The 56,980-nt window shown below is 41.5% G+C and overlaps 3 protein-coding genes across 5 annotated transcripts; 1 reads left to right on the top strand and 2 right to left on the bottom strand.

The window, feature by feature from the left end:
* Positions 1-27,277: 27,277 nt before the first annotated feature.
* LOC109908523 (induced myeloid leukemia cell differentiation protein Mcl-1) lies at positions 27,278-31,743 on the bottom strand. Its single transcript, XM_020507180.2, has 3 exons — positions 29,321-31,743; positions 28,886-29,136; positions 27,278-28,753 (listed from the first exon to the last, which is right to left on the bottom strand). The coding sequence occupies exons 1-3, from the start codon at positions 29,820-29,822 to the stop codon at positions 28,637-28,639; spliced, it is 870 nt and encodes a 289-aa protein (XP_020362769.1). The 5' UTR covers positions 29,823-31,743; the 3' UTR covers positions 27,278-28,636.
* On the bottom strand, positions 30,491-37,415 carry LOC109908533 (alpha-endosulfine). Its single transcript, XM_020507189.2, has 3 exons — positions 37,229-37,415; positions 34,235-34,357; positions 30,491-33,356 (listed from the first exon to the last, which is right to left on the bottom strand). Exons 1-3 carry the CDS (start codon positions 37,280-37,282, stop codon positions 33,186-33,188), a joined length of 348 nt encoding a protein of 115 aa, XP_020362778.1. The 5' UTR covers positions 37,283-37,415; the 3' UTR covers positions 30,491-33,185.
* A 242-nt stretch (positions 37,416-37,657) lies between these two features.
* Positions 37,658-50,329, top strand: LOC109908544 (HORMA domain-containing protein 1-like). Of its 3 annotated transcripts, XM_020507201.2 has the most exons (16): positions 37,658-37,935; positions 38,213-38,279; positions 38,457-38,601; positions 38,718-38,781; positions 38,915-38,951; positions 39,046-39,066; positions 39,149-39,175; positions 39,300-39,367; positions 45,608-45,759; positions 47,550-47,707; positions 47,802-47,888; positions 48,031-48,088; positions 48,234-48,295; positions 48,483-48,566; positions 49,402-49,470; positions 49,711-50,322. In XM_020507201.2, exons 2-16 carry the CDS (start codon positions 38,247-38,249, stop codon positions 49,801-49,803), a joined length of 1,158 nt encoding a protein of 385 aa, XP_020362790.1. In that variant the 5' UTR covers positions 37,658-37,935; positions 38,213-38,246; the 3' UTR covers positions 49,804-50,322. The 3 variants fall into 3 exon arrangements, with proteins under 3 accessions (XP_020362790.1, XP_020362797.1, XP_031645340.1); XM_020507208.2 differs by having other exon boundaries at positions 37,658-38,279; XM_031789480.1 differs by having other exon boundaries at positions 37,660-38,279; positions 49,714-50,329.
* The last annotated feature ends 6,651 nt before the right edge of the window (positions 50,330-56,980 follow it).

Here is a 56,980-nt window from a genome sequence, read left to right on the forward strand (position 1 = left end):
ACGCAATGCAGAGTGCCTGGATACAGCCCTTAGCCGTGGTATATTGGCCATATCAAAAACCGCTGAGGTGCCTTATTGCTATTATTAACTGGTTACCAACGTAATTACAGCAGTAAAATTAAATGTTCAATATATATATGAACTGGGTGGTTTGAGCCCTGAATACTGATTGGCTGACAGCCGTGGAATATCAGACTGTATACCACGGGTATGACAACATTTTTACTGTTCTAATTACATTGGTAACCAGTTCATAATAGCAATAAGGCTCCTTGGGGGTTTGTGATATACGGCCAATATACCACGGCTAAGGGTTGTGTACAGGCACTCCGCATTGAGTTGTGCTTAAGAACAGCCCTTAGCTGTTGTACATTGTTATATAGCCAAAGGGGTGAAAGTACAAAACAAAAACAAAAAATATCACTTGATGGTTTCAATACATTTATATTGGCTATATATCACACCTCCTCGGGCAGTATTGCATAAATATAGCGTTTTAGAATTAAATTTCTATGGTGCGATTTCAGTGCACTTGTTCTACCAATACAAAAAAACAATGATTGGAATTCAAGTACAATTTCAGTTGGCACTGAAATCACTCCATATTCCTCACAAATATACTTTGATTGTGCACCACCTGGCAAAATGGGTACTTTCTGGGCAAAATGGGTACTTTCTGGGCAAGCATGGGTACTTTCTGGGCAAGCATGGGTACTTTCCTCTTGTAAAAGCACAACTACCAAATAGGTATATGGGTCACTAACTTTTTCTGCTCCACCTCATAGCTTTCTGTGGCATGATGGTTGATCTGAAACCTCTCGCTAACTAACTGTACACTCTCACACACTAATAGTGGTCTGTTTTACCGTATTCTACCCCTTTCGGAAATGTCTCTTTCAATTCCACCGAGGGACCTTTTTCAGATTTCCAGCTGTCTTAACTGGTAGAACAAGCCAGCCCCCATCCAGTACCCTGCCCTGAATTTTAGTCACCGTCAATAGACGGCTACCACCTGGCTACTCTACCATGCACCAGAGGCTGCTGCCCTATGACCATAGTCATTGAACACTGGTCACTTTAAATAATGTTTACATACTGATTTTCCCACTTGATATGTATATACTGTATTTTAGTCATGGCCAATCCTATTTAACTATTGCTGTACATATACTATTATTAGGATATACTACATAATCTATCCATAGGCTGTCTAAATATCCCGTCACATATATATAGTACCAGTCAAAAGTTTGGACACACCTACTCATTCAAGGGTTTTTCTTTAGTGTTACTATTTTCTACATTGTAGAATAATAGTGAAGACATCGAAACTATGAAATAACACCAATGGAATCATGAAGTAACCCAAAAAGTGTTAAACAAATCAAAATATATTTTAGATTCTTTAAAGTAGCCACTCTTTGCCTTGATGACAGCTTTGCACACTCTTGGCATTCTCTCAACCAGCTTCATGAGGTAGTCACCTGGAATGCACTTCAATTAACAGTTGTGCCTTCTTAAAAGGTCATTTGTGGAATAAATTTTTGAGCCAGTTGTGTTGTGACAGGGTAGGGTTGGTAGACAGAAGATAGCCCAAGTCCATATTATTGCAAGAACAGCTCAAATAAGAAAACAGAAATGACAGTCCATCATTACTTTAAGACATGAAGGTCAGTCAATGCAAAACATTTCAAGAACTTTGAAAGTTTCTTCAAGTGCAGTCGCAAAAACCATCAAGCGCTATGATGAGTTTGCAGCAGTTACCTCTGCTGCAGAGGATAAGTTCATTAGTTACCAGCCTCAAAAATTGCAGCCCAAATGAATGCTTCACAGAGTTCAAGTAACAGACATGTCAACATCAACTGTTCAGAGGAGACTGTGTGAATCAGATCTTCATGGTCGAATTGCTGCAAAGAAACCACTACTAAAGATCACCAATAAGAAGAAGATACTTGATTGGGCCAAGAAACACTAGCTATGGACATTAGATCAGTGGAAGTCCAAATTTGAGATTTTTGGTTTCAACCGCTGTGTCTTTGTGAGATGCATAGTAGGTGAACGGATGATCTCCGCACGTGTGGTTCCCACCGTGAAGCATGGAGGAGGTGTGATGGTCTTTGCTGATGACACTGTGTGTGATTTATTTAGAATTCAAGGCACACTTAACCAGCATGGCTACCACCGCATTCTGCAGCGATACGCCATCCCATCTGGTTTGCACTTAGTGGGACTATCATTTGTTTTCAACAGGACAATGACCCAACACACCTCCAGGCTGTGTAAGGGCTATTTGACCAGAAGGAGAGTGATGGAGTACTGGATCAGATGACCTAGCCTCCACAATCACTCGACCTCAACCCAATTGAGATGGTTTGGGATGAGTTGGACCGCAGAGTGAAGAAAAAGCAGCCAATAAGTGCTCAGCATATGTGGGAACTACTTCAAGATGGTTGGAAAAGCATTCCAGGTGAAGCTGGTTGTGAGAATGCCAAGAGTGTGCAAAGCTGTCATCAAGGCAAAGAGTGGCTACTTTAAAGAATCAAATATATATATATATTTGTTTAACACTTTTTTGGTTACTTCATGATTCCATATGTGTTATTTCATAGTTTCGAGGTCTTCAACTATTATTCTACAATGTATAAAATAGTAAAAATAAAGAAAAACCATTGAATGAGTAGGTGTGTCCACACTTTTGACTGGTACTGTATATACAGTATTTATACTCCGGACTCAGACATTGCTTGTCCTAATATTTCTTAATTCCATTATTTTACATTTTAAATGAGTGTGTATTGTTCGATTTAACTGCACTGTTGGAGTAAGGAACACAAGCATTTCGACTACACCTGCAATAACAACTGCCAAATATGTGTATGCGATCAATAAAATGTATTTTTTTGTGATTAGGCTGGAGTCACTTCCTCCTAGCCATATATGGCACTGACTTCCTGAAACAGTCACTGTTAATGCTGTAAAGATAATGGAATGGGGAAAAAACGTCATTACCACATACTTAGAATGCCTTATCAATTTCGTTCCCACGGCAGCTATAATTAACTTCAACATGCATGACTGTGAACAACAAAGTATGCGACAAGCAAAATATAGAAACATTTGAAAAGATCCAGAATATGTTGACTTGACACCTAATACTTTTTGGCAAAGTCAAACTCCAAGCAAACACCTCCCAAACCCTTGGGTAAGTACAGCGTGGTGTCTGCTACCAGGACCTGCATAATCCAATACAATTTGCTCTTCACAGGATTCAGGACTCTCTCCCAGTGTCAGCTGACGATGTTTTTCCCTAAGGTGCTTACAAAGCAAAAACAGCTCATTTTCCTGAGAAAGGCGTGGGAACACTGTATTTTAGAGCCAGATGTAGCTAGCTAACAATGAGCTCAGGCAAGACTATACCTCACATTGCACTAATCCTGCTCCTACCTTGCTGGTTAGGAATAACCCTCCTCCACCTGCCACCCATACCCAAAACAGAACGGGTGATAACAACAATGAATTGAGCATGTTGGGTCTTGAAAGAGGATGCTAATTGCAGCGGCATTGCCAGCAGTTCGTTTGATTACTAATGTTTACATGTAAGGGTGTGATATATAGACATTCAAAGTAGTGAGCATAGCCCAAGTGTAGCCCAAATCATCGTACTCCTCAGAGGAACTGAAATTAACCTCAACTCGGGTTCATAACTGAATTAGCCTCCAAACATCCATCCCAATTGAATTTGTCCTGCAAATTCAATCACTAATCCAAACTTTGTAACAAATACACATGAAAGAGCTTGTTTTCCTCCAGTACACAGTTCCATTGGCTTTGCTGGCAGCCTGGACAGAAACTTCATTACCACACAGTTACAATACATACTTACCATTCCAAGCACTACTCACTAAACAAACAGTCACAAAAACAGTATCTGAGAGAATAAGTCCTGAATGCTGATTGGCTGAAAGCCGCAGTATATCAGACCATATACCAATTATTTTTGCTGTTTTAATTACGCTGGTAACCAGTTTATAATATCAATAAGGCACCTCATTGATTTGTGATATTTTCCCAATATAACCAGGCTAAAGGATGTATCCAGGCACTCCGTGTTGCGTCGTGCGAAAGCACAGCCCTTAGCCATGGTATATTGGCCAAACGCCACAACTCCTCAGGCCTTATTGCTTACACATACTGTCCATCTTATTCAGTGGGAAGACTATGTTACTGAACATGGTTTATCAAGGGCCATAACCAGAAGACAACAACACATCAGATGAGAGAGGAGCTGTGTGTGCTAAATCTAATTTCCTGGTATATGGCTTCACCACAGACAAGCCTGCTCTTGTATGCCTGCCTACTGGTAAACTAGCCGGGGTAAATTTGTTTTAGGAGGAAGCAAACATCATGTGGAAGGAGTGGGGAGAAGGACAGAATGCCTATGGGAAGAAAAGTGGAGGCTATGGAGAGAGGGAGAGAATATTGACTGACACTTACATTTCTGAAAATAACATTATATTTACTGTCAGTGTCAAATGTCACTGGCTTGTCACGGCAAGGACAAGACAGGTGACTGTGACAATGGAGGGGAAGGGTGAAAAAAAGCAGGAAGTAAATATGAATCCAGGAACACACAATGAGAAGTTTATTTGTTGAAGATTGTTGATGTGAGCTGAAATAGGTTAAAAGTACTACCAGGCAGACATGTTAGCTAGAATATGAGATATTTTTATTTTGCTACTGTGACAGAAGAAAAAGAGATCCAAAGAGTTGGCCAGCCATTTATAAAAGGGGACATGACCAGACAACAGCACACCAGAACAGTTCTATTGAAGTCTCATGAGCATCAGTCTATGCTTACTCATCCAAACCATAATAACACCACTGGAATGTTTAGGGTGAATCATAGACTGGCCTTTAGTGCCACAGAGACTCAGTAAGGTAAAACACTGAATATTGTGTGGGTGTAGTGAAGTGTGTCTAAAAGCCTGAGTGTGTTTGAAACTTGAGAGCCGCTTCCTTAAGAGACTGTGCGTGGGAGGTGAAAGCATGCGGTGAGCTGAGCCAACCTGTCATTTTCTGTAAACGTAGACGTAAATTCTCAGTCTACAGACTCCAACACAATGGCCTTTAATAAAGCTAGCACTGAGTGGGAGAGCCAGAAGTTGATCAAAAACCCTGGAGGTGTGTTAACGCCTGAAGGCGGGTTTCAGTTCAGAGATGGGCAAATACCAGACCATAATAAAAAGTACAGATCATAAAGGAGGGTGTTTTCCTATATCAAAACAAAGTGGGAAAATACTTGTGCAAAAATACAACTTTAATCAATTAACAGAGGAAAGATCCCCCTTCTAGAACAAATTGTAAACATACCAAAATAATTGCTCCATTTCACTATGTACTTTTGGGATCCTGCAACAAAAAAAAAAACTCTGTTCTGTTCTCATTCATGGGATTCTTTGACCTTCTCTCTTGGCAGCTCATTCAAGAGTCTGTGAAGGGCTATCTACACCTCCCTCCCCTCACCTCCTTGAAATCTAGAGGCAAGGTCAACGACATAGGATGCAGGGATAGTATGTTCTTGAACCATCACTGGCTAGAAAACCCTCCCCTTATCTACAACTTTCCTCCTAGGTGACTTTTACATGTTATAACTGTTTTGTGTTTTTTCATTTAGTATATCTGTCAGCCTATCCTCTCTGCAATGTAATGTGTTTCTCTTCCCCTCAAGTATTTACTTTGTTCCCATATTGTGGGAAATTGCTTGTCCTGGGTTGTTTGGTTCCATTCTCAAGAACCTGCTAATCTGCTGAATTCCTGTGTTGAAAAAAGAGAGAGAGAGAAAGAGAGTGAAACAGTGTCCCTGGGTAAAGAAGATCATGTCTGGTCACATCAAACAACCTAAGTCTAACATGCTAAAAACATATTTTCATTCCGAAAAATCTACAAGCAAGCGATGACACGTTCTTATCATATATTATATATACAAAAGTATGTGGACACCCCTTTAAATGAGTGGCTTCGGCTATTTCAGCCACACCCATTGCTGACTGTGTATAAAATCAAGCACATAGCCACTCAATCTCCATAGACAAACATTGGCAGTAGAATGGCCTTTCTGAAAAGCTCAGTGACTTTCAATGTGGCACCGTCATAGGATGCCACCTTTACAATAAGTCAGTTCGTCAAATGTATGCCTGCTAGAGCTAGCCCCGATCAACTATAAGAGCTATTATTGTGGAAATGTATAGGAGCAGCAAAGTGGTAGGCCATACATTTCATAGTGCCAACTGTTAAGTTTGGTGGAGGAGGAATAAGGGCTGTTTTTCATGGTTCGGGCTAGGCCCCTTAGGTCTAGCGAAGGGAAATCTTAATGCTACAGCATAAAATGACATTCCAGACGATTCTGGGCTTCCAACTTTGCAGAAACAGTTTGGGAAAAGCCCTTTCCTGTTTCAATATGACAATGCCCCTGTGCACAAAGTGAGGTCCATACAGAAGTGGTTTGTTGAGATCAGCGTGGAATAACTTGACTGGCCTGCACAGAGCCCAGACTTCAACCCCATCGAACATCTTTGGGATGCATTGGAACGCCGACTGCGAGCCAGGCCTAATCGCCCAGTGTCCGACCTCACTAGTGCTCGTGGCTGAATGGAAGTCCTCGCAGAAATGTTCTACCATCTAGTGGAAAGCCTTCCCAGAAGAGTGGAAGCTGTTATAGCAGCAAAAGGGGGACCAACTCCATATTAATGCCCATGATTTTGGAATGAGATGTTTGATGAGTAAGTGTCCACATGTAGAGTATTTTGACATAATGTAATTTCACCAAAGTGTAAACATCAATGAACAATATGATTTGGATCCATTCAAGATAGAAAAAAACCACGACAAGCCAAGCTGTCAACATTTGATTTATAAGAGTAGCTTGTAGATTTCCACACTAAGGCACCAACAGCAAGTACAGTACCAAACAAGTCAAAGAGTCAGTACCTCACTTTGCAGGTGCAGCCCCTAGCTGTTATTAGTAGTGCCTGTTTAAAAGAGTGAGCTATTAGCCATTGTGCTGAAGGCTAAACTTGAAACACTGATGCCATTAATGTGTGCTGATAACATGTGCTTGTGTGTACCTGCATTTGCATATTTCCAGACCAAAACAAACTTGCTTCAAAACAATGAGTTGCAAATACACTACCGGTCAAAAGTTTAAGAACACACACTCATTCCAGAGTTTTTCTTTATTTTTACTATTTTCTACATTGTAGATTAATAGTGAATATCAAAACTATGAAATAACACATATGAAATCATGTAGTAACCAAAAAAGTGTTAAACAAATCAAAATATATTTTATATTTGTCAGGTTGTGCGCTACTGGTAAGAAGTCAGGTGCAGGTGAGCGGAGAGTTGTGATCAGGCGCGCACTTTAATTGGCAGAAGTAACAGACGGACGCAACTGCATCAAAAAACCTCCAGCCAAAATGGCAAAAGTGCAAAGCGCGACAACAGTCACAATAATGCATAAGTTAACCTTTTGCGTGTAGGGGGCAGTATATTTTGGTTTTTGGTTAAAAAACATACCCATTTGAAACTGCCTATTTCTCAGCCCCAGAAACTAGAATATGCATATAATTGTCAAATTAGGATAGAAAACACTCTAAAGTTTCCAAAACTGTCAAAATATTGTCTGCGAGCTTAACAGAACTGATATTGCAGGCGAAAGCCTGAGGAAAATCCAAACAGGAAATGCCTCTTATTTTGAAACCTCTCTGTTCCTATGCATGCCTATCCTCCATTTAAAGGGATATCAACCAGATTCCTTTTTCTATGGCTTCCCTAAGGTGTCAACAGTCTTCAGACATAGTTTCAGGCTTTTATTTTGAAAAATTAGCGCGAAAGATCACATTGCGTGAGTGGATATGTGGAGGTTCTCAGAGTGAGTTTTGCGCAAAAGAGTAAAGCGGCCATTGTTCCTCCCTGTCCTATTGAAAAAGCTCCACACTCAGTTGATATATTATCGAATATATATTTTAAAAACAACATGAGGATTGATTATAAAAAACGTTTGACATGTTTCTGTGGACATTATGGATATTATTTGGAATATAGGTCTGCGTTGTCGTGACCGCTCTTTCCTGTGGATTTCTGAACATACCGACGTTTGTTTGTCGTGTTATTTTGGGTATAAAAATCATCTTTATGGAACAAAAGGAACATTTGTTGTGTAACTGGGAGTCTCGTGAGTGAAAACATCCAAAGATCATCACAGGTAAACGATTTTGATTGCTTTTCTGATTTTCCTGACCTAGCTATTTAATGCTTAGTGTACATAATGTTTTGTCATGCGATCGATAAACTTTAACAAACGCTTGGATTGCTTTCGCTGTAAAGCATAATTTCAAAATCTGAGACGACAGGTGGATTAACAAAAGGCTAAGCTGTGTTTTGCAATATTGCACTTGTAATTTCTTTAATATGAATATTTTTTTAGTAATATTATTTGACTGTGGCGCTATGCTATTCAGCGGTTGCTGATGACAATTATCCCAATATCAGGATGGGTAGAGTCAACAAGTTAAACAATTAAGCACACTCGGGTTCAACACGGTACCAGGGGAAAAACCAGCCTGTCGTGTAACACGAAACATGTAACAAAACAATTCTACCCAAAGATATGGGGGAAACAGAGGGAATATATATGTAGTGTGATTAGGGAATGTAAACCAGGTGTGCAGGGAAACAAGACAAAAACAAATGGAACAATAACAAGTGGAGCAGCGATGGCTAGAAGACCGGTGACGCCGACCGAACAAGGAGAGGAGCCGACTTCGGCGGAAGTCGTGACAATATTTGAGATTCTTCAAATAGCCACCCTTTGCCTTGATGACAACTTTGCACACTCTTGGCATTTCCACAAACAGCTTCATGAGGTAGTCACTTGGAATGCATTTCAATTAACAGGTGTGCCTTCTTAAAAGTTAATTTCTGGAATTTCTTTCCTTCTTAATGCGTTTGAGCCAATCAGTTGTATTGTGACAAGGTATGGGGGTATACAGAAGACCAAGTCCATATTATGGCAAGAACAGCTTAAATAAGCAAAGAGAAAGGACAGTCCATCATTACTAAGATGAAGGTCAGTCAATACAGAACATTTCAAGAACTTTTAAAGTTTCTTCAAGTGCAGTCGCTACAAAACATCAAGCGCTATGATGAAACTGGCTCTCATGAGGACCGCCACAGGAATGGAAGACCCAGAGTTACCTCTGCTGCAGAGGATAAGGTCATTATAGTTACCAGCCTCAGAAACTGCAGCCCAAATAAATGCTTCAAAGAGTTCAAGTAACAGACATGTCAACATCAACTGTTCAGAGGAGACTGTGAATCAGGCCCTCATGGTCAAATTGTTGCAAAGAAACCATTACTAAAGGACATCAATAAGAAGAAGAGACTTGCTTGGATCAAGAAACACGAGCAATGGACATTAGACCAGTGGAAATTTGTCCTTTGGAGTCCAAATTAGAGATGTTTGGTTCCAACCGCTGTGTCTTTGTGAGACACGGTGTGGGTGAACGGATGATCTCCGCATGTGTATTTCCCACCGTAAAGCATGGAGGATGAGGTGTTATGGTGTGGCGGTGCTTTGCTGGTGACACTGTCGTGATTTATTTCGAATTCAAGGCACACTTAACGAGCATGGCTACCACAGCATTCTGCAGCAATACATCCCATCTGGTTTGCGCTTAGTGGGACTATCATTTGTTTTTCTAACAGGACAATGACCCAACACACCTCCAGGCCGTGTAAGGGCTATTTGAACAAGAAGGAGAGTGATGGAGTGCTGCATCAGATGACCTGGCCTCTACAATTCCCCAACCAAATTGCGATAGTTTGGGATGAGTCGGATCGCAGAGTGAAGGAAAAGCAGACAACAGGTGCTCAGCATATGTGGGAACTCCTTCAAGACTGTTGGAAAAGCATTCCAAGAGCGTGCAGAGCTGTCAAAGGCAAAAGGTTAACACTTTTTTGGTTACTACATGATTCAATATCTGTTATTTCATAGTTTTGATGGCTTCACTACTTTCTACAATGTATAAAATAGTAAAAAATAAAGAAAAACAGTTGAATGAGTGGGTGTTCTAAAACTTTGGATGGGCAGTGTATGCAGATTCTGCTCAAGGATGTTTGTTTGATAAACTCAACTCAATTCAGGAATCACATAGGATTAGTTACCCACAGAAAGGGTGTGCGGGTGTGGGATTGGTTTGAATGGGCACAGACTCACGTCATAAATAGAGCTTTAATTATCGATATGGGCATTAAATTGTGAAATACGTCCGGGGTTTGATACCTTGTTCACATGAATAATACAACTTTGGTTGAGTAGCAGGATGACGATAGTAGACAGTGGTGTTCAGTTTCTCTGTTCCCTAGGTAAGTGGGGGGTCAATGAAACTACTGTTTCCTTATTGACTGTCTTTCATGTGTGGTCTTTGGGGTTGTTGTTTTCCCTCAATCTATTTCCCTCCCATGGGTGGGAGCGCTCCAGGAAGCAAAGTTATCAGTGTTACCGATGAGAAAACTACCTCCATGTAAACTAGGAGAGATGCTAATAAACAAACTGCTAAACACACACACACACCTAGGGATTAGGGTTGGACAGTACTCAGGTGAGATTTTCACGTGATGCATTCACTATTTACCTATTTTCCAGTCACCTTCACCTGATATCACCTAAGCTTCTAGATGTACAAAACAAACCATGCTGCATTGCAAGCTGAAAGCATTATAATCAATATTGAAAGCAGTTAAGATGTGAAGCTATGGTCACTTCTTAATCCATTTAATTTCTTAAGTTGAATACAACTCAAGTATTTTTGGTTTATGATGTCATAACATTCTATTTTATAGTTGTTAATTTAGATTTACACCAACAGCTACACTATGTAGTAAAAAATAAAGGTTACCACTTTATTTGATGGTATAACAATGGACAGTTATTTATAGGAATTCCATGGCAACATTGTAATTAAAACACAATAATAACCCATGAACCACCATTAAAATAAACACCATAGGCACCACTTGGTACAAGTTAATAACCAATAGTTTAATCTTTTACAAAAAGTACCAGTTGATACAACACATTTCCTAGTAAATACCAGTGGAAACTACCATCAAATAAAGTGTTACCAACAATGTGCTGTTGAGGTTGACTACCTCCAACCATGTATTTATGATGTTTATAACATAGCTTATGATGTAAAAAAAAAACTAGCAAACAAATAAAGCACGGGACAGGTACAGGCCTACTGCTCTCCATTGACCAAAACTACAAACACATGGTTAAGGCTAGTGTAACGGATGTGAAACGGCTAGCTAGTTAGCGGTGGTGCGCGCTAAATAGCGTTTCAATCGGTGACGTCACTTGCTCTGAGACCTTGAAGTAGTAGTTCCCCTTGCTCTGCAAGGGCCGTGGCTTTTGTGGAGCGATGGGTAACCATGCTTCTTGGATGACTGTTGATGTGTGCAGAGGGTCCCTGGTTCGCGCCCGGGTATGGGTGAGGGGACGGTTTAAAGTTATACTGTTACACTACACGTTAAAGAAATAACCTGTGGTGGTGAATCACCAGCATTCACTTCATCAAAATGTCCTCCGGTAACCTTGACTGTAGTTTATGATCGAGAATCAGCACTCTCATTGGCTGAAAAAAAAAACACAAGATCTGTCAAAGGTTAACATGGTCATAAAACATGTAGCCCTATGCGCCAAACTGAAAAACCTTTTATCAGCATTCAAACCTCATTGTCACGATATGTAACCAACTAGTACTATGGCACACAAATACACGGTGGAGGTTTGGCTTTGAACAATAACCAATGCATTGGTGAATGTATGGTACCATCCTTATTATACTGTCATCCAAAACCATTAGCAAAACTACTTGTCAATAGTGACACGTGTATTCCAAAACATTGGGTGATGACTAGGGCTGTTACATTGACCCTATTACCTCCACACACACCAGTCAAATTCCACATGACTGTTTAGTCATGGTAACTAGGCTTCTCCAATCCCGGATGCTGCTGATGGTCATTAGTAGCCTACCAAACTTGCTAACTGCTTGGTATTCAGCTCTCTATTGTGCCTCCAATCACTCTGACATCAATGCAAATGTTTTTGAAAATCAAATAAAACACTTCAAGAGAACCCATGAGCTCATGTTGCACAACATTTCTATAGGCCTTGCAATTGCGCAAGAAAAGTGTTTTGAAGCACTCTATTAAAAAGAGGCTCCCATCAGTGTTCTATATACTATATTTATTTATACATTTTCCTAATATTAAGCACATTGCTTCGCTTTACAACAGGAGTATAGCCTACCTGGCTGGCATGAAAATGAATAGGGAAAGCATCCTTCATTCGCTATTTAAGTATAGATTACATGTATTTTTTTCCCATGTCCCTGTTCCGAGACAGGTGCATGATATTGGTCCATTCTAAATCACAACTAATTTGACACATTTATTTAGTATATGTAAAGACAGCTTGAGAATGATGCCCAACGTGTGCAGTAAGGCAAGAAACAAGCCGTGCCTTTTTTAGTTGCGACTTTTTCAAATCATAGTCGCACACCTCATGTAGTCTAGCCCGTAGGCCTACAGTATGTTTATTGCAAGCAAAGTGACCAAATAACTTTAATCAAGCACATTATCCATTTTGCAACCGGTGTAGAGCCTAACTGGAATAGTTAGGCGGCGCGTGAGTTTCAAGTTTGGGGAAGAATTTACACCACAAAAAATGCACCTTTATAATAATATAATAAAGGCATTTGCTGTCACTTTTGAGAACAGTGTTTTCCCAGTAATTGATTGAATTTTGGAACATTCATGCTTATAGCGAACGGCTACGCTTATAATGTGAAGAAATAGCCTAATAGTTTGACATTTTAGCTAAACGTTCTGATCGGTTTCATCAGCCTCGTTGCTTTTAGAAGTTTTTTTGATGCGAGTGGTTGTATTAATTGGGGTCTATTGCATCCGACAACTGTTCCAGAGATTGTTTGAAATATTTATTTATTGCAGAAGGACAAGTTGACCAATATAATAGGTAAACTTTTGTACTATGGGGATAGATTGACATAAGCTAGTGCTTGTAACGAGTGCGCTGAGTGTCGGGAAGCAAGTACAGGGAGTGAGTGTTCTAATAAATAAACAAAACAACCGAAATGAAACAGAGTCAATAACACCTGAGGAAAGAAGCAAGGGGAGTGACAGATATAGGGGAAATAATCAAGGAGGTGATGAGTCCAGGTGAGTGTCATGAGGCACTGGTGTGCTTGACAATGGTGACAGGTGTGCGGGATAATCAGCAGCCTGATGACCTAGAGGTCGGAGAGGGAGTATACGTGACACTACCCCCTCCCCGACGCGCGGCTCCAGCCGCAGGACGCCGATAAGGGAGACAAACCCGGGGATCAGGAGCAGATTGGTGACCCCTGCTGAAGAGTGGAAACCTGTCGAGCCGGCTGGGGCGTGGGAACCTGACAGACCGGCTGAGGCATGAGATCCTGACAAGCCGGTGGAAGCAGGGGAGTCTTGCGATCCGGCAGAGGCATGAAAGCCCGATGAGCCGGCTGAGGCAGGGGAGCCTGTGGCTGCTCAAGGACCCAACGTCATTTACACTGACACCCCTTAGGTGAGGTGTTATTCTGTAATGAGTGTGCTGAGAGTCGGGAAGCAAGTACAGGGAATGAGTGTTTTAAGAAATAAACAAAACAATAAACACGAAACACAAACAACGTACAGATATGAACCAGAGTCAATAACACCTGAGGAAAGAAGCAAGGGGAGTGACAGATATAGGGGAGATAATCAAGGAGGTGAAGGAGTCCAGGTGAGTGTCATGAGGCGCTGGTGCGCTTGATGATGGTGAAAGGTGTGCGGGATAACCAGCAGCCTGATGACCTAGAGGCCGGAGAGGAAGTATACGTGACAGTGCTTTTGCTGTACGTTAGGGCATAATAATTTTGTTGGCTGACGTAAAATAGGCTAAATGTGGACAGTTCTTCCAGCATCGTCAATATGCACCTCGAAATTCGAAGTTGCGTCCCCAATGTGTCAGTCTTCACTTGTAGCCTACTTCTTAGCTGAAAGGCCTGTGAAAAGGACCTGATCATGTGACATGCATTGGCGAATAAGAATTGAGATATCTGAGAGAGCGATGTGAGTGAGGTGCTTTGGAGCATGGCAGCCAGGGGAAGGGAATTATAATGATTATATTCAGCCCAAGAGCACCACGGCACCTTTGGCAGCAAAAGGCATGGATTTTTTTAGGGGGCATTACGGCCACACAATTGGGATGCCGCCAGGAAATTCAAGACCTGGTGAGATTATTATCAAGTACTTGTCAAATTGTAAATGAGAGACTGATGAAGTGTGTGCAGCCTGCACAAGAAACAAATCAGAGCTCATGCCTTTCATGCAATTTTTTTCAAATCATAATTTGAGTTGCATCATGTAGCCTTTGAATGTATTAAAAATCAAAACATATAGCCGAACGTTTGTTTCACAACTAAAGTTGCATGAATAACTCTAAATGAAGCATATAGGAGGACCTGTTTCTTTGTTCACCGCTCAACACAGCCGCATCTGCGCACTTCCTTGGAAATCGTTTGGAGACAATATCCTTTCTATGTTATTCAAGTATCTTCAATTGTATTCTTCATACTATAAAACAAAAATAATGCCATGTAATTCTAAGCAAATCTTTTCTGCTAAATGAACTTGTGTAGCCCAGAGCCATATCAGGGCCTAACATAATGACAACTAGACTACATTTTTCTTCATAATATGTTTCTTTAGACCTGTCTAAAATAAATCATGGACTTATTGTGACGGTGTGGAGGCTATATTAAATGGACTTATTAGACTTTTTAAATGCAGATGTTTCAAAAGGTGTGCATCAGTGGCTTGTATGCTGAGTGGAAGCCAAGAGATGCAAAATGTGTTTATGTTAATTAACGGTCAATTACCGTGAGCCTGTTAATTGCTTGGCAATCCCCAGCTGACAAAAATGTCATGATTGCCACAGCCCTAGTGGGAGCGTTTCATGGTTAAACTACTGTTCAGCCAACAAACATCAGTATTAGCCTTTTAGGAGATTAGGATTTTATGTTTTTCATCATGTGAAAAACCTGTAGCTGATGTAAGATGAACAACATAAAAAGCAGCAGGTCAAAGTATAGGGATCATTTGTTAAACGGCACTCTTGGAAATAGCTTTTGACAACATCACTGTCTCAGTCAAGGAAACAGGCTTGAGCTGGTCTGGCTTTTTCTGTCACTTAACAGCAAAGCACTTATTTTGACTGTGTTGTAATCCCCCAGTCATCTACAGGGTAGGATAAAAGGCTTAAGTGCTGACCCAAATTCATATGTAGGCCTATAGAGACAAAACACACGCTAACAATAAGAAAGATACCCTCTAATTATTGTCTTTATAAGGGTAAGACACAGATAAACCACATAACAATTGAATACATGTTAAACTTGCTGAATATAGACTACAGTGTTGAAATAAATCACAAATAAGGCTGGCATTTGGATTCCCAACAGATCATAGATGATTTGAGATTAAACCAAGACCATTGATGTTTGATTTGTAGTCACAATTAGGCTATTGCCATTTCTGTCTTTACTTGTATAAATCCCTCAATGTTACACATTGAAAACATGCCATAATAGTGTATGCTCAGCAGCTCTAATGATTCCAAATAAAAATTGTAATAATTATACTAGTTATTGTGAGGTCACTTCTACTTTTGGGGGACATTGCCATGGCTCATCATCAACCTTGATCCCTGTGCTAGATAATAGATGTCCCAACACTTAGTCATTCAGACTGAGTCACATCCTGTGACAAAGACATATGACCCTTTTCCTGCTGAATGGAACATGTGGTACATGATGTACCATTAAAAATGGTGGGAAAAGTACAGATAATTTAAAGTAAAGATCATTAATATAAAATGACTAAAGTAAAAGTCACCCAGTAAAATAACCCTTTGACCCCCGCCCACTTAATGGACTCACCATATAAAACATCACACCTGAGAGCGTCAAGGGCAAACAAGTCTTGGCCTGTTGCAGCTTGACCTCAAGAGGATAAAAGCCATGGAAAAGGTCTACAGGTCGATTTAAATGTTTGCCACAGAATCTCTACGCAAACATGACACCAAGGCACCATTCCAAAGGCACAAACGGTTACAGTACAATGGGTTCCTATGAGTTTTTGTAAAGTCAAACAAGTGTCTAGTTTAAAAACTGCATTTTGACCTAGTTTCATGGTAATTAACAAGTACACAGTGACTCTGTGTACAAACACACATTACACTGTGGCAGTTGAAAGAATGCAATTGTGACTCTTAAAATAGTTACACAGTAAATGGAATGACCACCTATGCATGAAATGTGAAACTACTTATTAAAAGGTAAAAGTAAACCATTGACAAACACAATGGTGGATGTCAAAACACTAGAGGAGCCTATAACCACTGCAGGGGGTGGAAATGTCCTCAGAGATGGGTGTTGCCTGGTCTCCAAGTTAGAATCCACAAGGAATGCAGTGTTCTGGCTGGATTGGTATTCTTAGTAACATAATTCAGATAATTCACCCACTGCTTCCTTCCGGTCTGTTATGAGTTGGGATTCTTGGGAACATGTTACACCCCTACTGTAGGGAATATTTGTCTCTGGACTGCACTGTTGTCCTCTCAGAGGGTGGGGAAACAGGCCCTATCTGGAATGGCCCAATGTGCCCTCACATCTGAGGTTACTGCCCTCCTTGAGACTACATGCACTGAGAAGGGACAGTTAAAATGTATCTCTTGCGCCAATAAGTTTGACAAAGTAAACTTACACTGAACAAAAATATAAATGCAACATGTAAAGTGTTGGTCCCATGTTTCATGAGCTGAAAGAAAAGATCCCAGAATTGTTCCATACACACACACAAAACTTATTTCTCTAAAATGATGTGCCCAAATTTGTTTACATCCCTGTTAGTGAGCATTTCTCCTTTGCCAAGATAATGCATCCACCTGACAGGTGTGGCATATTAGATGATTAAACAGCATGACCCTTACACAAGTGCACCTTGCGCTGGGGATAATAAAAGGCCACTCTAAAATGTGCAGTTTTGTCACATAACCCAATGCCACAAGTGTTTTGGGGGAGCGTGCAATAGGCATGCGGACTGCAGGAATGTTCACCAGAGCCATTGCCAGATAATTGAGTGTTCATTTGACTACCATAAGCCCCCTCCAATGTTGTTTTACAGAATTTGGCAGTACGTCCAACCGGCCTCACAACCGCAGACCACGTGTAAACACGCCAGCCCAGGACCTCGACATCTCGGTTCTTCACCTGCCGGATCATCTGAGAAGCCACCGGGACAGCTGATGAAACTGTGGGTTTGCACAACCAAAGAATTTCTGCACAAACTGTCAGAAACCGTCTCAGGGAAGCTAATATTCGTGCTTGTCATCCTCACCAAGGTCTTGACCGGACTGCAGTTTGGCGTCATAACCGACTTCAGTGGGCAAATGCTCACCTTCGATGGCCACTTGCACACTGGAGACGTGTGCTCTTCATGGATTAATCCCCATTTCAACTGTACAGGGCAGATTTTAGACAGCGTGTAAGTAAGTCATTGTGTGGGTGAGTGGTTTGCTGATGTCAATGTTGTGAACAGAGGTCCCCATGGTGGTGGGGTTATGGTTTGGACAGGCAAATGCTACGTACAACAAACACAGTTGCATTTTATCGATGGCAACTTATGCACAGGCATACCGTAACAAGATCCTGAGGCTCATTGTCATGCCATTCGTCTGCCGCCATGACCTTATGTTTCAGCATTATAATGCACGGCCCCATGTCACAAGGATCTGTACACAATTCCTGGAAGCTGAAAATGTCCCAGTTCTTCATTGGCCTGCATACTCGCCAGACATGTCACCCATTGAGCATGTTCATGATGCTCTGGATCGACGTGTACAACAGCGTGTTCCAGTTCCCGCCAATATCCAGAAGTTTCACAGAGCCATTGAAGAGGAGTGGATCAACATTCCACTGGCCACAATCAACAGCCTGATCAACTCTATGCAAAGGAGATGTGTCAGGCTGCATGAAGAAAATGGTGGTCAGACGAGATACTAACTGGTTTTCTGAGCCACACCGCTACCTTTTATTTTAAAGGTATCTGTGACCAACAGAGAGTCTGCATTCCCGGTCATGTGAAATCCATTAGTGCTTAATGCATTTATTTCAATTGGCTGATTTCCTTATATGAACAGTAACTCAGTAAAATCTTTGAAATTGTTGCATGTTGCATTTATATTTTTGTTCAGTGTAAAATTAACTTGGCCTTAATGTTGGTAAATGTGGAAGAACAAATTATTCTGTTGAAGGCAAGGTAGTCCAAAAGTGGAACAAGTTATTCCTACAAAAGCAAGACAGTCCAATGCAAGATTAACAGCTCAACTGACAGACAATGAATGTGCTTTACATTTGATGACATGACACAGCGTACCATGTGGATGAGATGTGATCTCAGCCCAACAGCCATGCAACTCTGGGTGTGTGGGACTGGGTTCAGAGTTCACACTGAGGTGGCCTGTATTACAGCACTACTGGAACTGGGAAAACTCCCTCTAGAATTTCCTAAGGCTATGCTCTGGCCCTGCATGACATCTCAGGTCATATTAATCCAAAGTATGAGTGCACCATTTGATTCAGAAGTAAATGGACTGTGTAGAAGAGTAGTCTCTCCATTCTCTCTGCTGTCACAGATAAACTTCTGTGTCAGCTGACTTCTGGGAAACTGTTGCTTTTTTAAGTATCAGGGGCGGGACTTAGTTGGCTGTTGCTAAGGGGAAGTGGAGAAACTTTCAGCTAATCTTCAACTTTGCTTTATTGAACACTGCAGTTAAAGCCAGCCCACTTGTAGAAGTTACATAAACTTGCAAACAGCCTAAATCCCAATCTTGTTGAGAAAAAGCTTTTTTGTGTGAGAGAAACTTTAGTGAATTAAAAATAGTGAACTGATTTAAAACAAAAAAAAATGTAGCTTTTAGCCTGTTGTGGTTATAGTCAGACATTCTTTTCTCACAACATCAAAACTCCATGGTTTCATCATACTCAATGATCAAAACATTCCTTGATGTTAAAGGTAGGCCCGAATAGAGAGGGTAAATCTTCCACATTCCAGAAAGAGATAATGAAGGCTACAAACTAATTAAAAGCATGTAAACTACAAAGTCTTTGATGGCATAGAAACAAACCTGTTTACAACATGCTCTAAACCTGTATAACACTACAGGTGACAAACCTCTGCTGTGCAGTGTTGACTTTATGCACAGGCAGGAAATGGCGATAGAGAATAAAGGTATAATCTGGGACACCTTATCTAGTGCACTACCTATTTTTCTTTCCTCCGGTAAAGTCTGTTTTAACATACTGTAGGTAAACATGCCTTCAAAAGTCACATTTATAGAATGCTTACCTTGCAACCACTGGGTGAAGAGAACACCACCACAGGTATGCTAGTAATCCACTCCTGAGCTACAGGTATTTGATTCTGTATTGGTGGTTGGCTAGTTTCACAGGAGTGACCAGGCAGAGATGAGGCATGATTAAGGACAGTTATTATTACACAAAGATACCACATGTACATGTATGTTAACAGGGTTTTCCAGTCTGGTCCTTGTGAGTGCATATGGATAGATGCAAATAAGGTTTTATATGACACATTTATTTAAAAATGCAACAGTGTTTTTTTTGGGGGGGGGGGGGGGGGGGGGTGGACTGCATTAGTCTGCGAATGTCTCTAACTCACACCCACATGGCAATCACCTCCAATAGAACTGTTGGATTTTCTCATCCAAAACAACTTCAGGATTTGTCTCCCTAGCTGTCTAACACTTGAGTCGCATCAGGAAGTCTAGGACTGCGTAGGTTGGATCGCCTGGACACTGAAGTATGTGTGACGTGAAGCCAATCTGGTACAATTTACACTGAAACTTCCTTGCCCAACCTTAACAATGAGCCTGGTCACAATGAGTAGGACTTTCATGAGAACTCAGGCCTGGCTCCAGGAGCGGAGAAACTTGAGCCCCCCTCAATTTTTGTTTTATGTTCCTATATAAAAATAGCTAAAAAGCCTCCCGGGTGGCACAGTGGTCTAGGGGACTGCATCGCAGTGCTAGCTGTGCCCTAGCTAGCACTGGGTTTCCATAAAAAGCGGGAAAAACATCTCATCTTTTGTAGACATCACATTTCCGGTCACAACTTGGACTTGTTTACATGCTGCTGTGCGTTTTGTTGCCAACCTTACTTTGCTACCTGACAACTTTACATTTTTTACTTATTAATTACCGTTAATATTTGTAGTTTTTCCCTCACTCAACTTTTTTTTCATTCAACTTTCACTCTGGACGTTTTATCTGGACATGGTCCATCAGGATTTCCAATAGCCGAAGCTAAGTAGTAACATTAACATGATGCCTTCTAATTGCAGTCGCTGTACTCATAATATACAGGAGAACGATCGAATTGCAGCGAGGATAGCTGTGCTGCAAGCCCAGCTTCAGACTCAATCGTTAGGCAATGGTAATTTCAGTGTAGGAAAGGATGAAACAGCATCTGTGCCACCAGTAAGTACAGATAGTAGTATAAGTCCCCTCGCACGGTCCCCGCAGACGGACAACTTTCTCATGGCTTCTGGAGAGAAATGCTGTAGGAATGCTCAACCAGTGTCGCTCATTCAGCCGACAAACTTTCAACTGGTTCTCCCCATTAAGCAGTGAGTCGGAGTCAGAGGCCGAGACTTCACTGGTCTCTACTCCTCCCGTTATGGGGTCTGAGACGCAGAAGCTTCCCACCATTAGCTCTGACAAATTGAAAACCCTAGTCATTGGCGACTCCATTATCCGCAGTATTAGACTTAAAACGAATCATCCAGCGACCATACACTGTTTAACAGGGGGCAGGGCTACAACGTTAAGGCCAATCTGAAGATGGTGCTGGCTAAAGCTAAAACTGGCGAGTATAGAGATATTGTTATCCACGTCGGCACCAACGATGTTAGGATGAAACAGTCAGAGGTCACCAAGCGCAACATAGCTTCAGTGTGTAAATCAGCTAAAAAGATGTGTTGGCATCGAGTAATTGTCTCTGGCCCCCTCCCAGTTAGGGGGAGTGATGAGCTCTACAGCAGAGTCTCAACTCAATCACTGGTTGAAAATGGTTTTCTGCCCCTCACAAAAGATAGAATTTGTAGATAATTGGCCCTCTTTCTGGGACTCACTCACAAACAGGACCAAGCCTGGCCTGTTGAGGAGTGACGGACTCCATCCTAGCTGGAGGGGTGCTCTCATCTTATCTACGAACATAGACAGGGCTCTAACTTCCCTAGCTTCACAATAAAATAGGGTGCAGGCCATGCAGCAGGCTGATAGCCAGCCTGCCAGCTTAGTGGAGTCTGCCACTAGCACAGTCAGTGTAGTCAGCTCAGCTATCCCCATTGAGACCGTGTCTGTGCCTCGACCTAGGTTGGTTAAAACTAAACATGGTGGTGTTCGCCTTAGCAATCTCACTAGAATAAAGACCTCCTCCATTCCTGCTATTATTGAAAGAGATTGTGATACCTCACTTCTCAAAATAGGGCTACTTAATGTTAGATCCCTCACTTCAAAAGGCAGTTATAGTCAATGAACTGATCATAATCTTGATGGGATTGGCCTGACTGAAACATGGATTAAGCCTGATGAATTAACTGTGTTAAATAAGGCCTCAACCTCCTGGTTACACTAGTGACCATATCCCGCAAAGGCGGAGGTGTTGCTAACATTTACGATAGCAAATTTCAATTTACAAAAAAAAAAAAAGACGTTTTCATCTTTTGAGCTTCTAGTCATGAAATCTATGCAGCCTACTCAATCACTTTTTATAGCTACTGTTTCCAGGCCTCCTGGGCCATATACAGCGTTCCTCACTGAGTTCCTTGAATTCCTATCGGACCTCGTAGTCATAGCAGATAATATTCAAATTTTTGTTGACTTTAATATTCACATGGAAAAGTCCACAGACCCACTCCAAAAGGCATTCGGAGCCATCCTTGACTCAGTGGGTTTTGTCCAACATGTCTCTGGACATAATCACTGCCACAGTCATAGTCTGGACCTAGTTTTGTTCCATGGAATAAATGTTATGGATCTTAATGTTTTTCCTCATAATCCTGGACTATCGGACCACCATTTGATTACGTTTGCAATTGCAATAAATAATCTGTTCAGACCAACCAAGGAGCATCAAAAGTCGTGCTATAAATTCTCAGATAACCCAAAGATTCCTTGATGCCCTTCCAGACTCCCTCTGCCTACCCAAGGACGTCAGAGGACAAAAATCAGTTAACTACCTAACTGAGGAACTCAATTTAACCTTGCACAATAGCCTAGATGCAGTTACACCCCTAAAAACATTTCTCATAAGAAACTAGCTCCCTGGTATACAGAAAATACCCGAGCTCTGAAGCAAGCTTCCAGAAAATTGGAACGGAAATAGCGCCACACCAAACTGGAAGTCTTCTGACTAGCTTGGAATGACAGTACAGTGTAGTATCGAAGAGCCCTCACTGCTGCTCGATCATCTTATTTTTCCAACTTAATTGAGGAAAATAAGAACAATCTGAAATTTATTTTTGATACTGTCGCAAAGCTAACTAAAAAGCAGCATTCCCCAAGAGAGGATGGCTTTCACTTCAGCAGTAATAAATTCATGAACTTCTTTGAGGAAAAGATCATGATCATTAGATCAAATTACGGACTCCTCTTTAAATCTGCCTATTCCTCCAAAGCTCAGTTGTCCTGAATCTGCACAACTCTGCCAGGACCTAGGATCAAGAGACACTCAAGTGTTTTAGTAGAATATCTCTTGACACAATGATGAAAATAATCATGGCCTCTAAACCTTCAAGCTGCATACTGGACCCTATTCCAACTCAACTACTGAAAGAGCTGCTTCCTGTGCTTGGCCCTCCTATGTTGAACATAATAAACGGCTCTCTATCCACTGGATGTGTACCAAACTCACTAAAAGTGGCAGTAATAAAGCCTCTTGAAAAAGCAAAAACTTGAACCAGAAATTATAAAAAACTAAATCGGCCTATATCGAATCTTCCATTCCTCTCAACTTTTTTTGAAAAAGCTGTTGCACAGCAACTCACTGCCTTCCTGAAGACAAACAATGTATACGAAATGCGTCAGTCTGGTTTTAGACCCCATCATAGCACTGAGACTGCACTTGCGAGGGGTGGTAAATTACCTTTTAATGGCGTCAGAACGAGGCTCTGCATCTGTACTCGTGCTCCTAGACCTTAGTGCTGCTTTTGATACCATTGATCACATTCTTTTGGAGATATTGGAATCCCAAATTGGTCTACACGGACAAGTTCTGGCCTGGTTTAGATCTTATCTGTCGGAAAGATATCAGTTTGTCTCTGTGAATGGTTTGTCCTCTGACAAATCAACTGTAAATTTCAGTGTTCCTCAAGGTTCCGTTTTAGGACCACTATATATTTTACCTCTTGGGGATGTCATTCGGAAACTATGTTAACTTTCACTGCTATGCGGATGACACACAGCTGTACATTTCAATGAAGCCCCAAAATTGCCCTTGCTAGAAGCTTGTGTTTCAAACTTAAGGAAGTGGATGGCTGCAAACTTTCTACTTTTAAACTCGGACAGATGCTTGTTCTAGGTCCCAAGAAACAGAGATCTTCTGTTGAATCTGACAATTAATCTTGGTTGTACAGTCGTCTCAAATAAACTGAAGGACCTCGGTGTTACTCTGAACCCTGATGTCTCTTTTCACAAACATATAAAGACAGTTTCAAGGACAGTTTATTTCCATCTACATAACATTGCAAAAATCTAACTTCGTCCAAAAATGATGCAGAAAAATGTATCCATGCTTTTGTTACTTCTAGGTTAGACTACAGCAATGCTCTACTTTCCGGCTACCCGGATAAAGCACTAAATAAACTTCAGTGGTAAATACAGCTGCTAGAATGCTGACTAGAACCAAAAAATTTGATCATTTTACTCCAGTGCTAGCATCCCTACACTGGCTTTCTGTTAAGGCAAGGGGTGATTTCAAGGTTTTACTGCTAACCTACAAAGCATTACATGGATTTGCTCCTAACGATCTTTCCAATTTGGTCCTGCCTTACATACCTACACTACGGTCACAAGACGCAGGCCTGCCAATTGTCCCTAGAATTTCTAAGCAAACAACAGGAGGCAGGGCCTTCTCCTATAGAGCTCCATTTTTATGGAATGGTCTGCCTACACATGTGAGAGACGCAGACTCAGTCTCAACCTTTAAGTCTTTACTGAAGACTCATCTCTTCAGCAGGTCCTATAGACAGTCTGGCTCAGGAGTGTGAAGTTGAACGGAAAGGCTCTGGAGCAACGAACCGCCCTTGCTGTCTCCACCTGGCTGGTTCCCCTCTCTCCACTGGAATTCTCTGCCTCTAACCCTATTACAGGGGCTGAGTCACTGGCTTACTGGTGCTTTTCCATGCAGTCCCTAGGAGGGGTGCGTCACTTGAGTGGGTTGAGTCACTGACGTGGTCTTCCTGTCTGGGTTGGCGCCCCCCTTGAGTTGTGCCGTGGCGGAGATCTTTGTGGGCTATACTCGGCCTCGTCTCAGGATGGTAAGTTGGTGGGTTGAAGATATCCCTCTAGTGGTGTAGACTATCTAGAACATAAAATGGTTATTCTGCTTTCCCCATAGGAGAACTCTTTGAAAAACCATTTTGGGTTCCATGTAAAACCCTTTCCACAGAGGGTTCTACATGAACACCAAAAGGGTTCGACCTTAAACCAAAAAGGTTTCTCCTAAGGGGACAGCCAAAGAACCGTATTGGAATAATTTTTTCTAAGAGTGTAAAATCCTACCCTAGCCACAGGTATTCTGTCAAAACATTAATTGAATAGCAACTGGTTCATAGAAAGAGAGTGGTTGGAATACTTGGTTAATGCAGAATTTAATATAATTCCAATGTAAGAATCCAAATAACACCGCTGGGTATAGCTACATTTCGGGTTGTTGTACTAATGAGCAGCATGATTTTCAGTCCAACGCTTAACCACTAGGCTACCTGCCGTGCCATGCGATTATCGATCTGATTTTTTGTTTACTAGGCCTACTTGGTACGGTTGTTTTGTTCTGATCGCATTCATTCGTTTGCATTCCCAGTTGTGTCGGTATTCTAAGCCAAACTGCTATTCAGTATTTTTGTTTGCATGCATGTATAACTAGGCTACTACTTTCAGCATGTGTACTGCTGCATTCACATAGGCTGTTGTAATAGGTGAATTACCATATCAATCTTGTAGCCTATATTCATTACCAAGCGTAGACTTCAGCGACCAAAATTCGGGTTGTCGCGAGAAAAATTTGTACAAACAGATGAAAAAACCCTTGTCGAAGATAAAATAAAATAAAAATGTCATTAGCACAAACTGTTCCGGATGTGAAGCATGCTGGCGCCTTTAGACACTTTATCCTGGCGCCATGCCTGTGGGAACTACTCTTTACCTTAAAAAAAAAATCCACTCTTAAATAAGTTTAGTTAGTGTCATATGTGATTTGTGCTTACTATCAATCTATTTTTATGGTGTAATATGTGGCTGCCTCAGCAATTCCAGTCCTCAGGGACCTGATTGGTGTCACAATTTCCCCCCATCCCGAGCAAACACACCTGATTTAAACTAATTGCATTTAACTGAAGATCATGATTAGAGTCAGGTGTGTTAGCTGGGACTGGTTCAAAAGTGTGACACCAATAAGGCCCATGAGGACTGGAGTTGCCCAGGCCTGATGTAGCTAGTGCCTGGCAAGGCCCACTTGAACTAGCCCTTTGATGATGGTAACCACGGTGGTTGCCAACTTCATTAGCAGGAGGATTAGGGGAGGTCTGAAGTGAGCATTAGTCACCATGGAGAGGGCCTACCATGATTCCTCATAAGACCTCTATGGGTGTGTGTTTGTGCTGTAACCAGAGACGACAAAGGAGATCTGAACAAACAGAACTACCACACACAGAGTGATCATTAATGACTAAGCGCAACATAACCCTTTGAAAGGGTTCCCTTAATTGAGGCTTGTTATACCTGCAGGCCTCCTGCACAACCTTGTTCACATGAAATTAAAGTACATTGTATGTTTACTCTAGCATATTGGTTGTTTCCATACCACTTCTCATTACCAAAGAAAATCCTCTTTATCTGAAGTACGGCATGCTCTGACAGGTAATGTGAATTTGTTGCAAGATTAGCCTAGGTGAGACTAGTGAGTCTTCTACAGATGTCATTTTCTCATTGACAACCTCATGAGTTACACATACATTTGGAGAACGGTTCTTATGAGGCAGAGCACAAACAAAAGTGAACTCAAATTTCTTCTCAACTTCCGCCACTACCCTGTGATATCTCCAACTTTGCCCGGCTCAGCAGAAGTCAAACAATACCTGCTCTGTGGCTGATTTCCATAGCTGCCTGATTAGATTGTACATTGCGGACCTATGCTTCCTTCCGCCATTAGCCCCCGATCTGCTCCAGTTCTCCTTAAGCTTCAGGGGAAAGCGTTATCTACAATAACCAGTCTGGTTCTGACCTTTCTATACATCAGTGACGGACACATATGCAAAAGGGGAAGTGTGGTATTTCCGGGCTGTCGCTCAAATCAGCCATTTTATGGCCTATGCGCAAGAGGGTTACAATGTCATGTCATTTTAAATTTGCACATCATTAAATAAATTGAGACTGGATGAATCTCACCTGTGGCACTCGGAGATAGAATACTGCTTTGGTATGCAGAAGCAATTCTCTAGCTGGTAAATTAGTGTGAGCAACAAAGGATGTGGTTAATATTTGTTGCTATGATTGTGGTGCAGAATGAACTGTCAGATGCAATTTGTGGAAACATCTCAAGTGTAAAAGATCTTTGGACTACTGTCAACTTATTTTATTGGCACCCAACGGGTTCTGGCAGTCTTAATTTAATAATTATGTTTCTGACAACTGAGGCTGCAGCGATACAGTGGTGGCCTGCCTATGGCACACATAGGCATGGTTACCACAGAAGCTTCATTTCTAGGAAATAACCCCACAGTGTATGTCCAGGGGGTATGGTGCGAATAAACATGTTTGACTGCGTGTGTGTAGATGACTATGTACAACACAGGAATTCATTTGTTTATGTGGTTACTTTTCATCACCAGAAACTAGCACAGTGCAGATGTCACTGCTGTCTTTTCACAACCCCCCCCCCCCCCCCCTTCTGAGAAATAGTCTCAAAGTTGACAGCCAAACTTCTGCTTTCAGACAATTGCTGCCACAAAGTGAATAAAGTCCGTCTTTATTCATTGCAGTCACAAAAGTTGCATGATTTTATCCTTTAATCATATAACTTCAGGAGATTTACGGAATTTGCCAGCACGATGCATCAGGGTTAGTGCTAGTTTGTTAGGTGGAACTGCTGTACACGTTTACAGTCCAGACAATCTTGCCTCTATTGAACCAATGCCAGATACCATTTGCAATCTTTAAGCTCATATTCAAAACTTAAACCTGTGAGCACATTGCATTTACATGGATATAACTTGGAAATGAAATGCTTCAAATACAAAATCAGCATAGTCTTGAGTGGAATTTTGAACTGACTTTAAAACAGGTTCCCCCTTCCCCCTCCCAGTGCAACAGCCACAAGATTTCCTTAACCAGGAAGTCACATTACATCCACGCAAATGCAATGCCAGGCATCACTGGCAAATCTACCCCAAGTAACAGCAATATGATCTTACGAATTGGGTGTAGGCGAGATGACATGCATGTAAGGCAATTAATTGCATGTAGAATACAGTCTTCCCTGCTTTAAGAACTTTACATTTTCAATGCCCATAAACTGGGTAACCATATACCTTAGTTAAAGTCTAAGGCCCTTACTGGTCAGTTCAATGCAGATTCTGCCTTTCTTACACCAATCCCCATTTGTACATGTATGACTAATATCACAAGTCATTAGAGCCAACTTTATGGTCAGAGGCAGAACTTTGCCATTGTGAAGTAAAGCTATTAGGTAAGGCTTTTCCATCTTGATTATTTAAAAAGAGTTGAACATTTGCAGATTAATTAACTGTTTCTATACATTTATTACAAAAATAAAATGTCTGTACTTTTTACATTAAATAAAAGCTCCATTTAACAAGTCCGTTAGATTTAAGTAGTCAGATGAATATATTTGGAGACTGTTTCAACAACTACCAAATATCCTCAAATAGCCACTCAAACAAAAAAAACAGCACCAAAACATGATGCGGAAAAAAGCTAACTTGAGCTCGACACCAAAGCACTGTCCCAATTCAGTCCGCCACTATAATCCAACAGACTGACCCTCTTCTTTGACTAAACAGGACATCATTGGGTAGTCATTCCAATCATGGTGATATTAAGGATTTCAGAGAACTTGCGGGAATAGTCCATTTTCTTTGTTGAAAAAAGTAAGATGTCTTATAGTTCAATTCACCTGATCAACATGGCGAGAGTTGCCCCAAGCCCAGCAAATCCAGCAAAGGCTATGAGGGTGTTCCTTACTGAGGACTCTGGATCTTGCACATGAAAGAACTCTACAAATCCATTCTGAGGAAGAGACAAAAATACAGAGTTAGGTTTATGATTAGCAACTGGACAAGTAGGCTAAATAAGATTAACCGTCCTCATTTAGATTTGAAGATGTGAGCCAATGACGCATGGGCCACATAGAAGACTCACCCAAGCATTGTTTTTGACCAGCCAGTCCCTTTGGTCAGAGAGGAGGTATGTGGCGATCTTTTGGCCCACCGACTCAATGCAGTGTCCCCTGCCAATCTCCTTCAAGTGCTGGCTCACCACTGCTCCAAATGCCACCAGGCTGGCGATGCGACCCCAGTTCGTGGTCCCATCACTGAACAGGGTCTTGGCCACAGAATTGATGAAACTCATGTCATCGCATCGGTCATCTAAGTCAAGTTTGGCGATCATACCTAAAAAAATAAATAAAAAGTCTGAGTAAAACGAACTAACCACATTCCTGATAATATTGCTCTGTTATTAACCAAGTTAAAGATGGTATTGAGCTCATAATGCGTTAAAACAGACTATACAGTTACTTAGCTAGGTAGTGCCAGTGATTTGGATCTAGAGATGATTACTGTAAATCGTACGTACCATTGTATGCGTATCGGTGCTTTGCTATTATATCCTTCACCACTCGCTTCATCGTCGTAAGAGCCTTGCTTTGCTTACAACGAGACAGTCCTGTATAGTCCACCAATACGTTTTCAATTAGTTGTCTTGTATCATGTTCCAATACTTCATCGCCCGATTGACAATTCGATAGTTCAGGCCCACATTCTGACGCCATCTGAGGAGTGCAGGGCAAAGAACCGTCAGAGTCGTCATTGTTGCTTCGGTCTGACAAATGATTACCCAGGACGTTGCTTTTCACGACATTCACTCCTAACTTCGTGGGTCGTGGTGGAGTGTCGCCAGTCCCATTACCCAAGTCAGTATCCACTTTTGACTTCGGTGACGCCCCAGCACGTACAGCCCCAGTCTCGCCGAAATAGCACAAAGGGGTACCAGCAGGGTACGAAGAGCCTCCAACGACTCCATTTTGAAAATTCAACATCGTAGTTGTGGCTCGTGTAATCGACTTCGACAGACTCATCTTCACTTTATCTAAAGGGTAAGAAACAAGAGTTTGAAAAGCAAAAGTACTATTCTAGCAGTTATTTTACGAAAAGCTAGCGCTTAGCTTTTTTGTTGCTCAAATATCCCACATCATTGACTGCTAAGTACAACAGTGAGCCCGAAGAGGAAATGACCAACCTTTTGTCGTGTAGTTAAGAGGGAGGGGAAAGTGGGAGGGACTTCGATGACTTTCGACTCTGCCTCCTCCATTGGGTCTCCCCTCTTCCTTGAAGTAGTTTCACAATTCTATCTGGGATCGTTTTCCATTAACATTCAGATAAATAACTCCACGAAGAAAGGATATAAAAATGCATTTCTCTGCATTGAGCGGTACAGATAAATAACACATTTATGTACACTTTGCTGTAGCCCTTCAGAGACCATTGATAGTGAATGCGGATTTCTGCTGTCCCCTAGTGGCCAATGACGGGTTGTAAATATAGACTCATTTATCAACATATAAAACGGTGATCCTAGACTTTCATTTATCAACATAAAGTGGCGGTATCCTGCCCTGTGTGGTTGTAAAGATTACTGTAGCTAGAGACAGTTGGTTGGTTATTGGTTTCTAATGTAAACTTCACCAGCACTGGTGATCAAATCAATAATGTGAGAATATAATTGAAAATAGCCAAGTCATTCATATTCATGTAAAAGTTTATTTCAAATACTGACAAATTTGCTCCACTACTTCCACACAACAAACATTATTAGTACTCGTGTACTTTCTAATTTCTTAAAATCAATCTTTTGTTTTGTCTCCAGCGCCACAATACACATATCCTTAAGTAAACCCCCAGTTATTGGGAGCAAGGGTGCTCCAGATATCCCTGCAGTTATCTTGGGCCAGGATAAACTTTTGTTGTAGTTATGTAAGAGAACACTAAAACATATTTGCTGTATGCAAAACCAAAAACAGTTTCAGTAAGCAGCACAGTCATTTGTTTACATTCTGGCACATACTTATGGTTGAACAGGAGACATGGTATTTTAACATACCCTGCTATATCCCTCATTGCATTGCTCCATACAAAGCCAGACAGTGCACAAAAACATAGCAATCAAGAATTCCTCTGTTGTTTCAACAACCTTAATTTCAGCAGCATATCCAATTATATTAGGACACTTTAAGCCTGCAATGGCAAGCTACAATTATTTAGGATTCTGAACGGTCTTTCTGTTCAAATTCAAGTAACAAGTTGGGGTCAATTAAATTTCAACTCCTGCTGGCCAGTTCCCAAAATGGATTGCATTGGGCATGGGTAGAATTTCAATTCATATCCTAATTGAAATGGAATTATACCCCCAACCCTGGAGGGGTTAGTCAGTCTCCAATTGGCAGACATTATTCATGGTAGGAGTGGGTCCAATTGTTTGAATCCTGGGACAGGCTTTCTTTATAGGGTAATATCTCAGTTTAAGATTTGTCAACGACTGAATCAGCAGCATTTACACATTCATATTATACAGATGAAGGTCTCTGGCGTAAAAGAAAAAGCAGAAGTAGTGTTTTCACCGACAGGAGAAAGGAAACATTGAATCAGAGAACTACAAGTAGTGAAATCAACAGAAAGAAAAAATATCCTCAACCCCCAAGTCTATTTACACCCGCTGGGACAGAGAACAGCAGCACATTCATACTAACCCAGACAAACACACTATCTTCTTCCCTGCAATAGGACACAGGTCCGTGTCTAATATTCAAAAGCTGCCAAGATGGGAGTGATCAAGTGTGTATTTTATCATTTGTGTGGGGTGTGTGATACATTGAGATAGGACGACTAGCCTTTACTTTTGTATGATTTATCTAACACACCCCTGACCATAATTATTTTGCAAGTTGAGCCATCCCAACAGGTGTGAGCAGGGTCAACTAAATACACACACAATTTTCCCCCTCTCCTCATGTCATAAAATCCCTTCGCCATGTGTCAAGTGAGCATATCTCTAAAGCGCGCTGTGTGTTCCAGTTAGGTGTGTGTGTGAGCCAGGGGCCAGTCAGGCTGTCTGTTTATCAGGTGGCCGACTGTTTACCCCATTACTGACATCGCAGATTTTTTTATTTATAATGTAAATACGTGAGGCTATATGCTTTAGCAGTACGCTGTGAGGCTCCTGCTACGTTGAATTTGAAGGAGAGACCGAGGAGAGGTTTAGCAACTAATGTAATTGGGAACTAGGCAGTAATCTTCTGTTACTGGAAGAGTTTCTCAACAGGAGCTGCCATTAACAGTGAAGAGCCAGATTGTAGTAAATGGCTAATGCGTGACAATGAACAAACAACCCATTATAAAGACACAAATCATACCAAATGTCAAATTTCTCAACACAATACAGAAATATACACTGAATTGATCCCCTACAAATCATTTAGGCTTTTTGATGTGATGTAATAGCCACAGAACTGAGATTTAACTTGAGTATTATACAGTTGCTTATTTTCCCAGCCTTAAAATGATAAATGGGTATTTAGTTTGCTTTGCCATTGCTTTCGCCATGGGCAGCCTACAGACAGTGTGTGGATTGTCAGGACATTGAGAGGGAAGGAAGGAAGGTGTGGAGAGTGACCATGGACATTCCAGGGCTCCATTTGGTTGCTTGCTACTTCCTATGAGTCGTCTAACCCCTCCAGATTTGCACATTTTGTTACATGTTACAATCATGCAGCATATTTAGAAAAAGAAGAGCAACAGGGAGTCAAGAATTAAAGCAACATGAGCAGAAAATGTGCAGTTTCATATCCGTTCGTTCAGGTCAGCGTGGATGACCTTGGATTTTTGTTTGACAAAACATGAGATAAAGGAAACCTCAAATCAGTTTCCACATTTCCCTCTGATTACCACTCCATTCCTTTGGATACTTCACCATGGTTCCCTTCCCTCCCAGATTTGGTGTGCAAGCAAAATACGCAAACATCTACCCCCAGCTTTGACGAGAACACAACATCGAAAAATGTGGAGCGATCATGGTTCCTAACTCCCTCGTCAACAATATATTTTGGTGTCGTTCGGGATGCAAAAACAAACTGTACATAATACAAAGTGCATTAAACTCAGCCTCCCCGATGGCACATCTACTTTATGTACCTCTGAACACCAAACCAAGACATAAGGGAGGCGGTAGAGCAGAGTGCGCAGAGGGCAGAGCTGTGTGGAGAGATGGTAGATAAGGTCCCAGCTCACCTCCCCACCCTACCCACATACAAGCAATATGTACTGACTTTCACAGCTCTCCCCGATATGTTAAAGCCAAGTGGAGCCTGGAGATGACTAGGGGTGGGCATTGTTGGGGACAGGTGAGGAACGTTAGCTGGGGGCCTGGTGGATGGGTGGAGGCTAGGCTAGCCTGCTAGTTTGCTGGTCACCAAGGAGGACCTCCTCTGGGGCAGGTCCTGTGGCGTGGGAATGTGGTCCCCTGTGACGAGGTTCTTGTCAGGGCCCGCCACGGGTAGCTGTTTGTTCTTCATCTTGGCCTTGGCCATGTTGTAGTCACCTGAGTCAAAGTATTTTTGCTAGGTGGGGGCAAGAAAGAAGGAATTCAATTCTGGTTGTCTGGAGTAGATCTGCTAGTTAAAGTTAATTGGCAGGTTTCCATTGACGCCGGTTTATTCACCAAAAGCAATCTCGCCCCCAAAAAATCTTTGCGACGTGTCATATAGGAGAAACATTCTAAAGATCGACAACTTTTTTATCCATTCAACAGGGGTGGATTTTCTTTTGTCTAACTTTATTGCGACAAATGATAAATGGAAACAATGTTTTTGGAATAAATTGTGATTGTCGAATCATTTTGAAGTGAACCTATGATGAAAATTACAGGCCTCTCATCTTTTTAAGTGGGAGAACTTGCACAATTGGTGGCTGACTAAATACTTTTTTGCCCCACTATATGTAGGAGGGCATAGAGAATAGATAATAGATTGACGACAATTTGCCTAAATGGGTAATGTTAACAGCTCAACCACTATATTGTTAGTTGACACTCTAGGTTTTCAAGGAAAAGTATATATTTTTTATAGGTGCGAGGTCATTAAGTATAGCTGTTTTTAATGACATAAGATAGTTAGATGGAAATGCACCATAGAAGGTAATTGTCACATCTATTTTCTTTGTGAACTTTCTAAGATGTGGACAAAAAATAATAATAGTATCACTGGACAAGTTAATTGGAACATAGCTACTGCCACAGGCACAACAAGGCAATCTGAGATCCTCATGAATGCAGAACGTATCGATATGTCTTAAAGAAGAATATTCTAAGTCTATGCGATTTCCTAGTCAAGTGGTCAACAAGGGTCTGTAGGCATTTGTTCCAGCCTAGCACGTCACTAACATGTTGAATCAAAAGCATGCATTATCTGTGGCTCGCCGGGAGAAGTGTTCCACCTACCCCTTTCTGTAGCCTCTTCATGAGGAAGTCGGAGCCTCCAGGCTTCTGGCCCAGGCCGGGGTACTTGGCCTTCAGCTTGACCTCTTCGCCCTTCACAAGGTTGGCATTCTTTTCCTGAGAGTCCTGTCCAGACAAAGAAAACATTTCAATGTGCCGTCATATGGGTACTACTTGCTACGTGCAAGGAATTTAGCTAAAGAGGAGAAACATCTAAACAATAGACCTATGTAGCCTACACCTATATATGCTTCATCATAATGTCAGCCATGATACGCAGAGAAGAACAAGCATAGGCTTTTAAAATAGACATTCTCCATTTAACTGTCCAACGCCTTGTGATATGCAGTAACATGTCCTGATGCCTTGTCACCTTACCTCTACAATTATCTACCTCTATCACTCCAGTATCCCTGTACAATGTAAATATGGTACTGGAACTGACTGATCCTGTATATATTATGCTTACTTCCTTCCTCGTGTTCTTATTTCCATTTCTTGTGTGTTTATGTTCTACCCTATATTATTTTTCATATTACATTGTTATTGATTACAGCATTGTTGGGGTTTGAGGTTACAAGGACATTTCACTGAACTTGTGAAATTAAAACGAATAAGAAGGTTATAAGATGGTCTGATGATGACAAAACAACTAGGTTACTGGGCTGGCACTGTGCTCTTCAGAAAGGATTGCATCTGAATCATATAGCCTAACCCTACTCATATTCAGCTGTGAAGTGGGCTAACGCAATGAAAATGAGTTGATGGAGTTGAAGCGTCTTCATAGTATGAGTCACTCTCTGCATGCTCTCCTGCAACACTATCTCTCACGCCCTCATGGTTGCCTGCGATTAACAACTCACACAGAAGACGAGTGTTATGATTGAGTAAGAATTATGTGACTAGAAAGCAGTTCAAATCCATTATTTCCCCCTCTCACACACTTTTCTTCAGCTGATGTGGACAAAACAGCCTTGTTGCCAGTTTCCCCATCACTGACATGTTATTGGTGCCATAAAAACAAATAGTTTTCCCCTCATAAAGCCATTTGTCTGCAAACATGTACAAGCCAAGTGTGGCCTTACTTTATGGTTATTGAAAAAAATATTATACAGAAACAGGTCTTGAGTAATTGCTGACCAAAGTCTAGGTACACAGAGCTTGCAGGGTGGTTCTAGTTTTCACATGACACCTTCATGCTAAAGCTTTTTGTAAGGTGTAAGCCTATGATTTACTGGAGGCAACTCCTGCACTAGACAAACTGGTTTACCCTTTACTGCCAGTGTGGAGTCCATGGACAGATGCCAGTGAAAAGTGGGTTAACAAGACACACCTTGTTATTGCCCACAGTCCAGATAGACTGAGCAGAAGTAAGCAAAACATTCTCTATTGGGGCAATTCCACAGTAACAGAGTGAAGCTGAGACTGAGTTTTCACTTTAAAATGTCAAACAAAAAAACAATGATTGCAAAGTTGAATAAACCATACAACTCTATTGCAGAAGGACTACTTTCAACAATTTCCACATTTCTTTTACAAAAAAAAACATGTACTTACAGAACAGTGCACATGCAAAGTTTGGTAACAGAATTACAGCACAAACACAACCCGTCATACTGTTTGTATCTGCATTGTTCTTCAAGTAAATGTGTTTTTATCTTTTTTTTTGTGGAAACTTAAAAAGTAGTCCTTGTGGATGCATGCTTTTTTTAACTGTGCAATCATTGTTTTTTTGTTTGGCATACATTTTAATTGGAAACATGAGTCTCAGCATCACTGTTAACATGGAATTGCCCATTGTTAACTTACAACACATTGTGACTTATCTGGCTAAATAAAGCTAAGAAAACATTGAGAAACCCACAAAACACTGCAATTTAAGTACATGAGAATATCTGCCATTCAACGTAGAGGACAGTGAATGCAAAGCTAGCAGGGGCAGGGACAATAAGTGGCTCAGGATAGAGAATCCAATTAACAGATTGTTACTGATTCAATTGGATCCATAACAAAAATGTAAAGGTTACTATATTCAGGCCCAATGAGGGAAAATGCAAGAGTGGACCGGATACTTTCCACTCCCTCAAACAGTTCCAAACTGCTAGACTAGACCCATAGTAGCTAGCTACCATGAAATGATATTTTTCACATGACCGGCTTCGCTTCTTGTCATTGTATCAAAATACCATTGTATTATTAGCACCTATTATCATTGATAAGACAAAGTATAGCATCAGTAACTTCCCTATGTAGACATGCTAGTCAATGCATATTGATATGACCAGTGGGTTTGTCAATAGACCTCTGACCTTCACCAGCATCCACTCAGGATGCTGCCTGTACAAGTGCCTTTTCAAATGTACTCCATTTGATAGATGTCACATATTGATATAGATAGCTGTATATAATATAGGCCTAAGCCTAATATCAGTGCCACACTTTAAATAACATTCACAAAGTATATGGGACTGAAAACGAGTATGAATCAATAGATCTAGCTTATACATCCGTATAAGCTTTGTGTGACTGATCAGCTAGCACATACGTGACTGTAATGATTAAACCTGGTTTCCATTAAAACACAGATTTCAAAGGATAGGTTACAATATTATTGTTTGCAAGACAGTATCGAACGCCGGTAGACTCAACCTCAACTACTGCGGTGTCAGGATAGACCAATGAGGCCCAGGCATATCTCATAACCTATGGACCAGCGAGCCAATGGCACAAGGGAAAACTCAATAAATAACATAGGTACTGTATTATTGAGTTATTATTGATTATCGGGAGCCACGTACATCTTACTCAAAACCTTTCCAAAACATTTATACACACTGTCATTGTTGGTAAAAGAGACGTTTACAGGTTTGATGCCATAACGAAAGCTAACTAGCTAGCAATCAATTCAAACACGTTACTTGTAACGCGTTACAACAAACAGAGCTAGCGTTATAGCTAACTGACAAACTCAAGATAGAGTTATGATATTAAACCCACCTGTTTTTCATCCTCATATTCCATTTGAGTATCTGATAGATTTTCGGACGACATTACGCAGCTATAATGGACTGGAAGTCCGATTTGCTTGAAAACGCAGGTTAGAATGTATGCAGGGGTGCTCCTCTAGCTTCCACAAATCTAACCTGCCTCTTGTGAACAAGACTCGTTGACAAAAAAAAAAGGCTAAATAATTTCTGACGTCGTCGTGTGGGTTTGCCATTTGTGACAGACATATACAGTAACCAATTGGAAAGGAAACACGCTGTATTAGATACCAAGAGAGCCAATGAAATGCTACTACTCGTAGAGAAATGCTGATTGACAGGGCTGTGTCCAATAGAGTGCGGATATTCAATTTGTGCGCAGCGTTGCATCAAACTACACCAACAACAGAGCAAATTCCATACAGTGCCGCAACATAAACACCTTCATTTAAAACTGATGTTTACCTCGGCCAGGACATATCACTACCTTTGATGTCTCTTTGATTCACGCAATGTATGTTGTGGTGGCAAGAAAATGTACGTTATCTAAGGCTGCCCTCTGATTGGCTACTTTAGCTGTCCTTTTTGGCGGGTAACTTGTGCGAGTTTGACCCAACATCCAACAGTTTCTTAGTAAATTCGGTCTGGCTAGCTAGCTAACTTGTTTTTGGTAGTTATTTTTAACCAAAAAAACAGGTTGTGTGACTGCGCTCTATCTAGGTAGTAATAGCTAGCTATGTGAGCTATGCAATTTCATACTAATCACAAATAGGTTGTAGAGTAAAGTCTGTGACATCAGTGGCTGTGTGTATTGCTGCTAGCTACGTTAGCTAGCAAATTTAATGTAGATAGCTAGTTAGCTACATTAGCTAGCCAGATTAGTATCAAATATTTCTGTATCTATCTGTGTAAACTAGTACTTAGCTAACTAGCTACATATTTCAACATAGCTTTACCTTGATAGCTATCTGGCTTATAATTTATCTTTATTTTGTAGATTTGTCAACTTGTTATCAACTAGTATTACTACCATGGCATGTGAACAACGTTTGCGGGCTGCTCAGGTAAAACCTCTGGCTATCCATAGCCAGACCGTGGTCCTATTGAATTGCTGTTTTATAGCTAGCAAATGGCATGTTCTAATAACGCTAGTATGTTCTATGGATATCTACATGCCTCTATTTATTCAGACATCTTCAAATTGCCTTGGTGTAAGCGCCTGCCTTTGTTATATTTTATAGGGCACCCAGTTGCTGCCAAATGTAGTTTCAACAGAGCAGCAGTCCTTGATTGTTGTGAAGAAACTGCTGGCAATTGCAGTCTCCAGCATCACTTATCTCAGGGGTCTTTTCCCAGAAAAAGCTTATGGGAGAAAATTTGTTGAAGGTCAAACACATTTTCTTTTCTTTTTAAATGTACTCAATTGTTATTGAAATGATGATACTGTAGCTAGCCAACATCTTCAAGAAGTAGACTTACACTTTCTTGTCTCTATGCCACAGAGCAGAAAGTTATGATCCTCAGGGAGGAACGCACCTGCCCTGGTGCCAGTCAGATTGTACAGTGGTTAGTATACACCACCAAGCCTCAGTGGGGAAATTCCAGTACAGTGTTTTCTCTGGCCAAATCCTTTCCCTTTATCCTGGTTAGATTATTTATTCAGGGTTGATTAATTAAGACTATTTTATACACCTCCCAGGATGCAGGGATGCTTTGATGCCCTTCAGAGAAAATACGTAAGTGAGATACTAGCATTTAGTTGTTTATTTATTATCTCCATGTTATTAATGTTAATTAATTACATATAATGAATGTCTTGTATTCCAACAGTTGCGGACGGTCGTTATGTCTGTGAGTATATCTCATCAAATATTTTCTTCAGCATATAAAGCATTTTAAGGTGCTAAAGTTTGTATCCTTCCACTTTCTATAGATATACACAGACCCAGATAATCCAAAGGTAATAGACAACTTTTTAACCCCATAGGTATCGATCATAGTAATGCTTTGATTCTCTGCACTAGAACAAACTACAGTATATTTATTTTCTCATTGTGACACTGGTGTTTCTTTGCGATTTGCAGAAGGTTACTGAATGCTACCAGTTCAAAGTCCAATACACTGAAAAGGGACCCAAAATTGACTTTGAAAGGTATAGCTTTGTGAATGTGTATTAGGGTTGAATGGCAGGAACCCGGTTACTGAGATTTACTGCCCAAAACCACTCCCTTTTCCCGGGATAAATAACTGAGAAACTGGTCAATTATAATAAATTATTTATATGAACACCATGATGTGAAATGGAACTGTTAAATTATATACAATGTCTAAATCTGGATTCTGTAAGGCTGCATAATGAATCATCAACTCTCAGGGTGGGAACCGACAGCCCATCTCAGTATGTAGACCTTCCCTTGGTAACCTTTTTAAAATTGTGATCGGTAGACCTACATTTGCTGCAGCATAGCCTACACTACAGTAATATAAAGACCGAATGCGCATCTAATTTGCACATCACCATCTGGCGTTCGGGGATCACCTTATTTTTTTATTGTAAAGGTTATATATTTTTTTGATTGCAGAGTTTAAAACACTCCTATATCGTTTCTTTAAATCAGTGCATGAGTGAACGCTTTCTCACTGTCTTTCTCTCTCTCCATCAATTCCATTCAAATTGCATCCAAAATAGATAATCGTGTTCAAGATTGATATATATATATAGGCCTATATATACAGTGCATTTAGAAAGTATTTAGAACTGTAATGAACACGACGGGAGACAGCTGGTTTCAAGCGCAGGGCGCAGCAGGTGTTTATTTGTAAAGGACCACAGGAGGAGGCAGGTAGCTGGGTCCAGGGGCAGGCAGAAGGTCATACACAGGGGGTCCAAAAAAGGCAACAGTACAGGCAGTGAAAAGGCTAGTAACGTCGTCCGGGGGATCAGGCAATAGGTTAATAACAGGAAATCCGATAGGCTAAAGTACAGGCAGGAAATATCACATTTACATACAGTTGAAGTCGGAAGTTTACATACACCTTTGCCAAATATATTTAAACTCAAGTTTTTCACAATTCCTGACATTTAATCCCAGTAAAAATTCAGTTTTAGGTCAGTTAGGATCACCACTTTATTTTAAGAATGTGAAATGTCAGAATAATAGTAGAGAAATGATTTATTTTAGCTTTTATTTCCTTCATCACATTCCCAGTGGGGCAGATGTTTACATACGCTCAATTATTATTTGGTAGCATTGCCTTTAAATTGTTTAATTTGGCCCATTCTTCCTGAGAGAGCTGGTGTAACTGAGTCAGGTTTGTAGGCCTCCTTGCTCCCACACGCTTTTTCAGTTATGCCCACAAACGTTCTCTAGGATTGAGGTCAGGGCTTTGTGATGGCCATTCCAATACCTTGACTTTGTTGTCCTTAAGCCATTTTGACACAACTTTGGAAGTATGCTTGGGGTCATTGTCCATTTGTAAGACACATTTGCGACCAAGCTTTAACTTCCTGACTGATGACTTGAGATGTTGCTTCAATAAATACCCATTAATTTTCCATCCTCATGATGCCTTCTATTTTGTGAAGTGCACCTGTCACTCCTGCAGCAAAGCACCCCCACAACATGATGCTGCCACCCCCGTGCTTCACGGTTGTGACGGTGTTCTTCGGCTTGCAAGCCTTCCCCTTTTTCCTCCAAACATTACGATGGTCATTATGGCCAAACAGTTCTATTTTTATTTCATCAGACCAGAGGACATTTCTCCAAAAAGTACGATCTTTGTCCCCATGTACAGTTGCATACCGTAGTCTGGCTTTTTTATGGTGGTTTTGGGGCAGTGGCTTCTTCCTTGCTGAGCGGCCTTTCAGGTTATGTCGACATAGGACTCGTTTTATTGTGGATATCGATACTTTTGTACCTGTTTCCTCTAGCATCTTCACAAGGTCCTTTGCTGTTCTTCTGGGATTTATTTGCACTTTTCGCACCAAAGTACGTTAATCTCTAGGAGATTGTACGCGTCTCCTTCCTGAGCGGTATGACGGCTGCATGGTCCCATGGTGTTTATGCTTGCGTACTATTGTTTGTACAGATGAACGTGGTACCTGCAGGCGTTTGGAAATTACTCCCAAGAATGAACCAGACTTGTGGAGGTCAACTATTCTTTTTCTGAGGTCTTGGCTGATTTCTTTTGATTTTCCCATGATGTCAAGCAAAGAGGCACTGAGTTTGAAGGTAGGCCTTGAAATACATCCACAGGTACACCTCCAATTGACTCAATTGATGTCAATTAGCCTATCAGAAGCTTCTAAAGCCATGACATAATTTTGTGGAATTTTCCAAGCTGATTAAAGGCACAGTCAACTTAGTGTATTCAAATTACGGACCCACTGAAATTGTGATACAGTGAATTATAAGTGAAATAATCTGTCTGTAAACAATTGTTGGAAAAATTACTTGTGTCATGCACAAAGTAGGATTCCTATACGACTTGACAAAACTATAGTTTGTGAACAAGACATTTGTGGAGTGGTTGCAAAACAAGTTTTTTTAATGATTCCAACCTAACTGTATGTCAACCTACGACTTCAACTGTAAGTATTCAGACCCTTTACTCAATACTTTGTTGAAGCACCTTTGACAGCGATTACAGTCTCGAGTCTTCTTGGGTATGACACTACAAGCTTGGCACACCTGTATTTGGGGAGTTTCTCCCATTCTTCTCTGCAGATCTTGTCAAGTTCTGTTAAGTTGGACGGAAAGCGTCGCTGCACAGCTATTTTGAGGTCTCTCCAGAGATGTTCGATCTGGCTCAAGTCCAGGCTTTGGCTGGGCCACTCAAGGACATTCAGAGACTTGTCCTGAAGCCAATCCTGCGTTGTCTTAGCTGTGTGCTTAGGGACGACAGGGCTGCAGTGGAGCAGGTTGAGAGCTTCACCAACAAACTAACATGTTCCAAGCACACCAAGATAGTCATGAAGAGGGCATGACAAAACCTACTCCCCCTCAGGAGACTGAAAAGATCTGGCATGGGTCCTCAGATCCTCAAAAGGTTCTACAGCTGCACCATCGAGAGCATCCTGCCTGACTGGTTGCATCACTGCCTGGTATGGCAACTGCTCGGCCTCCAACCGCAAGGCACTACAGAGGGTAGTGCGAACGGCCCAGTACATCACTGAGGTCAGAGGAAGACCCTAAAAATTGTCAAAGACTCCAGTCACCCTAGTTGTAGACTGTTCTCTCTGCTACTGCACAACAAGTGGTACCGGAGCGTCAAGTCTAGACAGCTTCTAAACAGCTTCTACCCCCAAGCCATAAGACTCCTGAACATCTAATCAAATGGCTACCCAGACTATTTGCATTGCCCCCTCCTCTCTTACTCCGCTGCTACTCTGTTGTTATCATCTATCCATAGTCACTTTAATAACTCCACCTGCATGTACATATTACCTCAACTAACCGGTGCCCATGCCTCCCGAGTGGCGTAGTGGTCTAAGGCGCTGTAGTAGTGGTCTAGCTGTGCCACTAGAGATTCTGGGTTCGAGTCCAGGCTCTGTCGTAGCCGGCCACGACCGGGAGACCCATGGGGCGGCGCACAATTGGCCCATCGTCGTCCGGGTTAGGGGAGGGTTTGGCCGGAAGGGATATCCTTGTCTCATCACGCACTAGCGACTCCTGTGGCGGGCCAGGCGCAGTGCACGCTGACATGGTCGCCAGGTGTACGGTGTTTCCTCCGACACATTGGTGCATCTGGCTTCCGGGGCATTGTGTCAAGAAGCTGTGCGGCTTGGTTGGGTTGTGTTTCGGAGGAGGCATGGCTCTCGACCTTCGCCTCTCCGAGTCCGTACGGGAGTTGCAGCGATGAGACAAGACTGTAACTACCTCCAATTGGGGTGGGGGGGGGGAAACTAACCGGTGCCCTCGCACATTGACTCTGTACCGGTACCCCCCTGTATATTGTCTCACTATTGTTATTTTACTGCTGCTCTTAAATTACTTGTTACTTTTATTTCTTATCCGTATATCGTAAGTAAGCATTTCACTGTAAGGTCTACACCTGTTTTATTAGGCACATGTGACTAATAGGATTTGATTTGATTTTAACTTTCGCCCCAGTCTGAGGTCCTGAGCATTCTGGAGCAGGATTTCTTCTAGGATCTCTCCGTACTTTGTTCTGTTCATCTTTCCCTCGATCCTGACTAGTCTCCCAGTCCCTGCCGCAGAAAAACATCCCCACAGCATGATGCTGCCACCACCATGCTTCACCGTAGGGATGGTGCCATGTTTCCTGCAGACGTTACGGTTGGCATTCAGGCCAAAGAGTTCAATCTTGGTTTCATCAGACCAGAGAATCTTGTTGGTCATGGTCTGAGAGACTATAGGGGCCTTTTGGCAAACTTCAAGCGGGCTGTCATGTGACTTTTACTGAGTTATGGCTTCCATCTGGCCACTCTACCACAAAGGCCTGATAGGTGGAGTGCTGCAGAGATGGTTGTCCTTCTGGAAGGCTCTCCCATCTCCAAAGAGTAACTCTGGAGCTCTGTCAGAGTGACTATCGGGTTCTTGGTCACCTCCCTGACCAAGGCCCTTCTCCCTCGATTGCTTAGTTTGGCCGCGTGGCCAGCTCTAGGAAGAGTCTTGGTGGTTCCAAACTTCTTCCATTTAAGAATGATATTGTCTTCTTGGGGACCTTTAATGCTGTTGAAATTTTTTGGTACCCTTCCCCAGATCTGTGCCACAATCCTGTCTCGGAACAGACACAATCCTGTCTCGGAACTCTATGGACAATTCCTTCGACCTCATGGCTTGGTTTTTGCTCTGACATGCACTGTCAACTGTGGGACCTTATATTGGCAGGTGTTTGCATTTCCAAATCATGTCCAATCACTTGAATTTACCACAGGTGGACTCCAATCAAGTTGTAGAAACATCTCAAGGATGATCAATGGAAACAGGATGCACCTGAGCTCAATTTCTAGTTTCATGGCAAAGGGTCTGAATACTTATGTAAATAAGGTATTTCTGGGGGGTTTTCTAATAAGTTTGCCAAAATTTAAATAAAACTGTTTTCGCTTTGTCATTATGGGGTATTGTGCGTAGATTGATGAGGAAAAAAAGAAGTGAACTCAAGGGGTCTGAAAAGTTCTCGAATGCACTCTAGATGTGCTAACCTACCTCTTTCAGGAAATACATACAAATGCAGTATTATTCTTATATTTATGTAATGAATGACGGGTAATGCATAATAAGTTTCTAACTTATATCCGGTCTCTTGCGCAATACACAAGCACCTGTGCTCTGTTGGACTCTGTAAAAAATGTTCCTTAGCTGTTGGAGTCCCATGCAGGAAAAGCTAGACTAGAATAGCTTGCTGGAATTTTTTTGTTGTTGTGTATTTCTTATACCAATAGACTATTCGAAGAGGGACACAAGCTCTTGTTTGCCGAATGTTAAATACAGCAGCTAATAGAACTCTTGGGTAGTTTGAAAGAAGAGCGAATGTGGGATGGGGGTAGGCTATAGCAGTTAATTATGCAGACCCATAACCATCCAATCCTCGTGAAGAGGAGTGAAAGGCTTTTGCATCTCATTCTAGTCCTATATTATTCAAGCATGTCATTAGAATGATAAAGATAAGGACAACAACACTTATTTCATTTAACTGTTGAAAGCAAAGAAGGAATGAAGCAACACTAGAGAGAGAAAGAGGAGGTAGGCTAATAACATTAGGGGAAATATTATGAAAAATGTCAATCAAATTCACTAGCCTATACTTGTAACTTTGTAGGCTGCATGTGCTGCACCAGAATCACATGTTCTCTCCCTGCTTTATCATGGTTTGAACAAGGTGTGTAATTCTAGCCCATATAATACAGTGTAAACAATGCAGTAGAGTAATACAGTTCACACTCAAAAAGATTACTGGAGCTTGTTTAATTTATTTACCAAAGAGAGCATATAGCTAGCTACATCTATGTGCTTTAATGTTTTTCTGTCTTATGTAATGTTCAGTAGCTGTAATGGATAACGGTACAATCATTTGGAAATTTTTGGGCTTGGGCTCATTAAATGTCTTTAATGTAGGGCTCATCAAATTTATTTAATCAGGTTTAGGTTGCATCAGGCATGAATTTTTGATCAAAGCTATAATAAAATCCAAACATAGGTCTATTTATATGCTTTGTAATGCTTTTGAAGGACACATCCGGTCTTGGCAGGAATTACCGGCTTCACAAAAGTGATTTATTCTCGGGATGGAACATTTGTAAAATACCGGGAAAATATTCAACCCTAATGTGTATAACATAATGATATCATGGCAGAATTTCATTGAGAAACATTGAAGAAAGAAACTTTTAATTGTCTAAAAATGTTTACATTTATTCTTGTTTTAGCAAAAACAGCAAGAATCTGGGAAAGATGGCTTGCAGCAACACAAAAAAGTCCAGCATCCTCCTGGTGCGTAAACTCTACACACTGATGCAGAACCTGGGTCCTCTGCCAGACAATGTCTGTCTCAACATGAAACTCTCTTACTACGACGACGGTAAAGACCACACAATGATGTCGAGTAGGCTAAAAGAAAAGGGATGATGTGACGCAGTACGCTGCGCAAGTGACATCATACTTCCGGGGTAATGTCCTGGGTCTTTTAAATGGGCTCCAAGATTATATGATCAAATTCATTAATTACACTGAGTATACCAAACATTAGGAACACCCCATTGACCTCAGAACAGCCTCAAATCATCGGGGCATGGACTCTACAAGGTGTCGAAAGCATTCCACGGGGATGCTGACCCATGTTGACTCCAATGCTTCCCACAATTGTGTCAAGTTGGCTGGATGTTCTTTGGGTGGTGGACCATTTTTCTCCCCAATTTCATGGTATCCAATCTACTATCTTGTCTCATCGCTACAACTCCCGTACGGTCTCGGGAGAGACGAAGGTTGAAAGTCATGCGTCCTCCGATACCCAACCAAGCCGCACTGCTTCTTAACACAGCGCCATCCAACCCGGAAGCCAGCCACACCAATGTGTTGGAGGAAACACCATACACCTGGCAACCTTGGTTAGCGCGCACTGCGCCCGTCCCGCCACAGGGGTCGCTGGTGCGCAATGAGACAAGGATTTCCCTACCCTCCCTAACCCGGGCGACGCTAGGCCAATTGTGCGTCGCCCCACGGACCTCCGGTCGCGGCCGGTTACGACAGAGCCTGGGCGTGAACCCAGAGTCTCTGCGCCACCCGGGAGGCCCTGGTGGACCATTCTTGATACACACGGAAACAGCATTGCAGTTCTGGACACAAACCGCCTGGCACCTACTACCGTACTCCATTCAAAGGCACTTCAATCTTTTGTATTTTCTATTCACCCTCTGAATGGCACACATACACTATCCATGTCTCAATTGTCTCAAGGCTTCAAAATCCTTTGTTTAACCTGTCACCCTCCCTTCATCTACATTGATTGAAGGGAATTTAACAAGTGACAGTAAGGCATCATAGATTTCACCTGGTCAGTATATGTCATTGAAAGAGCAGGTTTTTTGTATACTGAGTATATTTAAGCAATACGGCCCGAGGGGGTGTGGTATATGGCCAATATACCACAGCTAAGGGCTGTGTCCTATCACAACCCCCGTTGTACCTTAATGCTATTATAAACTGGTTACCAACCTAATTAGAGCAGTAAATATAAATGTTTTGTCATACCCATGGTATACCATGGCTTTCAGCCAATCAAAATTCAGGGCTCGAACCACCCAGTTTTTCATTGTGTATTGATTTGCTCATACCCGATGCCTTTTATCAAAATATTTGAAGCTGAATAAGTAAGACACATCACGAGAGTTAGAAAAGTCTCATTTGAACTACATCTCCTGCAGCATTGTTAGCATGCTGGAGCATGACTGTTTTACCTGAGGACTTACAGGAAGGTAACAACCTGTTAGTTACAGGCTTTTTGATGTGTTTTATATTAGATTAGCTGGGAGTGTTTTTCACTGAAAGTTGCCAACTACTGCCTTTGATTTGTAGTTTGTGTGTGTAGTTCAAATGGAACGGTTGTAACTTTTCCGCTTCGTGCTTCTTGAGCGTCAAATACGTTGAAAACCGGCATATGGTATATAAATATATACAAAAACACTTTAATATATATCTTAAATGACTGCGTTTTTATGAATTTGACAAACATTTTAAGCCCATTCTTAGCCTACAAAACCCGGACGGAGTACAGAAGTAAAATTGAAGCGCAACTTTCATATAACAAGTATATGTTTGTTTTTTTAACACATAAAAAGTTTGTGTGTGTTTGCATGTGTGTATATATCTCAGTCACTCCCCAGGACTACCAACCCCCAGGCTTCATGGAGGGGGACAGCGATAGCATGCAGTTTGAGAAGGAGCCTGTCAACCTGACCATGGGTGAGGTGGTCACTCCCTTCCACACCCTGAAGGTGGACGTGACCACAGAGAGAGAAAGGCTGGAGCAGGTATGAAGGAAAGGGGGGAAATAACTAGTCAGAGTAATGTCAACCAGACTGGCAGGTGACACGTTGATTAACAGCTATCCCCTTTTCTCTGTAGGTCGATGACGAGCAGCCGATCTGCATGAGGGACAAGTGGGAGCTGAAGATGGAGGAAGGGACAGTGACCAAGATCAGCAGTCAGCAGGTGAGACTTGAGGCCTCTAGGCTAATTTGACTGGGTGCCGATGGCATGGCGCTATTGTTTTAACCCAGTAGGGGGTGTTGCTGTCTATCCCATGGGATGTACCTATAGTCTATAACATTTTTAATGGGGTTTCTACTTTTAGACTCACATGATAAAAGTAATGGAAAATCCGGACAACAACCTTTACTTGGACAATTCCGGTAGGACCTGCTCTCTCAAATCTTAGTATAAAGCAGTTTCGCTGAACATGATAACAGTAGTGCTATTTTCTATTTTAATAAGTCAACTGCTGTCTGAAATCCATGTTTGGTTTTATTGTGTTTTCATCATGTTTGATGCTCAAAGAGGTCCAGGTGAACTGCCAGGAGAAGATGGAGGTGTGTGAGGAGAGCACAGAGAACTCTCAGGTAAAATAACAGCAAAATGTACATTCTGCATAGTCACAACTAAGATAGGCCTTTGTATCAAGCAAATGCAAATACAGAACAATACAAATATATAGGTGGGATAGTACTGTATGAATATAAAGTAATATAGGTGCTGCTCCAGTTGTGACGGTAACGGTCTGTCGTTTGATTGACCTGTCTGTCTCAGATGGACACTTTGGTAAAGAGGACATCTGACCTGGAAGTGGCCATTAAGAGGACCAGGAGCGGACGCGTCACCAGGTCCACCCTGGTCAGTGCCCCCCAAAACATACAACCCTATCTAACTCCTACTGGCCCTGTTCAAATGGACGACATTTTTGTATAGCGTAATGTAAAAATGACCACGAAGGATGTACAGTTGAAGTCAGAAGTTTAAATACGCTTAGGTTGGACAAGGAAGAAGACACTGCTCCAAAACCGCCATAAAACAGCCAGACTACGGTTTCCCCATGGGGACAAAGATTGTACTTTTTGGAGAAATGTCCTCTGGTCTGATGAAACAAAAATAGAACTTCCATTGTTGTGGCAAAATGGCTTAAGGACAACAAAGTCAAGGTATTGGAGTGGCCATCACAAAGCCCTGACCTCAATTCTATAGAACATTTGAGGTCAGAACTGAAAAAGTGTGTGCGAGCAAGGAGGCCTACAAACCTGACTCAGTTACACCAGGTCTGTCAGGAGGAATGGGCCAAAATTCACCCAACTTATTGTGGGAAGCTTGTGGAAGCCTACCTGAAACGTTTGACCCAAGTTTAACAATTTAAAGGCAATGCTACCAAATACTAATTGAGTATGTGTAAACTTCTGACCTACTGGGTATGTGATGAAATAAATAAATTCTGAAATGAATAATTTCTCTACTATTATTCTGACATTTCACATTCTTAAAATAAAGTGGTGATCCTAACTGACCTAAGACAGGGAATTTTTACTAGAATTAAATGTCAGGAATTGTGAAAAACTGTTAAATGTATTTGGCTAAGGTGTACGTAAACTTCCGACTTCAACTGTATATCTATGGGACTAGCTTCTCAAGCACTTCCCTGCATTATGTGATTTACTGTCTTTGGTCTGTGTGTGTGCAGGAGAGAAAGGCTGAGACTGAGGTGCACAGCGTCAGCAAGAAGAAGCCCTCTCCCATCGAAGACAAAATGGTGGGAGACACCCCCCCTCGAGCATCATAGATTTCATCACCCAGTCTTACTCACAGGAGTGATAATAATGTGCAAATTTTCTTTTAAAGATAAAAGTTCCCTGACCTACATGTTTTTTAACAAGTCAATATGACTCATTCAATCCATCCCATCTAGATGTTTACAGAATATTGTTTGGCAATCATTATTCATTTTAGAGTCTTGCATTAGTTAGTAAACTGTCTGTCACTCTCTGATTAGCAGATATCGCAGTTCGAGTTCCCCTGCAGTCAGGATGTCCAGGCCTCTGTGTCGAAGAAACGCAAGTTCAGCGAACCCAAGGAATGCTACTGACCTCTGATCTTTCCACTTTACCTATAAGATACCTTTCAAGACAAGAACCGATTTTCTAATTTGCATGGGCAAAAGCTCTAGTCTTTTTTAGGTGTTTTAAAGGAAAGGTGTAGTGCCCAAACGCCAACACCACCATAGTACTGCTGCATTCTGTTGTTACAATGGAAAGGATAAAGGAAAAAGTTCTTTCTAGTCCACCTTGTTTATGTTTATACTTTTTTTTTTTCATTGTTGAGTTTCATGCTAGTGTGTGATATGGAGACGGGAAAATGAAAATGAATACAATTGTATATTGGGTCTGTGAAGTGCGAAACTCACCGTTTTATTTATTTCAAAGGATTGCATTTTTATTGTGACAATACTGTTACGTTTGTTTTATGATTACCATGAACTATACACTGCAAAATTGTGTTTAAATTTTGTTTTGTTATATAATGTATCAATATACAGTACCCTCCAGTTGTAAGTTATTTGATTAAATGTATGTTTCTAATAAATTAAAGTGCCTTTTCTCAGTTTTGAAAAAGGTTTGTCATTTTGGTCTGTATCGTTAAGAGCAGCTAGTTCTACACACTAGTGCTGAACCTCAGATATAACTGCTTCCATCAGCAGCAAACCTGGGTGCACCTGTTTTAGTGTCGTGGTTGGAAAAAGGAAACAAGTTCTTGCTACAATTCAAGATCAAAGAGCTTCAGCTTCCTGTCTGCAAGACCTGATGCTGTTAGCATGAGCGCAAAAAAATCTATACAATACCGTATAACCTTATTAAATAATAGCCAACCTTAAATAAAGGGACTGCCAAATGGCAGCATTTGCATGAGGTGTGACTTAAATTAAGCTGTTAAGTGAAAGTGGATTATATCTGTACACACTGACCTTTGGGCTGAGATAACCGGCCATCAGCAGCCTTCTGCCAGGCTGCTGTGTGTTTTTAATCAGCTGTTATTTTTCCCAGAGAGGGACATTTGCTGATAGACTGCCTTAACCCACTGCAGATCAATACTGCAGGAAGCCTTTGTGATGCATATCCAAACAGGCCCTCTCTTCTCTCCACCACATCGGCTGGTGGGAGAGGGAGAGTCCATCAAATCAGCTCCTACATCCAAACAGGGCTTGTCTTCGACACTGGAGAATAACCTCATTTCATTGTCTCTTGTTTTTTATGGGCACTGGAGATAACATTCAAGTGGAAAGTGGAATGGACTGCAAAATCTAGTGCAATGCCCTCTGCGCCTTTGACAATACACACACAGCAGCGAATTGACAATCTGAATGAGCTGTGAAAAGCATTTTTATGACAGCCCACTGTCATAAAATGACAGTAAGAAAGTCTCTCTCTAGTCATGTTATACTATATTGTAGTTACAGTACCTGTGTATCCAGGTTGATTATTCTAACCAATACTTAATCTAATAGTGCACATTGAACAGGTGACTTTTATCATTTAAGATGAACTCCAATCGCTTGGTAACAGTGGAGGCTGGTGAAGGGAGGACGGCTCATAGTAATGGCTGGAATGGAGTGAACACATGGAAACGTGTTTCATTCCAGCCACTCCATTCCAGCCATTACAATGAGCCGTCCTCCCTTCACCAGCCTCCACTGCTTAGTAATTATTGGCAACTGGCTACTTGACGGCATTGATGGGACTTAAAATGTAGCTACAGTTATAACGTGTAGTTTATAGTAAGGTTTATTTGCTGTTGTACACATTAGTGTCTAAAAGCCGAATTGCAGTGTATATCAGGTGTATGATACATCAGAGAAAATACCGTATGAGTGAAGCTCTTCAGCCTACTCCAATGAGGTAAAGTGGACAAATTAATCAAAAACGACACGCCAACATCAGCAGAAAACATCTGAATTGCAATACTACTTACCTCCACTCCCTCAAACAAGAAATTAATTCTGAAATTAAATTCAGGGACACACATCGAATGGCAAGTGTTAACAGATCAATCAGCTGGTCAAACATGAGGCTGGTTTCAGAGGCTGTCTCTCCCCCTATGTGGAGCCAAGGCCCGGGTCTCGGAGTCAATATGAACCGGCCGATGCGGTTTGTGTGATGAGGAGGGAAGCCCTGTCAGACAAACAGACAGAGGGACTGATAGACGGATGGACTGGCCCATCCCTGGGCCTTAGATTAGAAAGACTCTCAGGCTGCATGTAGGGGGTGCTGGGATTATGCCTGCAGGGCCTGTGGGCCCCAGAGGCGGTTGGGGTTTAGAGGCGAGCGGGGGAGAGGACTGGACATTCAGCCAGGGACCGTGACCCCTTCGACCTTGCCAGAAGGGCAGCAAATGTTTCCTAGCTGATTAGCAGTTCTTCAACAGAGCATCGTGGCTGATGTGATCTCTTTGCTATAAGGTAAAGGGAAACTGGGGGAGTCTCCTCTGAATATAGATGGCATTGTATCTGAGCATGACTATGAACAATAACAACAATTTGAGGGTAAGCCTGATATATATTGATTAAAGTCTGCAAAAATAAACAATAGGGGAGCTGTGAACTAAATTAGAGAAAAACACACTGAATAGCTCTAAACTAGTATAAATAATATGTATTACAAAAGTATTTAAAAAACATACTATACTGTAATTTGCAGTTTGGTAGTTTTGAAAATGACCACAAGGGGGTGATAGGCTGCTACAGAATAGTATGAGACTCAGGCCAAAATGATAAAGGATGCAGTATCTGTAGGCCTATGTGACTATTGACAAATACTTCCATGTACTTGCACCAATGAACAGGTTTATTTATTTCTCCACTGTATTCACTTCCAACTGCATTACATTTTAATCACAAGTGAAACTCTAAAATGAGTTGTTTTGTGATGCCATAGAAAGCACTGTCTGCAGAGTGATAGCCTATTCCTATTTGATTTGCATAAAATAAGTTAAATAAGATTCCATGTGAGCAGGTGTTTCCAGGGAGAACAGATTATGAGATTGAATCTGTGTACATGGTCAGTGTTGAGCAGTAGTGTTACCTACTTGAAACAGATGCTCAAAGATGTGCTTCCATTGTGATCTGAGTAGACAGCTGAATTGTTTACCAAAGGCCCTTTCTTCAGTTCAGGACACTTACAATGGCTGAGTTCTGACACTGAGGATTTCTGCGGGAGTGGGAGGGAGGAGAAGGGCAGATTGAAGGGAGAGCTTCTGCCTTGTACCCCTTTTCTCTGTGCTCAGATGGACCTCACCCTCCCCCAAAGCCACCGGAGGGCAGGGGTTTAAATGTCACGCTTGGTCATCAGAGCGCCTGGCCAGGCTCGTGTCTCTGGGGGGAACACGCCAGGAGAGAAAGGGGAGGGAGGGAGAGACACTTGCCCTCACCATTGTCCATTACGATAGGCATGAGCTGCTAACTGACTCCAAATCAAGTGTATCCTCTCGCCACGTGAACTGCCTGTCCAACTTGGTTAAACACAATGCTTTTATCCTTATGAAAAAGCAGTCCTGGTCATGGTACGTTTTGTTGAAAAGCTTTAAGGAATTCGGATATACATTTGGTCAGCAGGTGCATGAAAAATGCTCTATATGTCACCTGGAGCCTTTGAGATCATTCTGCACATTGCACTCTAGCATGTCCTTAAACGTGACAAAATCTATGCAAACTTTTCCATTGAATTACATTCAACCCAACTTGGAAACATAAAAGGCCAACTGTTGAGACCAACTTCAACTTGAAATACAAGCAACGAACAAAATCTATGAGTGGCTGGTGACTTCACCCTGGCCAAGGTCTGAGGCCACTATTTACCCACTCACAAGATTGAGTGTTTCATGTATCTATTTGTTCTAAATAGTGACACACTTGACCTTGGGCGAGATGTGTGTGCTTCTAACATAGCCGAGAATCATCCCTCTGTCAGGATCAAGGGAATGACCTTGAACTGTAAGCCCAGGCGTAGCTGAATCCACAAACTCATTTAACTCCTGGGTTTGCTATCGACATGCTGTAATCGTTAACATTACGGATGATGAATAACTACTGACTGCTGTACCTACAGTACCCAAGGCTAGGCAGGAGAACGCATGCTGATGGTCAGATGACTTGGGTGACATCCCTTATACCAGTTTTATAGAGCCATGACAACAGGGCCAGCACAGATCTAACACGCAGTAAAGCCCTTGAAGGTGTAGGCTACGCCTTATTTAATGCATTACTGTAGAAAACTGAACCTACAGTACATCCCACATGAAAAAAGACAATCATGTATACTATGGTAGGAATGTTTTTGCAGACTGTTTTTGTATTTATTGTATTATACTATAGTATTTACAGTTTACTATAGTATAAATACTCTAGTGAAAAAAATAGTAGTATATACTATGTTATAAACTGGGTGGTTCGAGCCCTGAATGCTGATTGGCTGACAGCAGTGGTATATCAGACATTATACCACAGGTATGACAAAACTGCCTTAATTATATTGGTAAACAGTTTATAATAGCAATAAGGCACCTCGGGGGTTTGTGATATATGTCCAATATACTACGGCTAAGGGCTGTGTCCAGGCACTCCGTGTTGCGTCATGCTTAGGAACTGCCCTTAGCCATGGTATATTGGCCATATACCACACGCCCTCAGGTCTTATTGCTTAAATAATGACTGTAGTGCTTTGCGGACTGTAGCATACAGTAGTATTTACTATAGTGTTTTGGCGGGATGTCGTACAGTATACTGTAGTATTTACTGTAGTATTTTGGGGGTCATTACAGTAAAAAAAACATATGTTTTTATTATCTGTGATATAGAAGTGGAGGCTATCTCCTTGAGGAAACCTACTGGAGAAATTGTCCATAATCTGTAAGTAGGTAGAACTGGCTTCTGAAAGGATAGTTCAGAGATTCTGCTCTAGGGAACACAATATATGGGTGGCGCAAATTGTGTTATGGGCGAGGGGAATGGGCAGGGTGTACGCAAATGAAATACTGTAGTATTTACTATAGTGTTTTTGCTGTTTTTGCTGACATTTCTCTAGTATTTATTACAGTGTTTATTTGTGGATAATACTGTAGTATTTACTATAGTATTCTACAGTATACTACAAATTCTATACTAATTACTATACATGATCGAGGGATACTAGTGTGTAGTATAGTATTGTACAGTATACTACAGTTTAATACAGAATTCTATAGTAAGTACTGTAGTATTCTATAGTAAACTGTAGTATGTTCAGGAAGTTCCGTTTGCATGTACAAATGAAGCTGAGCAGCTGAAGTTTAGCACCAGGTTCTCACTTTGACAGCTATCACACACAATCTGCTGGAGGGAAAGAAAAGTTTGACTCCTTGATTCTCCTTCTCTCCCACATGCCGAGGCCCGGGGAAGCTGACTTCTGCCCTGGTAGCGTTTCCTCCTCTCCAGGCTGAAGGGTTTTCATCTCAGCGGGATGCGAGGGCAGACACTTTCCTCCTATTTCTCCCTCCTCCCATCCAGCACGCACAAACACTACAGTGATTTCAATTTCTGTTGTAGTGTGTGGAGCTAACAGTAACCACCCGGGGCTGAGGTAGCCGCCCAGATAACGGCAAGTCTCCAACACAGGAATGGAGATGGCATAGGAAGAACCCCTGAGACCTGTCTGGACCCACAAGTCCTGTGGACAGTGGATACATCCCAAGTTAAGTATGTTCATATGACACACTCTCAGCCTTTTGCTCCTTTATGGACCATGGACCTCAGGCTCAGCTACTTGGTGTCAGAACCATGCCACAAAGCACAGTATGGCCTACAATGAATTTGACAAGCCACTTTAGCATGAAGCTTATACACTCTTAGAAAAAAGGTGTTGAAAAGGGTTATTTGCAGAGGGATAGGGTTCAACCAAGAACCATCTTCATCTGAAGAACCCTTTTTGGAAGATGAGGGTTCTTTGTAAGGAAAAGAGTTCAACCTAGAACCTTTCTCATCCTAAAAAACATTTTTGGAAAAAGGATTCTTTGGAAGGCAAGAACACATCTGAATCTGAATATGTTTTCATTGTATTTAAAAAATATATATATTTTAAATAGTGCCTAAGCATTAGTGTTTATCTCAATGTTTAAACTTTAACGCTTTACAGTTTATTAAAAGGATAGGTATGATACAGTGCCTTGCGAAAGTATTCAGGCCCCCTTGAACTTTGCGACCTTTTGCCACATTTCAGGCTTCAAACATAAAGATATAAAACTGTATTTTTTTGTGAAGAATCAACAACAAGTGGGACACAATCATGAAGTGGAACGACATTTATTGGATATTTCAAACTTTTTTAACAAATCAAAAACTGAAAAATTGGGCGTGCAAAATTATTCAGCCCCCTTAAGTTAATACTTTGTAGCGCCACCTTTTGCTGTGATTACAGCTGTAAGTCGCTTGGGGTATGTCTCTATCAGTTTTGCACATCGAGAGACTGACATTTTTTCCCATTCCTCCTTGCAAAACAGCTCGAGCTCAGTGAGGTTGGATGGAGAGCATTTGTGAACAGCAGTTTTCAGTTCTTTCCACAGATTCTCGATTGGATTCAGGTCTGGACTTTGACTTGGCCATTCTAACACCTGGATATGTTTATTTTTGAACCATTCCATTGTAGATTTTGCTTTATGTTTTGGATCATTGTCTTGTTGGAAGACAAATCTCCGTCCCAGTCTCAGGTCTTTTGCATTCTTCCAGAATGGTCCTGTATTTGGCTCCATCCATCTTCCCATCAATTTTAACCATCTTCCCTGTCCCTGCTGAAGAAAAGCAGGCCCAAACCATGATGCTGCCACCACCATGTTTGACAGTGGGGATGTTGTGTTCAGGGTGATGAGCTGTGTTGCTTTTACGCCAAACATAACGTTTTGCATTGTTGCCAAAAAGTTCAATTTTGGTTTCATCTGACCAGAGCACCTTCTTCCACATGTTTGGTGTGTCTCCCAGGTGGCTTGTGGCAAACTTTAAATGACACTTTTTATGGATATCTTTAAGAAATAGCTTTCTTCTTGCCACTCTTCCATAAAGGCCAGATTTGTGCAACATACGACTGATTGTTGTCCTATGGACAGAGTCTCCCACCTCAGCTGTAGATCTCTGCAGTTCATCCAGAGTGATCATGGGCCTCTTGGCTGCATCTCTGATCAGTCTTCTCCTTGTATGAGCTGAAAGTTTAGAGGGACGGCCAGGTCTTGGTAGATTTGCAGTGGTC

The sequence above is a fragment of the Oncorhynchus kisutch genome, linkage group LG2, assembly GCF_002021735.2.
Source record: "Oncorhynchus kisutch isolate 150728-3 linkage group LG2, Okis_V2, whole genome shotgun sequence".
NCBI lineage: Eukaryota > Metazoa > Chordata > Actinopteri > Salmoniformes > Salmonidae > Oncorhynchus > Oncorhynchus kisutch.

Coding starts and splice junctions, on each gene's coding strand:
- LOC109908523 (XM_020507180.2), bottom strand. CDS start 29,822: ATGAGTCTGTCGAAGTCGATTACACGAGCCACAACTACGATGTTGAAT. Junction 29,137..29,320: donor GCACCGATACGCATACAATG/GTACGTACGATT, acceptor TTATTTTTTTAG/GTATGATCGCCAAACTTGAC. Junction 28,754..28,885: donor TGGTCAAAAACAATGCTTGG/GTGAGTCTTCTA, acceptor TCTCTTCCTCAG/AATGGATTTGTAGAGTTCTT.
- LOC109908533 (XM_020507189.2), bottom strand. CDS start 37,282: ATGTCGTCCGAAAATCTATCAGATACTCAAATGGAATATGAGGATGAA. Junction 34,358..37,228: donor AATATGAGGATGAAAAACAG/GTGGGTTTAATA, acceptor TTGTCTGGACAG/GACTCTCAGGAAAAGAATGC. Junction 33,357..34,234: donor TGAAGAGGCTACAGAAAGGG/GTAGGTGGAACA, acceptor GCCCCCACCTAG/CAAAAATACTTTGACTCAGG.
- LOC109908544 (XM_020507208.2), top strand. CDS start 38,247: ATGGCATGTGAACAACGTTTGCGGGCTGCTCAG. Junction 48,567..49,401: donor GCGTCACCAGGTCCACCCTG/GTCAGTGCCCCC, acceptor GTGTGTGTGCAG/GAGAGAAAGGCTGAGACTGA. Junction 49,471..49,710: donor CTCCCATCGAAGACAAAATG/GTGGGAGACACC, acceptor CTCTCTGATTAG/CAGATATCGCAGTTCGAGTT.